The sequence below is a fragment of the Notolepis coatsorum genome (genome assembly GCF_963971535.1).
Source record: "Notolepis coatsorum genome assembly, chromosome: 6".
NCBI classification, from domain to species: Eukaryota; Metazoa; Chordata; class Actinopteri; order Aulopiformes; family Paralepididae; genus Notolepis; species Notolepis coatsorum.
The window spans coordinates 155,814,402-155,867,236 of record NC_140170.1 but is presented as its reverse complement, the minus strand read 5'-3'; the positions used below and the strand labels follow the sequence as shown (position 1 = coordinate 155,867,236).

The 52,835-nt window shown below is 43.3% G+C and overlaps 2 protein-coding genes across 2 annotated transcripts; one reads left to right on the top strand and one right to left on the bottom strand.

Annotated features, from left to right (window-relative positions):
* Nucleotides 1-4,780: 4,780 nt before the first annotated feature.
* Nucleotides 4,781-9,316, bottom strand: LOC311230019 (small ribosomal subunit protein eS26). Its single transcript, XM_084316155.1, has 4 exons — nt 9,277-9,316; nt 7,844-8,021; nt 5,551-5,681; nt 4,781-4,873 (listed from the first exon to the last, which is right to left on the bottom strand). The coding sequence occupies exons 1-4, from the start codon at nt 9,277-9,279 to the stop codon at nt 4,838-4,840; spliced, it is 348 nt and encodes a 115-aa protein (XP_084172281.1). The 5' UTR covers nt 9,280-9,316; the 3' UTR covers nt 4,781-4,837.
* A 549-nt stretch (nt 9,317-9,865) lies between these two features.
* Nucleotides 9,866-50,570, top strand: drc2 (dynein regulatory complex subunit 2). The gene is made up of 9 exons (XM_084316847.1): nt 9,866-9,938; nt 22,124-22,267; nt 35,270-35,437; nt 36,986-37,155; nt 40,427-40,565; nt 43,718-43,903; nt 49,153-49,371; nt 49,751-49,903; nt 50,009-50,570. Exons 2-9 carry the CDS (start codon nt 22,172-22,174, stop codon nt 50,291-50,293), a joined length of 1,416 nt encoding a protein of 471 aa, XP_084172973.1. The 5' UTR covers nt 9,866-9,938; nt 22,124-22,171; the 3' UTR covers nt 50,294-50,570.
* Nucleotides 50,571-52,835: the final 2,265 nt, after the last annotated feature.

Genomic DNA, 52,835 nt, shown 5'->3' with positions numbered 1-52,835 from the left:
GTGCTGCAGACCAAACTCAGAAAACCAGGTCTTAAAATAGAGGTATTTGAGGGGTTGACCTCGAATTAGGAATGCACTTTTTTGTTTTGTTTGTGTGTGAGCGTGTATGAGAGAGGAGCCCCGACGTGTGTGTGTGTGTGTGTGTGTGTGTGTGTGTGTGTGAGTGTGAAAGAGTCCCGATGTTCTCTTGGAGGTTGAGGTAAGGTGAAAAAATGAAGGCTTTTATCTGTGTGAACGTGGGGTGGGATGGGGTATTATTACATATTTGTTTTTCTTTTCTATGATGCTTTTGTTGCACTGATACCTGCCAGAATACAATGATTATATTAAACTATTTTATAGAAGAAAACATTTATGACCCGCATATTTCTCTAAAGAAAAGTCAGAGGAAACAACGAGGATGTGTTTCTCTCACTCCTTAACCCTTTCACTACCACACTACCAAAGGGTTAACCCTTTCACCACCACACTACAGAAGGTTAAACCTTTCACTACCACACTACAGACTGTTAACCGTCTGTAGTGTGGTAGTGAAAGGTTAACCTTCTGTAGTGTGCTAGTGAAAGGGTTAAGGAGCTTCACTGCCACTATTTTGAAGAGGTTTGGGTGTTTTGTTGCAGTTTATCAGTCTCCACACTATTTCCCTTACATTTACTAATAACTATGGAATGACAACCAAATCTATAGTATTTATGTTCTATATTTAAATGTTTCATTGTATCGTGCCTTTCATGACCCTGACCTCGTTGACTGGTTTGAAGTGCACGAAGTTCCGACAGTCACGTCTCTCGATGTAACCGTGTCGGAAGATCACGAGAGCAAACCATCCTATACGGTTTATACAAAGTACTCGAGTTGTATTCCAAAATAACCCTTTGAAGTCCCTGGGCTAGGGGTTTTGCACAGTTGCTATTTTCTTAAGGCGTATTGACCATATTCCCCAAGGTGGGAGAACACGGTGGAAAGGAACCCAACCTGAGCATGACGGAAGAGCAAAATGGCCGCCGTGTGAATATTGTCAATTCGAGTAGACCCGAGGGTTGATTTTAACATTGCAAAAGGAAAAGGAAATATGTTGGAAAACAATAATAACTTTTTACATTTCTCAAAGACTAATAGGTGGGATTGACACCTGCTGCTATGGCGTGTATGAGAGCAGTGACATGTGGTGGGTAACCACAGTCCTGACAGGCCAAGTTGGAATTAATAATATGATTATTATTATTTCTTTTAATTGTATTCTAGGTCTTTGGAGATTTATAGTCATTATATGAAGTTCAGTCAGAAGGTGAACATTTTGGGGGAGTTAAGTGAAGTTGGCTCTTTTAGCTGTATGAGATTTATATTCCAGATGAAAAGATTACTTTAAACGTTTACCGTTGGCTCTTGATACCTACTGTCTTTGTAGTAGTAATGTTGAATATCGCTGCTGGCGGGACAAAACCTTGTAACTCCAAAAACCCAACTTTTCAGCAGATGAAAAAAACGAACACAGATTTGAGGGCGAATAGAGTTACGAGGTTTAGACAGATGATTGGTTTAATGCTTTACCATTGTGTAGACTTTGTAAAACCACACACACATGGAGGATGATCTACTGAGTTGATAAAAAATAAAAATGAAGTTACGAGGTTTTGTCCCGCTAGCAGCGATATGCTGGTGAATATTGTCTGACTGGTAAGTCTGTCAAGTCTATTGATTGCTTTGGTAGGTGGCCAGTTATCAGTCTTTTCTTAAAAGATAAATAAATAACTGCTTTTGGATACCAATATGAAATTCCCTGGTGAAATTCTGAATACATGTACCGGTAAGCAGAGCGTGAAAACACTAGTTTGTTTCCACTGGTATTTGAAATTTTCAGGTAAAACGCTTAACACCAGGAAAAGGTATTGACCAGCATTCCTAAAACACGTTGACTTCAGCCTCTAATCTGTAAACGATGCCCTCTGATCTGGTACATGCATGTTCAATTAAAGATTTATATAATACAAATGCAAACATCAGCAAGATCATGATGTAACCAGAGTGTCTTGGCATACACACAAGTATCTAATAGAGAACTCAAGTATTGGCAGCTTTTAATTAAACATGATTATTATAACCTGGATAATTGTGGGGCGGCGTGGCTCAGGGGTAGAGCGGGTCGTCCAATGATCGAAGGGTTGGTGGTTCGAATCCCGCTCAAGCCCATGTCCATCCCACTGCCGTTGTGTCCTTGGGCAAGACACTTAACCTACTTGCCTCGTATGAATGTGTATGCATGTGAATGAATGTTGGTGGTGGTCGGAGGGGCCGTAGGCGTTGATTATTCGCCACGCTTCCGTGAGTCTGCCTCAGGGCAGCTCTGGCTGCAATTGTAGCTTACCACCACCGGTATGACTGTGTATGAACGAATAATGGACTCTGTGAAGCGCTCTGGGTGCCATGAAGAGCGCTATATAAATCCAAGTCATTATTATTATTATTATTATAAGCTCTTATTCCAATTATGAGAAACCTGAAATAGTGAATTGTGATAATTAACGTTCTCTTACTGTAGCCTACAAGTAAATTAAGCTGACATTTGCCTCCTAAATTTATGTTTTGATCAGAAATACAAATCGACTACACAGCAAGAGCTAATTTCACATGACTTCACAATGCATTTGCCACTGACTTAAGTTGCAAATATTACATAAAATTTGAAACTTTATTTAACGGTAATCTATAGATGCATTAGTATTTGACAAGGGGGGAAAACACTTTGAACCCGCTGTGGTCCCATAAATATTTGGACAGATGCATTGCATGTTTTGGCTTCATTAGTATGAATGGAAATTACACAAGACCTATGAGGCTAGGATTGCTGTCGCAAATTCTTTATGCACAGTCAGGCCATACATAATAAAATGGCTCTTCAAGTGGTTCACAAGTGCTTCTATCAAATACTGAATGGTTCTATATAGATTACCTCATTGTTCCAAATAATATACTGTTTCCACTGTTATGGAAGACAAGACTATAGCAAGTAGTCGTCACCATACTGTCTTGTAGTCGAATGTTTTTCTTAATAAAGGAGAACTAAATATTTGGTTCCGAGATGGCACTACAGTGCTATGTGAGGATGGTCCTATATGCCTGACAAGCCAAATAAATACAATTTTGTACTGGTATGTTCCTTTCTTTGAGCGAAAAAATTATCCGATCAGTGTTAACTTTTAGAGTAAATTAATATGTATTGCCACTCTAATAGAATTCTGTCGGTTGTAAATGAAGTATGGTTTCTGAAAGGAGATATCTCGAAACATGACGTGTAGTAAAGACATTACAGGCTTGCCGTTTTCTTAAGTAAATGTGATAAAATGTTTCCCTCAAATTATTACCTCTTCGGGTCAGGAATGATGTTACATTTTCATGAGTTTTTTTCTGGCCGTTGACTGAAAAGTTGTTTTCAGCATATATTTATCAACATCTAAATGTTTGTTCATATAGTTACAGAAATGCACAATATAGATATCTCAATATTACCACAGACCCTGTCAATCTTAAACTACAACTTAATTTACTTCGTCACAAGGATTGCTGCATTTCCATCAGCTGTTCTAAAACATGCCTTATCAACATCAACTGTTATATTAGGTGAAGTTGTGAATGAACACAAGCTTAAAGGATCTTGAAATGAAGCACTGCAACATCTGGCACCTCTTCCAGTGTTTTTCTTGACCTGGACTCCTGGAGCCTCATTTATAAACATTTACAAAGTGGCTTTAATTAATGTACATTTTGTCAGACACCAAAGTTGTGATTGATATCACTGAACTTGTCATAAAAATGCTTGCATGGGGCGAGTCATTTTTTTCACATTACTTGACCGTATAGATTCTGAGGAGCACCCAGGTGCGATGTTCCCGTCTGCATGGTTTAATTTCTGCTTTTGTGCCTGAGGTGTTATCTTCATTACATTTTAGCGGACTCTATCCATCCAAAGTTGACTGGCTATTGCTTAACCTCAACTATTTACACAAAGACCATAGCCAGAACCGCTTGGCGTTCATTTGAATTAGTACTTGTAGTTCCAACTGAAAGACAAAATACCCAAACCAAAGAAACATTTAGCATTAAGACTGATGAAATCTTGTTTGTGGAATTCCCTAGATGACAGGAAAACCTCCGCCTTATCATTGACTCATTATAGGTAGATGGTTGAGTTTACCCCCCCCCCACCCCAATTACCAAAACTGTTGACCAATCCCCACAATCTGACGATTTCCTTCAGTCCTCTGCCTTTCACAGGTTTAGATGTATTTTGTTGCACTACACTGGACAGTGGGGTTATAGGCTTTTGAACCTGGTGCATGAGGTATGGTACCAATGTCATTTGCTACTCCTAACTCACCCACTCTTCAACCAAGTGAAAGCTTTTGTACTTGAGAATTCCTAACCTTGCTTCAGAAAAAAACAAACTAATATTTTATTACTGATGTGCTCTAGTTTTGTGGTGGCATTTTGTGTTTCAGATGTTCTTTTTAAAGTTGTTTCTATTGCACTGTTTGTTCCTTATAACTTGACTTTCTGCTTTGTTAACCTCCCCATCCCCTGTAAATGTTCTTATATCGCTTTAAATTACTGCAGAGCCTTTTTAAATGTACCATATTGTAATTATGCATTTGTGTAATCCAATCTTAAAAACTACTGTAAGTTTTGTACTGTACTGAAGGAAAGTATTCCAAATAAAATACTTGACAAGACTGGTCATCGCTAAAGTTGCGTAATATGAAAGTCAAAGTTGCGAGTGATGCAGTTTATTTTTTATGATGTTTTATTCTCAAAATGTACATCATCTTGAAAACAATCTTCTTTACATGGGCTTCGGAGGAGCTCTGGGGGGACCACCCTGTGAAGAGACAAAATACTCAGATTTACTACATGGCACATATCAGGTTTTATGAAGTTTTGCCCTCTATAGGGCACCAATTCTTGCAAGTGGCCTAGAATGCTAAATAGTTATTATTTAGACCTCTTCTCCGGCCAAACTTCTAAAATGGAGGCTACTACAGTGTATTCAAGCAAGTCAGGTTTGGCCAGGGGAGAAGAGCTAGGGGCGGGGCCAAATCAACAGCCTTCCAGGATGAGTCTATTCGAAAGGCAACCGGTTCATGCGTCCGCGTTTTGCGCTCCGATTGGCCACTGGTGTTTCTGGTCGCACCAATCATGTGACGGCAAGTTCTTTCGCCAGTTAAGCTTAGGCACTCTTTCGAAGTTGGTTACGGTTAGTTTGTCTTAGAGCATGGCGATAGAACGCCAGCCCTGATTCCAAACTCTAACGTTAACCAACTTCGAAAGAGTCGCCAGTGAAACTAGGCGTTAGGTAGTTTGCTGCTGGTCGAGGCGGAAATGGGCACGTCACACGATTGGGCGCACATGTCACGTGACCAGAAACGTCAGAGGCCAATCAGATTCGCAAAACACATGAACCGGTTGCCTTTCGAATAGACGCTTCCAGGATGCTTATGTAAAGTAAGCACCCTATGCAGATTTAGTGGTGAGAGTAGTGCTGGGAGTGGTACTCACGCTGGGCCTGAATCGGGGTGGTGGCGTGCGGTCCTTCCTGGCCTCGCAGGATCGATTCCTAACCACCTTACTGTGGATGGCACAGCTCACACAGTAGTGCAGCTTCACATAGAGCTTCGGCAAAACATAAGCTGCAGAGTAGACACAGTAAGTAAACATTTATTTATAAAAGCACCTTTCATACATGTCATGCAGCTCAAAGTGCTGTACACAAACATGAGCATATAAAGCATCACATTACTAATAAGACAACAGTAATAAAATTACGGCAATAGGCAAAGCACAGTAAAATAACATTTCAGTAAAAGATCAATACATAAAATTAAAAACGCATAATAATAAAAACATTTCAATAAGATACTCGCTTTCCCTAAGGCATGGTACACTGTTTGTAAGCTAGACTGTATAGGTACGTTTTTAATTTTCCTTTAGAAAATGTGTATGTAGCTGGCGTTCCTGATGTGTGTTGGTAGTGTGTTCCATAGTTTTGGGGCATAGTTGGCAAATGCCGTACTTCCAATCCTCTTTTGGTTTCTGGGTGTGTCTAATAAACCTGTAGTGGATGACCGTAGCGTTCTTGAGGGCAGATAACTAACTAGGGAATTTGCTATGTATTTTGGGCCTTGCTCATTAAGAGCTTTATATGTAAGGAAAAGGACCTTCAAATCAATTCTATGAGTTATTGGCAGCCAGTGCAGAGTGGCTAGGACTGGAGTGATATGTTCTCTTCTCTTTGTACGAGTTAGTAATCGAGCTGCAGAGTTTTGGATAAGCTGAAGCTTCCCAATGGTTGCTTTGGGAAGACCAGTGAACACAGCATTACAATAGTCAAGCCGGCTTGAGAAAAGCATGAATCCGTGTCTTACTTTCGCCATGTTTCTTAGGTGAAAGAATGACAGTGGAAGACAAACATATACCATAAGACTTCATAACATGCAACTTCATAGGTATTAACACTTTGTATGCCACTCGCGGCTTTTCTCTGGTTTACCCCCCCGACCGTTGAATGTCACGTCACAAGTATTCTTTTTTATTAGCAATCTGAAATCATATTTAATCACGCGAGCCTACCGTTGGAGATCCAGGGACCGTCGGCGCTCAGATGTGAAAAAGCGCCCCCTATCGTCTCCCAGATGGTAAATCACCCTTTTGGAATGGACTCAATGAAAGTGAATGGGAGAATGGATTTCCGACTCCACATTTTACTTCTCACTGATGCAGCCGGGGTCTACCAGAGTTCATTCTGGAGCCTCTGAGCCATGGTGAATATGGGTTATACTGTACACACGATGGATCAATACAATTATAGATTTTTTGAATGGCGATCGGTAATTGGAATAAACCATTTGGATACCATCTGACCCAGGTAAGGAATCTATGTTATCAGTGTTAGCATAATCACTCGTTTTCACGGATATATAAGCGTTTATGTGATATGGCTGTTTTGACTGTAAAAGCCATGAGGAAATAAGAGCAGCGATTATCAGCACGCGGCACGAGCACACATACTATCGATCATCTAGCGTTTATTTGAAAACGATTCATAAATAGGCCGACAAACGACAACGTTCTGGAATATTCCAGTAAAACGGGAACGGGTGATTTTCAAAATGCTATCAAACGGAAATGAAGCGATAAAAAAACAATCTGCCTTGACAATGTTGACTGGAAAATGATTTTGATAAGCGACGGGCAGATTAGACACACCATCCACAAAATTGGAGTGGATGGTGGCATGCAAGGGGGTAAAAAAGAAAACACGGCGTGGCAGTGAAAGTGTTAAGTATGAAGACAGAACATTGCAGCAATTTCATAGGTGTGTATATACACTGTAATTATAGTAATCATAATCTTGTACTATAGTCTACCCATATATTCTGTATGATAGCATGTACAAATGCTGTATATACTATATATTCACCACATATCTATCCACCCATCTGTATTTACCTGCACAGTCATTTTACATATCTGTAGATAGATACTACTATATATCTGTACATATCCTACTTGACTGTCTTCACACCCTTTCACTGTACATGTAATACAACTCTGTACATACATCCGATTAGCACTACACTCTGGGTTACATTTGCACTCTGGTTGGACGCCAAACATATTTTCGTTGGACTGTACCTGTGCTGTATAATGGCAATACATGTTAATCGAATCTAAAGTATGAATACAGAAAACTGCCATTACAACAGAGATAAGCATTCAACGATATATCCTCACAAAGACGCTGGCCTCTGAAATGTCCCAGATTTTCGCTGCCTCAACTACGTTTACTCACAATCAAAGACGCTGGCCTCCGAAATGTCCCTGACTGCCGCTGCCTCAACGATGTTCCTGATGACAAACTTCTTGATGGCCTTGTCTTTGGGGACACAGCGGGCACAGTTGGTGCAACGGATGGGCTGGACACGCCCCCTGCCCTTCTTGGCACGACCGTTATTCCTGCGTTTCTTTGTCTAGAAGTAGAGGCCACAATAATTAACACAGGAGTATCAAAACAAAAGCCTGACACTACGAATTTCTATTGGTTAAGGGGAATGTCACTGTCTATGTGTTAAAGGTAGAATTTGTAATGTCAAAAAGCTACCTCTAAATGGACTGCATTGATATAGCACTTTTATCCTTTTATTTTTATGTCTCACAGTCACATGACGACGAGAAACTATGCAAGGTGCCAACCTGCTCACCAGGAGCAGTTTGCGGTTTAAGAGTCTTGCTCAACGACACTTCCGACATGCTACCGGGAGGAGCTGGAATCAAACCAGGAACGATTACCAGACGACCGGCTCTACCTCCTGAGCCACTGTTGCCCTCAGGTATTGTTTACATTGGTTTGGTCCGAAGTGGGTATAGCAGAGGGGTTGCTATTGTTGGCCACACCTCACTCTACCAGTACCAAGGGAGGTCTGGTGAAAATCGCAGTGCAAGTCACTCAAGCTACCAAGCCTTGCCTAGAGATTTTTACAGCATGAATTTTCTATTCACTTCTCAACTCATGATGTTGGGCATTATTTTAGCAGTGTGTGCCTCTGCCAAGTTGAAGCGTAGTGCAGTCAGGCAGGGCACAGGTCGGGTTCCATTTTCAGTTGAGTCGCACAGAAAAGGTCCAACGTTTAGCTACACTAAGCGTTTCATTGGCTGTACGTGAATTCATAGTCAAATCATTAGCTGTGTCAATCTCTCATAATTAAGCTTGAAATAAGACTTCATGTGGAGAAGTTACCTTCTAAATTAATTAGCACGCTAGCAGAAAAGCATAAATGGGGCCCAGTGTCTACAAATCTAGGAATGTATTTGCGCCTGTGAACCATTGTATTTGCGCCTGTGAACCATTGTGATATTTTAACACATTCAAATGAAGACAAACGTGTTTCGTCTCATAACGTTAATTCCATTCGTGACTGTTCAAGTGACTGATTTGACGCCATGAAGCCACGTACAAATACGTAGTGTGGTTGTGAAGAGGACCCGCTCACAAGCAACACATTGCGCAGGACCGCTAACGACATTAGCTAACGCTAGTTAGCTTGCTAGAGTCAAGTCCGGACCAGTGTTATTTTATTCCTAAAATACATTAATACACGATTTGCTCAACTTCACTTCAACTGCAGAATCAAAGTACAAATGAAGATGCTACAACGTTCCTCCCGTTTGAGTTAGGCGGCCGTTTATTCTGTTTTTGAGGCACGACGACTTGTGTATCGTACTCACCATGATGCCGCGTTAGAGAAAGAGGACCGGAAAAGGAAACGCCGGAAGAAATAGACCACTGCATTTTCGCACTATGCGCATGCGCCGGAATAATATACACTGGAATATAAACTAACTTAAAATATAGGCATAATATAATATAAAAAATATATATATGTCTTTATTTTACAAATAATTTTTGAACGCCACATAACACAATCATTTAGAGAGAATTTTATTTTAACGAAGAAAGTTGTTTGATCGCGGAAGGATACTAAAGATGCATGTTTTTAACACTATGAGAGACAACGTCCAATTGGGCAGATACATGATATAACAAAACGTGCCCGCCTCTCAGGTTATGAGTTGGTCAATTTATATTATATTATATTATATTAAAATATACTGTCATTAATATACAGCACAAGTACACTACAACGAAAAATCACGAGGAAAACCCATCTCACGACCCAAGCTGAACCAAACACCAGGACACCCAGAAAAAACAGCAGAACTTCAGAGGCAACCTACTAGCAACAGCTGCAGCTCAGCCCTTTTCGGTTTTCCATTGTTGCTAGGAGACGGTACACAAACTACATAGAACCCCCCATTTGTGGCTTCATCAAGGAGGTTAACAAACAAAATATCGTCCGTTGCTATCAATCGCTACTTACAACTGATAGGTAATACAACTTTAAGTTACTTTAATGTTGTAACTGTCTTGATTGTGAATTAATAGTTACACTGGCATAACGTTGTATTTAGCTACACCGACCATTCACCATATTAGCTAGCGTTAATGTAACGCAATGCTAGCGATGTCTGCCTGTAGTTGGTACATGTAAGTTAAGTTCTACCAGCCATGTTGTGAAATAATAACCTTTAATTTCAGGAACATATATAAACTAATGTTATTTTGGTTGGTGATGCAACGTATAGTGATAGGCTAGTCAAACACTGTCAGTGTGGATGGAAACACTTTACTGGCCTGAAAACCGATTCATTCCAGTTAAAATGAAGACATTATTTCTGATTGAATATTATTTTAGTGAGAGGAGGGGGCAGCCTGCTCTCCACAGGCAATGTGCACACATTAGTGGTGTTTTTTTGGGCTTGGGTTTAGGCTATGGCAGGCTACATTTGGTGAAATGTGAGACCATCCATCCATTGTGTTCATTATTGGCTCTACTATGCTGCCTATCATTGATTGATTGATTGAAAAGTTTATTAACAGATTGCAGAATGGGTACAGTACAGTACATCTCAATACATACAATTGTTAAGGGGATGCAGACCAGAGAAAGACTTTCGTCTTGTTTCCACCAGGGTCCCCCATTTTCAATTCATCATAACATATATGACATACATGACATACAGATAGACAGTACTGCTACATCTATACATTTATGACATATCAGATTTGCAAATACAGTACTGTTTGTGATACAAAAGTGTCCAGAAAAGGAGTGTACAGATACATTACCATTGTATCTCTACTACAACGTCACTACGTTTTAAGATTGAATCTCTAACTGCCTCCTATCAGAATCAGAATGAGAAAGGTGTTTATTGCCAAGTAGTTTACACATACAACAAATCATGTTAAACCCAGATTCGGCTCAAACAAGGGACTAAACACGTTTCGCAATTATGCCACATCAATGTGGAACGCCCTACCCAAAGCTGTAAAGGAATGTGAATCCCTACCCACATTCAAAACCGCTAAGAGCACCTATGGGAGGCTGCAATTCGAAACTGGCCACCGTCCAAACCCCCCCACCCCCACCCCCTCCTAATAGACAGTCTCCTCCCCAGGGGTGTAAAAAGTACCCAGAAATTATACTTAAGTGAAAGTATGGGTACCGTCTCAAAATCGGACTCAAGTCAAAGTCAAATATATCTGGCTAAAAACACACTTGAGTAAAAGTAAAAAATACCTACTTTTAAATGTACTTAAGTACTAAAAAGTAAAAGTAAATTTTTTTTAAAGGGATAGACCAGGGTTCTCAAACTCATTCCATCGTGGGCCAAGTTTTCATTTTAACTATACATTGCACCAGGTGAGTTAGTTGAAGAGGTGAGCCAATTAGTGAAATCATCAGCTGGTGTTTAGGCAAGGCTGGAATGAAACCAAGCATACACTTCTGCGATAGACAATGCTGAAATGAAAGAACAGAGGACACCTCTTTTGCATTAAAATGATTTAATGCACTTCTCCATTGAAGGTAAACTAACATGGACGGCATTCACATCACAGCATGAATAATATCACAATATTAAAAACAGAATGGTGTATCCTGAATAATATCACAATATTAACCACAGCATACTGGATTATCCTGAATAATATCACAATATTAAAGGCAGAATACTGGAGTACCCTGAATAATATCACAATATTAAATACAGAATACTGGAGTACCCTGAATAATATCACAATATTAAAGACAGAATACTGGAGTACCCTGAATAATATCACAATATTAACCACATAATGCGGATCTGACTGTCTATTCTTCTGATAGCAGGTGTTTAATCAAATATCCCTGCTTTCTAGTGTTGCACAAGGACCAATCAGCATGGGTATGGGCGGGTTCATTTTCCATTAATGGGGATTTGATTGGCTGTTTACCTGCGGTCGCAGGATTAATAACGTTAATGTTAGTTCGGCCAGATAAACAATTAAAATATACTAATTAAAATGGTTGGACCTGTGAGATTTGTACTTTGTACTTTGTAGGTCTGCATTTTAAATGTAAGGAGTAAAAAGTATGTTTTTTTTCTCTGAAATGTAATGGAGTAAAAGTACAAAGTATACAAACCTAATAATGTCATGCCATAAATGTCATGTATGTCATAAATGTCACTATGAATTGAAAATGGGGGACCATGATGTAAACAAGACAAACGTCTTTCTCTGGTCTGCATCCCCTTAACAATTGTGTGTATTGAGCCGTACTGTATTCATTCTGCAATCTGTTGAATAAAGTTTTCATTCATTCATTCATTCATTCATTCATTCATTCATTCATTCATTCATTCATTCATTCAAGGAATTTGATTTGGTCATTTGGAGCAACATTAACGGACAGACAATTACGGTAGAAAAATTTAAAAGGTTGAATAAAATACAATGGAATATAAACTAAATTAAAATATAGGCACAATAGAATAGAATAGAATTATAAAATAGGCAAGGGCTGTACAATTGTGCACACCATGGTCAAGTATATACACAAATTAGAATAAAAATAACAATACAGTGGGGTGGAATATTTAACAGGGCTGTGCAATTGAGCAGTAATGTGCAAAAAGAATGAACAGTGAAGAATGAACAAGTATGAAGACTAGTATACAAATATATAGTCCAGTAAGGGTGTGTTAATGTAAGATAAGATAAGATAACATAAGATAAGATATTCCTTTATTGATCCCCTTGGGGTTTGATTGATTGATTGATTTAAAATTGTATTAACAGATTTCAGAATGGGTACAATACAGTACGGCTCAATACACACAATTGTTAAGGGGATGCAGACCAGAGAAAGACTTTCGTCTTGTTTACATCAGGGTCCCCCATTTTCAATAAATCATAAATTTAAATTCAGGCATCATAGCAGCATGGGGGATGGGGGAGGGGTACAGGTAGTAGAAGACATACAGGTATAGGTCACAGAATTCACCACCCACACTATTGTAATCTATACTATTTATTATTTATTCCGCCGATTTTTGTCCAGTAACTCCTGCCAGAGCTTTCACACCGCACACAAGTGTAAGGTATCAAAACGACCGGCTTGGTCCAACTCGAGTTGCTATTACTTTTTGGAAAGTTTCACCGCACGGGTTGGCTACAAATGAAAACTTTATTTAACAGATTGCAGAATGGGTACAATACAGTACGGCTCAATACACAATTGTTAAGGGGATGCAGACCAGAGAAAGACGTTTGTCTTGTTTACATCAGGGTCCCCCATTTTCAATTCATAGTGACATTTATGACATACACAACTGAACTGTACGTGACATCATGACATTTATGACATAGGGACATACATGACATACAGGTATATATAGTACTGTTACATTTGTGACATATACGATATGCAAATATACAGTACTGTTACCCAGAGATCCTAACAGAAAATATATACATATGATGGGGAGGAGACTGTACAGTAGGAGGGGGTGGGCGGGTGGGAGAAAATATATACATACGGTGGGGAGGAGACTGTCCATTAGGAGAGGGTGGGTGGGTGTCTTAGTGTCTTTATACCTGTATCACTGTACACATTAATTAATACTACTCTAATACAGCTCTTATACATCTGATTAGCACTATTACTCAATAGTAGTACTAATGAATATATGTATTCCGGTATATATGTACTAAGATATACCTGCAGGGGAAATTGTGAAAGTGTGGGTGATGCCTGTGCACCGCCGGCCAACGGGAGAGGGTCTGTATTGTCTATGACAAACGGTTCAAAAGATACAAAAGAGGTGGTTGCTAGGGTGTTATAGCTGGTTGCTAGGGTGTTTCTAGGTGGTTGCTAGGGGGTTTCTAGGTGGTTGCTAGGGTGTTATAGGTGGTTGCTAGGGGGTTTCTAGCTGGTTGCTAGGGTGTTTCTAGGTGATTGCTAGGGTGTTATAGGTGGTTGCTAGGGTGTTATAGCTGGCTGCTAGGGTGTTTCTAAGTGGTTGCTAGGGTGTTTTAGGTGGTTGCTAGGTTGTTATAGGTTGTTGCTAGGGTGTTTCTAGGTGGTGGCTAGGGTGTTACTAGGTGGTTGCTAGGGTGTTATAGGTGGTTGCTAGGGTGTTTCTAGGTGGTTGCTAGGGTGTTATAGCTGGTTGCTAAGGTGTTTCTAGGTGGTTGCTAGGGTGTTATAGGTGGTTTCTAGGGTGTTACTAGGTGGTTGCTAGGGTGTTACTAGGTGGTTGCTAGGGTGTTATAGATGGTTGCTAGGGTGTTTCTGGCTGGTTGCTAGGGTGTTTCTAGGTGGTTGCTAGGGTGTTATAGGTGGTTGCTAGGGTGTTTCTAGGTGGTTGCTAGGGTATTTCTAGGTGATTGCTAGGGTGTTCTATGTGGTTGCTAGGGTGTTTCTAGGTGGTTGCTAGGGTGTTATAGGTGGTTGCTAGGTTGTTATAGGTGGTTGCTAGGGTGTTATAGCTGGTTGCTAGGGTGTTTCTAGGTGGTTGCTAGGGTGTTATATGTAGTTGCTAGGGTGTTATATGTGGTTGCTAGGGTGTTTCTAGGCGGTTGCTAGGGTGTTATAGGTGGTTGCTAGGGTGTTATAGCTGGTTACTAGGGTGTTTCTAGGTGGTTGCTAGGGTATTTCTAGGTGGTTGCTAGGGTGTTCTAAGTGGTTGCTAGGGTATTTCTAGGTGGTTGCTAGGGTGTTATAGGTGGTTGTTAGGGTGTTTCTAGGTGGTTGCTAGGGTGTTATAGGTGGTTGCTAGGGTGTTATAGCTGGTTGCTAGTGTGTTTCTAGGTGGTTGCTAGGGTGTTATAGGTGGTTGCTAGGGTGTTTCTAGGCGGTTGCTAGGGTGTTATAGGTGGTTGCTAGGGTGTTATAGCTGGTTGCTAGGGTGTTTCTAGGTGGTTGCTAGGGTGTTATAGCTGGTTGCTAGGGTGTTTCTAGGTAGTTGCTAGGGTGTTATAGGTGGTTGCTAGGGTGTCTAATGTAAGTGGTATAGTTAAAGGGTTAACCCACTGTATAGAGGTCATGGCTAACATCCACCAATGAATGTAGAAGTCAGTACTGAGTTGATTGACACCTCCCTTAAGTGTCATGCACATGCACATGCAGGTGTCAATCAACTCAGTACACCTGCAAGCCTTAATTGATTCAAATCCTGTGGTCAACATAGACCAATGAAAGAGGATATCCCTACTGAGTACCAGAGTTGTTCCGATACCGATACTAGTATCGGAAATGCCGCCGATACTGCCTAAAATGCTAGTATCGGTATCGGCGAGTACACGTAAATTCTAGCCTCCGATCCCATGATGTAATTTATCTCCTGCCGAGTCCTGCGGAGAGTGAGGATTATAAAATGAACATGTTTTAAAGTGTGATGCTGTGTCATTTTAACAGCAGATACACTTTCTTAAATTCCATTGTCCCCGACAGTGCGGTGTGACGGGGAGCTCGGACGGGAATCGGGATGTGTTTGGCTGGTGTTATGATAGCATTAGCTGGAAAGATAGCTAGTTGGAACAACATCCGCTTTTAACGTTACATCAAATCAGATGATCGCCTGTCCTTTCTCCAGGACCTAACACTGTCCGTGACCGTCTATCAACAATAATGCACCCACGGTGAATTGTATTTAAGTTAAGTAGCTACGGACTAGCGTTAGCTGACTATTACTAACGTTATCTTAATGTCGATGCGGGAAGGCGAGCTAGGTCAGTTAGCTTAGCTTGATAACGTTACCGTGTCTAAAGTTGGTGCTATTCACATAATCCAGCAATAATGGCTGCAGACCTGCAAGCAAAGTACAGCAAGTGCCAAAGGATAAGAGTCTGAGGCGGAGTTTCAAAAGAGAATGTTGAATATTTATTTTGCATCAAAAATCACAACATGAATGTCTGCCACTAGCTTACAGACTGAATAGGGTATATCTGCAGAGCCACTGAGTAGCGAGTGCAACACCGTTTAATGTCCGTGTGGATCATTGGAGTAGGGTATATCTGCAGTGCTGCAGCCCATACTCATTGATTAATGATACTAATACAAATCTATACAATCACCTGTTGTTGAATAAATACCATACGTTCTAGTTATTACTAAAAAACAGTATAACAGTATCTAAAAAAAAAAAAAAAAAAAAGTATAATTTATATAATTTTTTTTTTAATTTTTTTTTTATGCACTGGTATCGGATAAATATCGGTATCGGCCGATACCCAAAGCTTAGGTATCGGAATCGGATCGGAAAGGGAAAAATGGTATCGGAACATCTCTACTGAGTACAATGGCACAACCCGCAAGTCTCTACGACAAACGGTTCAAAAGATACACAAAAGGGGAGGAACCGAACCATGGGGGCGTGGTCAACATAGATCAATGAAAGAGGATATCTCTACTGAGTACAATGGCACAATCCGCAAGTCTCTACGACAAACGGTTCAAAAATACTAAAAGGGGGCGTGGTCTAATTATCAAGGGCTAATCCTCTGAAGGGGGAGGAGCCGAACCATGGGGGCGTGGTCAACATAGACCAATGAAAGAGGATATCCCTACTGAGTACAATGGCACAACCTGCAAGTCTCTACGACAAACGGTTCAAAAGATACAAAAAGGGGGCGCGGCCTAAGGATTAAGGGTTAATCCACCGAAGGGGGAACACCGAACCATAGGGGCGTGGTCAACATAGACCAATGAAAGAGGATATCCCTACTGAGTACAATGGCACAACCCGCAAGTCTCTACGACAAGCGGTTCAAAAGATACAAAAAGGGGGCGCGGCCTAAGGAGAGATCCCCTGAAGGGGAGGGGCCGAACCATGGGGGCATGGTCAACATAGACCAATGAAAGAGGATATCCCTTCTGATTATGATGTCATAATAGAACATTCTAGAACATTTGTGTATCTATTCAACAATTCTCTCAGAAGATCTCATTGTGCATCGTGAAACAGGACTGATCAGTGATTAGTTCAGACAGATAGACTAAACAACACATCCACAAAAGGAAAAGGAAAGGAAAGGTGAGTGTCCACAAGCTAGCTAGCTGTTCTACTTGAATACTGAATGTTAATATTGAATCAGACACTATTGAATACTGAATGTTAATATTGAATCAGAATATTGAATACTGAATGAAAAAAGACTAATTTAATCAGATGAATCACTTTATTTGAGGATATAAAAATATATATATATATTATAAATATATATTTTTTTATTTTACTTTTTAAATTAAAAACGAAGGTTCGAACGTCCGTTTAATCAGATTAATCACTTTATTCAAATTGAGGATTTAGTTTGAGGATATTAAAAATAAAATAATGTATAATTATTATTATTATTTTTTTAATATAAATTATTTTTTATTAAAAACGAAGGTTCGAACGTCCGTTCGAAAAACCCTGACGAAGTTTGAATCCCAAAAACAGGCTTCGGGGACAGCCTTACCATACATATTTATATTATTCAAATGGAACTCAAACATGTTCCGTTGTGATGTCACAGTATGATGTCATAATAGAACATTCTAGAACATTTGTGATGTCACAATCCAATCCAATCCACTTTATTTATAAAGCACATTTAAAAACAACAAAGTTGACCAAAGTGCTGTACAAGTCCACAACATAAGATAAACCATAGAACATAATTTTTTTAAATAAAAGCACACAATACAAACAGTACAATGTGTCACATAAAAAGGCAGGTCTCTCAAAACTGTTTAAAAACCGAAAGCCAGAGCAAATAGGTGTGTCTTGAGGCGTGATTTGAACACCTGCAGAGTGGGGGCCTGCCTAACATGCAGTGGCAGCTCATTCCAGAGCTTTGGGGCTGCCACAGCGAAAGCACGGTCCCCCCTAAGCTTCAGCCTGTAGTTTGGAATGGCCAAGAGGAGCTGGTCAGAGGACCTGAGGGACCTTGGGGGAACATAGGGTTCCAGCAGGTCCGAGAGGTACCCCGGTGCCAAGCCGTTCAAACATTTAAAAGCAAACAGTAAAACCTTAAAATCGATTCTAAAACGCACAGGAAGCCAGTGGAGGGCACCACAGTATGATGTCATAATAGAACATTCTAGAACATTTGTGTATCTATTCAACAATTCTCTCAGAAGATCTCATTGTGCATCTTGAAACAAGACAGATAGACTAAACAACACATAGACTGAAGCCTGCATTTCTCAAACAAGATGCCTTGGTTTATCTGTGGAAAGGTGAGTGTCCACAACGGCTAGCTAGCTGTTCTACTTGAATACTGAATGTTAATATTGAGTCAGACAATAAAAGTGGTCAACATAGACCAATGAAAGAGCATATCCCTACTGAGTACAATGACACAACCTGCAAGTCTCTACGACAAACGGTTCAAAAGATACACAAAGGGGGTGTGGCCTAAGGATAGGGGGAGTGGTCAACATAGACCAATGAAAGAGGATATCCTTACTGAGTACAATGGCACAACCCGCAAGTCTCTACGACAAACGGTTCAAAAGATACACAAAGGGGGCGTTGCCTAAGGGGGTGTGGCCTAATGATCGGGGGAGTGGTCAACATAGACCAATAAAAGAGGATATCCCTACTGAGTACAATGACACAACCCGCAAGTCTCTACGACAAACGATTCAAAAGATACAAAAAGGGGGCATCAAGGGTTAATCGCCTGAGAGGTCATTGCTAGGTCATTGAGTTTTTTCTTTTTGTTTTTAACATTTTTTTATAATTTTTTTGACAATACAAACATCAACAGTAAATATCTCAATAAATCACAGGAATATACGTTCCTGTTTTGAATCAATAAATGTAGGTTACAAGATATATACATAATCCCCATTATCCCCATTATACAATACAGTACATTATGCTCTTGCTCGTTCTTCTCCCCCCCCTCAGGACCCCCCTTGGATAATCCATCCATTATTCGTTTCCAACCAGAGATTACAATTCATATGCTAACCTTTATTCTCTCCACCACTTCTAACCAGATTGCAATGCTGGCTTCATTGACACCTAAAATTCTTGCTGTAGATATCTCTAAATAAATCACATCGAGATAGGTAAGAACCCATACCTTCCGGCACATTTTGTCCGGTTGAATCCATCGTGATGCTATCAACTTTTTAGCAGCCGTAAGACCGGACAAAACTAGTCTCTTTAGCTGTATAGTGGCTGCTAACTGTGAAACATCATTCAACAACAATACAGAAGGCATTACAGGTATGTTCAGAAAAAGAAATTCTGATAATTGCGTAGTAGGGCTGTCCCCGACTAAGGATTTGGATGGTCGACTAGGATTGGCCAAAATTTGCCGTTAGTCGACTATTGGTCGACTTAAATAAAAAAAAAAAAAAGCATAATATTTTTAATTTTATTTTTTTTATTATTATTATTTTTATTTTTTTATCATTCCATTTGGCCTGTGGGGGTGCTTAATGTATGAAGGAGTCGACTGAAGGCTTCTTGTCCTCTGCAAAAGCATGCAATTGGTCCACTGATGGATACATCTTGATATTTGTCTAGTCTAGTGTGTTCATTAGATTGGTGAAATCCTCTTTCAGTGCCTCTGTGCCTGTTTTCTTAGGCAGTTAGCCTCTGGTATGCATGCCATTAGCGTTAGCCACGCTTCTAGGCCTCTTTTCTTTTGAAAAAAATGATGATAAAAAAAATAAATATTAATATTTTATTTTATTTTATTATATTCGACTAAGAGGTTGGCCAGTCGACTACGGCCCCTTTCGACCGACCGACTAATCGATTAATAGGGGTCAGCCCTATTGCGTAGTGACTTCTTCCCAGAATATCTTAACAGGGGGGCATTCCCAATACATATGCATAAATGTACCTATATCACCTCTTAGACACAAGGAGCATAAAGAGTCTTGTTTAAGCCCCATTCGGTTCAATCTTATAGGTGTCAGGTAAATCCTATGAATATAATTAAGATTAATCTGTTGATGGTCCGGGTTGCGTGACGCTAGTCGAACGTTTGCCCAGACTTCTTGCCAATCAAAATCTACTTTCAAGTCTGGTATATCCCTCCTCCAGACTGAGTCTAGGGGAAGGATTCCATACGAAGACGTTAGTAAGTGATGATAAAAGTCAGATACGAAGCCTCTCGATGTCTCCCTTTCATAGAAGAATTTGTGATATCTGTGGTGCTCAAGTGGTATCTTTAATGGGACTCCATGAGCCTTCAAAGTTGCTAATAACTGTATATAGAAATAATAAGTGGAGCTAGCGAGGTTAAATTTGTTCTGAATTTCATGATAGCTACAGAAACCCCTTTCGTTGAATATATCTCCCAATGTATGTATGCCTTGCTTTTTCCATTTGGGATATCTGATAGGTCGTTGTGCAATAAGGAGTGCTTTGTTATTAAATATGGGAGAATGGCTATGCCATTTGTGTTGGTTAGTGCATTTTGTGTGTCACGCCATATCCGAATCACATGTGTTATAAGAGGGCCAAATTTCAAGTCGCATTGCTTAATTGATAAATTGATGTATACTATATCCTGCAATTTATGTGGTGCCATGTGGTGTCATTGAGTTTATTGAGTTCCCTCTGAGTCATGCACACCTGCTACCCTTAATTGATTCGAATTCTAACTGACGGACACTATGGACCCAATGTATTTCATTGAGGGCTGAGGCGTCCTTCACTCTCACGATGATTAAAGCAAAACGATAAGAGATGAAGCTTAGTGACCTTAATATGAGCACTTGAAGGGTTATGGGAAGGGTTTTGTGCGATATTGTGTAATTCCGTCGACAATTGTGGCCTGGGTGGCGATCGGAAAACAAGGGAAGGAACGGTAAAAAATCTGATTTTAGCTAGAGTGGAGAGCCCATTCGTGTCTATGTGGAGCATGACTTTCAAAGAAATGGTCATAAGTTGAGATAGAAATGTCAAATTCCATTTATTTTTTCTTTTGTGAGCGTGTGAAGGCTGTGTGTGTGTGGGTCATGAGCAGATAACAGGGACTCTTAAAGTTATCTGTGAAACGGACAACCACTAGACTGCTTACGCAGATATTTTAGGAGGGGAAAAATTAAACACCAGAAAACAACCTTTACAGGTAGAAATCTTAAAGTGAGTAATTAAGAAAATAAATCAAGTCCCAAAAAACAGGACTACTCTCAATAAAGAGGTATAGTATAAAAGTAAATAAGCCACAAGGACACCTCCTAATAAAGGAGTTTATATTGGAAAAAGTAAAACGATAAACCTCCACTAAGGGAGTTTATGTGTAGAATCACGTGAGTAGCCTAAAATAAGAATGACTACCATAAAGCTCAATTCTGAATCAGAGATCAGACTACACTTCAATATAATGAGCGTGACCAAAAGGACAGCCAACACTAGGAAATGAAAAAGCAGTTGACACTGCGATCTCCAAACTTAAATAGACTCCACATGGCCATAGGCACAGCTGCACTGCATCAGGTGCAATCAAGCCCACACACCTGCCGACCCATGAGGCAATTAACCACAGGGAACAGGGATTGACAGCTATCCCTCACAGAGAGGTGAAATAAAGCAAAAATAGACAGCTGTCCCTCACAGAAAGGTGAAATAAGGCAAAAACCATGACAGAGCGAGGGCACAGTCGTGTCTTCGTTTTGATGTGTTGTTTTTATATCTATGTCCAAAATTGAGATCACTGTCGCAATTTACAAAAGGTGATGGTAAAACAAAAAAATGCAGCTTCTACACTCTAGTTCTGCCATTAATTCCTTATGGACCGAAATGTCCTGTTTAAAGTTGATTTGTAGCCAAACGGTGCAGTGAAACGTTCCAAAAAGTAATAGCAACTCGAGTTGGACCAAGCCGGTCGTTTCTATACCTTACACGTGTATGTGGTGCGAAATCTCTGGGAAGAGTTAGCGGACAAAAATCGGCGGAATAAATAAAGAATAATAAAGAGTATAGATTATAATAATGTGGGGTCAATAGAAATAGAATAAAAAGGCAGTGTAAACAATATACAATATAATTAACTCTGGACATGCGCATATGGGCAACAAGGTGCGAGATGAGGGTATGTATGTCCTCTCAGTTATTACACAGTGGGGGGTGTCAGTGAGGGTCCCGACCCTTGTTGTCGAGGCTCACTGCGGTATAGAAGCTGTTCTTGTGGTGTGAGGTTTTGGCCCTGATGGACAGAGGTGTGTTGTAGTTGTAAACAGAGTACTGTCCCTAAAGAAAAAGGCAGAGTGGTGGAACGATGCCGAAGAAGGGAGCTCAGAAGGCTGTAATGACGGAGGAGGAGAGACTCTGTCTGGCCAAGAAGAACGAGGAGATGCTTACTCTGTTCCTCAGGGTAAGTCCCTTTTAACCCTTTCACTACCACACTACCAACGGGTTAACCCTTTCACGGCGACAATACAGAATGTTAAAACCCTTTCACTGCCATACGACAAAGGGTTAACACTTTCACTACCACAATACAGATTGATTGATTGATTGATTGATTGATTGATTGAACACTTTATTAACAGATTGCAGAATGGGTACAATACAATACGGCTCAATACACACAATTGTTAAGGGGATGCAGACCAGAGAAAGACTTTCGTCTTGTTTACATCAGGGTCCCCCATTTTCAATTCATTGTAACATTTATGACATACACGACATACAGATAAACAGTGTTACATCCAGATTCCACATTGGAGGTGGTTGGGTGGGTGGGGGGGGGGGGGGGGGGGTGTTGGGTAGGAGGGGTGGGTGGGGGACACTGTACAACTGTACAAGCAAAACTGTACATTGGAATATTGACAAAACCATAGTTGGTCATTTACTGTACATTGGAGGGGGTTTGGTTAGGACATTTACAGGGGCCAGTTTCGAATTGCAGTCTCCCGTAGGTGTTCTTTGAGAGTAGTTTTGAAAGTGGGTAGTGATTCACATTCCTTTACAGCTTTGGGTAGGGCATTCCACATTGATGTGGCATAATTGCGAAACGTGTTTAGTCCCTTGTTTGAACCGAATCTGGGTTTAACATGATTTGTGGAGCTCCCTCTGGTGTTGTGGTCGTGGTATTCACTGACCTTTGGGAAGTATTATGACATGTACATGGGTACCTTGGTCGTGTAGTGTATTTTTTTTTTTTATCCACTTTTTCTCCCATTTTTCTATATTTTCTCCCATCCCAATTTCGTATCATCCAATTCAACCCTCCCCTGTCACGAACGCTGTTTCTTGCCTCCCACAAGCCGGCTGCAATGTGGACTAAGTCATACATAGCACAAGTCCCCTCCGGTACTTGAGGTAACAGCAGTCACATCTTTTCACCTGCGCAGCTCGATCTCTCAGTGGCGAGGAGTAACGCGTGGGAGGCTCACGCTGCCCCCGACAATTCCTGATTCTACTGCGCAGGCGCACCAACCGACCTGTAGGAGTCGCTGTCCACAACGCCCGATCCCCACCCATCAGTTTCCCACCCCCTAATACGGCCAATGTGTATTAGTATGAACGACCAGCTAAACTGAAAGCAATGTGGAGCGCTGGGCTCGAACAGGCGAGCCCAGCGTCCCGCATTCGTGGCGAGCGCCTTGCCCACTACGCCACGTAGCCGCCCTATCGTGTAGTGTATCTTGTAGACCAGGCCCATTGCAAGTTGCTGTACTCTGTCGTCTACTCTAAGCCATCCTAGTTTGTCAAAGTGGGCAGGGGTGAGGTGGGTTCTAGGAGTAAGGTCAAGCAGTAGTCTGACCAGTTTGTTTTGAGATGTTTGTAATTTTGTTTTTAGCGCCTTTGAGGTGCTTTGGTACCATGAGGTGCAAGCATAGTCGTAGTACCCTTGAATGAGTGCTCCTGCCAGAGTCTTCAGGGTATTCTTGTTTACCAGAGAGGAGATCCGGTACAAGAATCGAGTTCGTTGGTTGACTTTTTTTTATTACATTGGATGCCATTTTGTCACAGGAAAGATTTGCCTCTAGGATGGAACCCAGGGCCCTCATTTATCAATTTTGCGTACACACAGATATGTGCGTAACCCCTGCGTACGATCATTTCTAAGCAAAGTGTGGGACTTATCAATTTGAACTTGTGCTTGACTTTGTGCGTATATCTACGCACAGCTCGGAGCATGCGTACCGGTAGAATATGAAGACTACAACGCGGAAATAAGCTTCCGTGCATTAGTTTCAACACTGGCATGTTCTGTATGAACCGTAATTCATTATAGTTCATTGTAAAATAGCAACAGTAGTGTAATTATGGTCAAAACCCTATAAATAGCATTTGGAATAATAGATCTTTCTCTCCGAATGAATGCAGCGTGGTTTATAGCATTATCGGAATATACGGGGTGTACTGACTGACTGCGCTCCGCGTAACTCAACTCGTTATTATTTTGCACACAGACCGCAGAAACACGGGAACGTTTTATAATAATAATAATGGATTGGATTTATATAGCGCTCTTCATGACACCCCAGTGACCCCAGAGCGCTTACAGAGTCCATTACACAGTCATACCGGTGGTGGTAAGCTACAATTGCAGCCAGAGCTGCCCTGAGGCAGACTCACGGAAGCGTGGTGAATAATCATCGCCTACGGCCCCTCCGACCACCACCAACATTCATTCACATGCATACACATTCATACGAGGCAAGTAGGTTAAGTGTCTTGCCCAAGGACACAACGGCAGTGGGATGGACATGGGCTTGAGCGGGATTCGAACCACCAACCCTTCGATCATTGGACGACCTGCTCTACCCCTGAGCCACGCCGCCCCACAATGTTTTGATTATATTTAAAAGGCTTTGCCATAACGTTAAACGAAACAAGTGGAATTTCGAAGCTGTAAGCAGAATACAAGTCATATGAACACCCATGATATAGTGTTCTTCCCCCTTCCTACTGTATAAGAAAGAATAAAAAACGCATTGCAACGAGAACAGAGGTTATTTGTTGAGTTTATGTGTATTACAAAACCCTTGCAATAAATGTGCCTTAAATGAATGAAAAGCATACATGCTCTGGATACAGAGCATATATCGTGTGGGTGATATGACTTGTATTCTGCTTACAGAATTCCACATATTTAGTTTTACAATGTCAAAGCCTTTTAATATAAATCAAAACTTTCCCGTATTTCTGCAATCTATGCACAAAATAATAACGAGTTGAGTTCTAACAAAGAACGTATTGCATGCTGGGTAGGCTGATGGAGTAAACTATGATATGAATAGGAATAGGAATATGATATGATATAAGGTATACTGGTCCGTCCGCGAGGATAGCGAGGAGTAGGATAGCCATTAAATGCCATTTGAGAATATAGGCTATTAATGCAAAGCGACGGCCTATAGCCTATACATATATATATTTTTTTTTTATCTACTTTTTCTCCCATTTTCTATTTTTCTCCCATCCCAATTTCGTATCGTCCAATTCTACCCTCCCCTGTCTCGAACGCTGTTAGGCCATGCCTCCCACAAGCCGGCTGTAATGTGGACGAAGCCATACATTGCACGTGTCCCCTCCGGTACTCGAGGTAGCAGCCGTCACATCTTTTCACCTGCACAGCGCGATCTTTCAGCGTCGGGGGTCTGCGTTTGGAGGGCACACCGCCCCCGTCGCTTCCTGATTCTACTGCGCAGGCGCACCAACCGACCTGTAGGAGTCGCTGTCCACAACGTCCGATCCCCACCCATCAGCTTCCCACCCCCTAATACTGCCAAATGTATTAGTATGAACGACCAGCCAAGCTGATAGCAATGTGGAGAGCTGGGCTCAAACCCAGCGTCTCCTGCATTGGTGGTGAGCGCCTTGCCCACTGCACCACCTAGCCGCCCGCCTATACATATTATTTAATGTTTTCATAAGCGTAAAGATACAACAGCTAGATTAATGATCAAGTTAGTTTACTGTCGCAGGGCTGTGCCATGTGCTATTATATATGCGCAAGTTACTGTTGCATAATGTAGGCTATGGCTGCTATTATATGTAATTCATATAGGCTACCTAATACCGACAACAAAATAGATGCCTCTACAAATCATATTATTATAGCCAATCGAACACAACTAATAAAGGCATTCATATTCCAGCATGGTTATAATGACACACCAACGCCAAACAGTGGTCAACGAACGGTCTTTATTAGTATTTTGAGCTGTCCAGGCAGAATTGCAGCAATGGTCTTAGGGAGCCGTTGATATCTGACATCACTGTGTACAAGTCAGCCTTTTATTTATCCCATAACACGGGTTGTGTCTTCTTGGTTCAGCAGCGCCTCCGCTCCGTGAACAATCTCGTGAAGTTTCTCATAGTTCGCTCGGGTCAGTCCATTATTGCACATCCCATGGGGGGTGTTTCATTACCATATATGGATAATCATGCACGAGCATTGATGGTAGAATTTATCAACACGGAGGAGCGTAGGACCCGTGTACGCACGGTTGATAAATCCCAATATTTCTGTGCGTACACACATTCTAAATTCTGTGCTTACGTATGAAAATAGAACACTTTCTAAGAATTGTTGATAAATGAGGGCCCAGGTATGTAATTTCATCTTTCCTTGTGACCATATTGTTACCCACTGTAACAGAGAAGCCGTTTGTCTTGCTGAGTTTATTGTTTGATCCGAAGAGAATGGACTCTACCCAGGTGTAATGATAGTTTGTCATCAGCGAGCCAGGTGCAGATTCTGCCGAGTTCAGAGCTGAGGGCTTTTTCAACCTGCAACTTGTTCCTGTCAGAGATCAGCAGGGCGGCTACCTGGAGGGGAGAACAGATGGTGGAGGTAAACGGTACACTATCCCCCCCCCTCCCAGTGAGCTGTGGTGTTCTACAAGGAAGCATACTAGGACCGTTACTGTTCCTAATTTATGCAAATGACATGTCATCAGCTTGTGACTGCAACTTGTGACTGCAATCCTGTTCGCGGACGACTCAGCCCTGCTGGCGTGAATATTAAAGGCAACCAACTTGTGTTCGGCTTTTCTCTGATTGGCCCCGCCCCCACGCGCAGGCAAGCGCAGTCGTCCCACGTCCCAAATGAAATCCAAGCAGCGCAAGCGAGCGGCAGCGCAGGCAACCAACTTGTGTACCATGGGCTGCTGTTCCAACGCACTTGTGTTGGGCTGCTGTTTCACTCGTGTATAAACAAAGCCCATACAGTTATGAAATGCGCTGAACTAGAAAGCGTAACGTTATTATGTTTCGCGTTCCATTGATTAACGCCATTACCTGCTGTGCTGTAGGAAGCAGAGGTACAGTAAGTTACAGTAGGTGTAGGTTACATGTTTAATCAAAGCCCATACAATTTTATATCTCCAGTGATAAAACCCAGTGCTCTATGTCTCTATGATACACAGCGTGGATGGGCTTTCAGAGGGAGAGGCATGACTTCGCGACAGCCATATTAGACACTCACTGTACATCAGTGTGGAACTGTAATATGTTATTTCGCCCGTGGAGGCTGCTGAAGCCGTGAAGCGCCAGCCAGCGGGGCGACGCGGTGGTTTATCCCCGGCTTCCGTGCGCCGCCGCCGGCTTGAGATACAGCTTCAGCAGCAGCAGCGGCGGTGCTCTGTTGTAGGAAGCCCTTCAATGACAGCGGCGCGCTCTCATATTTTGCGAATGCATAAACTATATCTTAAATTATGGCTATGTGTCTAATATGGCTGTCGCTTATCAATGACTTCGCGACAGCCATATTAGACACATCGCCATAATTTAAGATATAGTTTATGCATTCGCAAATATGAGAGCTCTGTCATTGAAGTGGGTGGTGGCAGCATTACTAACAGTAGCGATTTTTATTGTTTTGTCATGACCAAACATAATCCCAACATAGATAGGAGGTGTACTGTATGTCAAATGTCGGTCATGTGGTGGAAGAGTTTAGTACAGTCACACAACAGAACACCGCTATAGTACAGTCACACAACAGAACACCGCTGGTTCGACCAGCGCTCCTGCCGCGTCTCTCTTGCCGCAAGGTCGTGTGCTAGTGGATTGATTGATTGGCCGTGTGGCCAATCAGAGAAACGCTGAACGAAAAGCTGAACACAAGTTGGTTGCCTTTAATATTCACGCCTCCAGGTAGGATTGCATCCAGCTCACTGATAAACTATCAAAACCTATTGCCTTTAGCTTGTCAATCAGAATGGAGTCTAGCATGACCATGCCGCAGTATTTGCCCACGTCCACCTCTTGTTTGATGTGGTTTAAATAGAGAAGGCATGTGTCAGTGGAGTGGGATGTTCTGAAGCCAGATTGGAATTCGTAGATTAGATTTCCCCCCCAAAATGCCCTGAGTGGGAGTGTGATGAGAGTGTTTTCTGTCTTTATGTTTATGTTTGTAAATCTGGTTTTTAGTTTTTTGCTGCAGCCTAGTTGGTTGTTGAGTAATTTCCAAAGTTCACAGGGTTTGTTTTTGTTTTCCTCAGTTTTGTCATTGATGAAATCTTTTGCTGCGGATTTGATCATGGTGTTTACATCGTTTCTTAGTCTGTTTCTTTGTATTTTTTGTTCAGCCACGTGGGCTTGGAGATCACTGTTTGAGCTTTTGGCAAGCTTTGACTGACTTTTATGAAGTTCAGAGCATTTTTTGTCTCTGGTTTTCATAGCGGTCAGTATTTCAGCATGCATCCATGGCTCAGCGCGATTTTTAACCCTGGTGGTTCTTAGGGGGGCCATGTTGTTATATAGCATACTTGGCTATCGCGTCTCGCTCTGCCATAATGAGATAACTCTTATCTCCTAGCACATAATGTGCTCACGAAATAAACAAATGCACTCACATGCACGTGACCAAGCCACGCCCCTGCGTCTCCCTATATGACGCCGGAAATGGTCACGCTCCACCTTCCTCTTTTCGTTTCCAACACGGAAGTAGCAGTGCACTCCGTGAACTAGTTGTTATGAAACGCAGGGAGAAATGACACAATATTGGGTATTTGCCAGAAGTTCACCAGCCCCTGGAATGTTCTCGGCACATCCTAACAGCGCAACGGGCCTGTCCTGGGTTTTCTTCGTCTCGTGACAGCGGACCGAGGGACGTCGCACGACGGTTAGCAGTCGAGCTAAGTCGTGCACAGGTAGGGCCTGCGCTATCAGGCATTGATACTAGCATGAGTAATACTGCTTGTTGTCCCGTGAGACAACCGAGTGATGTATTGGCGCGAGGGTCAGGATTATTTGGGAAAACATGGTCATCATGACTCTCTTTTTGGGTGTTTTTCCAAGTATCCTAGAGCGCGCGGCTAATGCTAATGCTACAATGCTGGGACGCCGTTCCCTTGTTCCCCGCCGAGGGCTGTCTTTACTAAAAGGTCTTCCCTCCTCTTAACCATTCATGCTGACGGTCAATCGGTGTCTAATGTTGGGGGTTTAACGGGGGCTTGTTTACCATTTACATGGGTGGATGGGCTGAGGCTCAGGGCAGGTGTGCTTTTTGTGAATCTATGAATTGAAAATGGGGGTCCCTGGTGTGGACTGGACTGGCGTTTTTCTCTGGTCTGCATCCCCTTAACAATTGTGTGTATGGGCTAGCCCATTCTGCAATATGTTAATAGAGTTTTCGTTCATTCATTCATTTATCCATTCATGGGTGCACACCACAGTGGAGGTTGTTACATGCCTACTAGTGAGGCAGTGCTTCACTAGTAGTAGACTTTGGTCTGCAGCCACCACTGGTGTTCCGTGCTTAGTGAAGCAGGTGGCATCAGTCCTTTGCCTCTGACATGGTGGAACGGTGTCCCGCCCTGGCCGACGCCATGAGGCGAGTCGGCCCGGCAGGTGGCTGGTGGGCTGATGAAGCCTATACCGCTGCGGTATGGAATTAGCAGCGACTGGCAACATTGTTCAATTAGCTGTTTTTTCTGTCAAATGGTGTCGGGTGATGGGGCCTTAGGGCCAGCCGACGTCAAAACATCGCGCAAGGTTATGAGGTTATTTAGCTTTTGACCTAGCCGCAAGCTATAACCGCAGGGAGGGCTAGGATGCTGTCAACGCTTGTTCACAGACATCTTTGGTTGGAACAGTCTCCCCTTGAGGAGGAGAGAAGGCTTCCCCTCCTCAGGGCTCCCCTCTCCGCAGAGGGACTTTTGCTCTGTCCGCAGGAGCGCGGGCGATATTTGACCTAGGCCCCACACCGCCCCACACCGCGCAGCCAGAGGTGAGGGCACGGCCTCGCCAGCGGCTGCGGCGAGGCCCCTGACCAGTGGCCATGTTTCCCCCGCCTGAGGTACCCTGGGCTAGATTAGATGAGCACGCCCTCAAAGACCGTCGCCGTCTAGCTGTGTCTAGCATGCTCTCCGGTCACTTCCCCCCCCAACGCCAGCGGGATACGGGCTCTGATTTGTTCCCTTTGGCTGCGGGCCGCGTGTTTTCAGTGAAGCGCAAGCGGCCCCACGTTTCGCTTCTCATGGGGACAGGGGCTGACACCCAGTTGCTAGCTAGGCCTGGGTCTGCCTGTGAGAATGCTGTGCTGTCAAGCGGCTCCCACGCCACACGTTCTACGTCTGTTTGGTGAGCCTGGTGTTGTGTCTGTCGACGGAAAAGGTTGTCAGCGGGGGAACTCGAGGCCCAGGAGGTCGCAGCGTGAGTTCCCCCAGCCCCGCCCTCGCCAGGCCGGGTATCACGTTAGTGCCTCCCCCGACCGGAAGACCGGCGGTGGTCAGTCAGGCACGCATGGTTTTGGGTGGTAGTAATATCACTACAGGGCTACGGTGTGTAGGAACCCACCCTATCGGGCAGTGTGGGGACCACACGCCTTGCATGTCCAGCTGCAGAGCAGGCTATCCTCAGCAGTCCATGCCGGGAAGATGTTCAGTGGGGGAGCTTATGTCACCAAGTGTGATGGCCGCTCACCCCGTATCAGACCGGCCCTTTCTGTCGGGGTCCCCCCTTGGGTGCGATTGCCTCGTTGGTAGTGTCAGGGTGCGATATTCCGGCTCCGCGAGACGCCCTGCTCGCGTGGTTGGCGAGTCCAGGGTTGTCAACGCACAGTGGGTGGGACCGGGCCTCCTATCTACAGTTCCTGGCGGACCAGCGCCAGTTGGCGGCGGGTGCACTTTGGGAGTATCATCACGTATGGCTACAGCAGTGCCATATATCGAGGTGGATGGAGAGAACGCTGAGGCGGGGGCTTGTGTTGCAGTTTGCACAACCCCACCCTCCGTTTTTGGGTTTGGTACAGATGAGAGGACGCTGTGAGCGGCGTTTCCTCCCGGTATTCTCTGGTGCCCGAGAAATCGGGGGGGGGGTGTCAGACCCATACTGGACCTGTCCCATGGAAGGTTCAGAATGTTGACCGTCTCCCACCTGCGCTGTCAGGTGGGGGACTGGTTCACCTCCATAGACCTGTAGGATGCGTATTCGCATCCCGATCTTCCATCCTAGGACATACCTACGCTTCCTTTGCAGGGCTTAGCGTACGGGTACCAGAGGCTGCCGTTCGGCTACTCTCTGGCTCCCCGCATCTTCACCAAGTGCGTGGAGACCGCGCAGGGGCCTCTGCGTCGTCGGGGATACGAATTTGATTCTACCCTGGACGACGTTCTGGTCCTCGGCCGGTCAGGGAAGATCGCCAGGTCTCATACCAGGCAGGTGGTGGAATTCCTCACCAGCCTGGGTTTTGCTGTAGACTGGAAGTAGAGTACTCCTCTTCCCAGTCAACGGGTGGAGTACTTGGGCTTATTTCTAAGTTCAAGGTCTATATGGGCATCCCTCTCAGAGCGGCGGCGAGTGGGTGGTTCTCGGCACGCTTGGGAGGTTCCGTCCTAGGATGGTTACGGCGCTGTCCATGATGCGCCTGCTCGGTATGATGGCATCTGCTCACTCTGTGGTCCCTCTTGGTCTCCTTTTCATGAGGAGGATACAGAGGTGGTTTTTTCCAGTATGGAAATGGACCCGGTGAGAGACAAGTGGAAGCGGCTGAAGGTTCCCATGTCAGTACTGGGGGACCTTGTCCTCTGGGGAGGGCCTGGTGCCCTCACCAGCGGGGTCCCCGTGGGCAGCAGGCTGTCACACGTCACGGTCTTCACCGACGCCTCCCTCGCGGGATGGGGGGAGGACGTGTCGGGCCAACGCAGTAGGGGGCAGCTGGCAAGACCATGCTGCCCGGTCTGCGCTACATTCAATTTGTTGGAATTTAAGGCAGTCCTTCTGGTCCTCAAACGGCTCGGCCACCTTGTGGTGGGCAAGCATGTTTTGATCAGGACGGACAACACGACGTCAGCATCGTATATTGACAGACAAGGAGGAGTGCGCTCCCCCCGTCTGCACCGGGCGGCGGTCGGGCTCTGGCTATGGGCGTTTCTCCATCTGCGCAGCCTGAGGGCTCTCCACATCCCCGGCAGGGAGAATGTGGGTGCAGATGTGATGTTGCGGGGCGGTCCTCACCCTGACGAGTGGGGACTACGTCCAGACATAGTCGGACAGGTCTGGGACCGATTCCGTGGCCGCCCGGGAATCTGTACGCATTCCCCCCCATACACCTGATAGCTCAGCTGTTGGGGCGGGTACGTCGGGAGCGCGGGACTTGATCCTGGTCGCGCCGGGCCGGGGCTCAGCTGTGTGGTCCCCGGCCCTGATTCAGCTCTTGGTGGCCCCGCCGTGGCCTGTTCCGTGGGGATGCGTCTTGACTCTTCTGTGGTTAACGCTATCTGGAACGCGCGCGCTCCGTCCACTACCGCGGCTTACGCTGGGAAGTGGCGTATGGTCGAGTGTGGGGGCAGAACATTGTTCAGCCACCCTCTCGTGAAACGTTTCCTGCTTGGCGCTCGGCGTCTCAAGCCTGTGGAACGTTCTCTGTCTCCGAGTGGGACCTCCAACTGGTCCTGGGCTGGTTGTCGGAGGCCCCGTTTGAGCCTCTTGAGCAAGCGCCATTGGATCAGCTGTCTTTAAGACCGCATTCTTTTTGGCCATCACCTCCGCTAAGTGCGTGGGTGAGCTGTGTGCTCTCTCGGTGCGGCCTGAGTGCCTGTCTATTCGGCCGATAGCGGTGCGACTCTGAGGCCTAATCCAGTCTTCGTGCCAAAGAACATCCGGAGCTCTTTTCGCTCCAGGGATATTGTGGTTCAGGCGTCTCGGGATCTCAGGGCTTCCGATCAACTGTTGTTTGTTACGGTGGCCCTCGCACGGGTGAGGCGCTGTCCAAGCAGCGCCTGTCACATTGGTTGTGCGAGGGCATTGCCCTTTGCTACACGTTGGCTGGACAGGTCCCCCCCGGGGGCGTCAGGGCGCACTCCACTCATGGAGTGGCGGCCTCTGCTGCCCTGTTAGGGGGGGCCTCGGTCGAGGACATCTGTGCTGCGGCCTCCTGGTCCTCCCCGGGTCCCTTCGTTAAGTTTTACCTCGTGGACATGACTGCGAGTTCTGTCTCCCATGCGGTTCTGAGGTCTGGGACCTCTCCTGCGTCCCACCATTGGTGGGCTAGCAGGGGTGTGTGGGCCACGTGGTCCCGCCTGTGCTGTGCGTTTTCAGGGGTGCCTGGTTCCCCCTTTTTCGCACTTTGGTGGAGTTGACTGCCTCCCCCCCTTCGTTAGGATGGGCGGGTGGACGGGACTCCCCTCCTCCCTGGCTGGGGCTTACGGACCCTCAGGGGGTACACTTGTCGGGCCACGCGTCCGCTCTGCCCCATATCTCATTATGGCAGAGCGAGACGCGATAGCAAAATATGCTATAACGAAAGGTTATCCTATAACCTAGTTATATGAATACTGGCTGAGCGTCTCGCTCTTAGCGCCCTGAGGTCCCTTGGATGGTTTTTCCGTGTATGGAAATCGTTCTGAGGAAGGTGGAGCGTGACCATTTCCGGCGTCATATAGGGAGACGCAGGGGCGTGGCTTGGTCACGTGCATGTGAGTGCATTTGTTTGTTTCGTGAGCACATTATGTGCTAGGAGATAAGAGTTATCTCATTATGGCAGAGCGAGACGCTCAGCCAGTATTCATATAACTAGGTTAGGATAACCTTACGTTAAGTATTGTGAATTTGGTTTTGAATCCAAGCCATGTTTCTTCAACTAGTGTACCACTGAGCTCGTCTGACCAGTCCAGGCTCTCCAGTTCTTGGTTAAAGGCCTCACTAGAGTAGGTTTCGAGGTCCCTAGATGTGACTGTTTTGTGACAGCTGGCCTTTTGTTTTAGCTTTTTGCGGGTACAGAATATCATATAATGATCGCTTAACCCGCATGCTATCACCCCTTTGTTGGAGATCCTGGACTTGTCAGAGGTCAGAATGAGATCAATGGTAGTTTGTGTTGAATCACACACTCTTGTGGGTTGGGTGATTAGCTGGCTGAAACTGGGCAGATCACAAAACCTACTAAAGGCCTTGAAGACGGGTGCTTCTTTACGTAGCATATCCGTGTTCCAGTCCCCAATAAGAAATTTTTCTACGTTTTCAACCCCAGGTAAATACCCATCAAGTGTATCATAAAAGCCACTCTGTTCTGGCGGTCTATAGATTGTGCCGACTAGTACAGATTTAGCCCTTTCGAACAAAATATCAACCGTCTGTAGTGTGTAGTGAAAGGGTTAACCGTCTGTAGTGTGGTAGTGAAAGGGTTAACCTTCTGTAGTGTGGTTGTGAAAGCGTGCGTGCGTCTGTGTGTCCACTAACCTATTGGTTCTCCAATATTTTAATCTCAAGATCCCCCAAATATATATGAAATAGGCCAGGGACCCCCATTTGATATGGCTTCATCTCAGGGACCCCTATCTGAGAAGACATTTGTTGTTAGAGACGATTTAGTCCATAGATCCATAACTGTCTATAATGTAGCCTAGATGGGTAGACAGGAGAGGAGATAGTGAAACCTATGATCAGAATAGTCACCCTTGTACATTCTGTCATTGTGCTAAGCTCTAGTCATTTAAATAATACTTAAGGTCTCTCAAGTTTGCTTGGAACAGGGTAAATCTGCATTTTGCTATGATATTTTGCTATGATACCCCCCTAGCTCATGGAATGAACTCCAACAGTCCTTAAAGCTTGAGATTCTCCCCTCTGTTGCAGAATTTAAAACCTTGATCTCCAACCATTGTCAATCAAGTTGGTCTGTTTTAATTGATTTGTTATCCTTACTTTTGTCTTGCTTTGTTCTTATTGTTATGATTTTCCTTTTTTTGTGTGCTTATTTCTGTATGTACACTCGACGTGACTGTAAATGAAGGAAACCTTTCGAGTTTAAATAAAGGTTTGAAATGAAACCAAATGAAATACTGAAATGAAACCGTTCCTCATTTAGCTGGGGACCCCCTGGAACCCCCTCAAGGACCCCCATAGATCCCTGAACCCCACGTTGAGAACCACCGCCACTAACCCGCTCCACTTCTTCCTCCCTTGAGATCAGGATAAGTTGCAGAAGGAAGAGAGGAACAGCGCGGTCAACATGCACAAGCTGAACCAGCATTGGAGGGCCATTCTCAGACAGACGCGTGACGCTGAGCTGCAGAGCGACATCTCTGTCCTCAGACAGACGTTCGAGAGGGTGATCGACCGGAAGGACAGTGTCATCCAGGTGACTTTGTGCTCTTTAACCCTCAAGGGTTTACTCTACATGAAGTGTTTTTAACAATGTTAGTTTTGATATGTGTGTGTGTGCTTTGTTTTCCTACCCTTGTGAAAACAACATTGTTTGTATATCCTTGTAAGGACATTGGCCTGGCCCCCACAGGTTAAAGGAGCCATTTTAGGGTTTGTTTAAAGAGGAACCACGGCCAATTTCAGAATCCATACGTTTTATTCCTGACCCCACTTTGAGGACCAGTAGGTTAAGGAATGAATGTAAAGTGCACTGGAATGTCTTGTCTCTACTAGCCAGGGTTTAGCTGTGCTGTGGCCTGTCTGGCACACAGTGAGCATCGCCATTATCTTTAGAACCTGGCCAAACCTGACTGGTACTGTTGTATCATCACGGTTTAGCTTGTGGGTTGTGTGAATTCTGAAACAGGGGGGGGGGGGGATTACCCTAACCCTACATTGGATTATCGACTAAACCTTACTTGGTCCCAAGAAGAGGGTTTCGTGTATTATTGGGTTAGGACATTTACTGTACATTGGAGGGGGTTGGGTTAGGACATTTACAGGGGCCAGTTTCGAATTGCAGTCTCCCGTAGGTGCTCTTTGAGAGTGGTTTTGAAAGTGGGTAGTGATTCACATTCCTTTACAGCTGTGGGTAGGGCGTTTCACATTGATGTGGCATAATTGCGAAACGTGTTTAGTCCTTGTTTGAGACAAATCTAGGTTTAACATGATTTGTGGAGCTCCCTCTGGTGTTGTGGTTGTGGTATTCACTGACCTTTGGGAAGTATTTTGACATGTACATGGGTACCTTAGTCGTGTAGTGTATCTTGTAGACCAGGCCCATTGCAAGTTGCTGTACTCTGTCGTCTACTCTAAGCCATCCTATAGGTTGTCAAAATTGGCAGGGGTGAGGTGGGTTCTAAGAGTAAAGTCAAGGAGTAGTCTGACCAGTTTGTTTTGTGATGTTTGTAATTTAGTTTTTAGCGCCTTTGAGGTGCTTTGGTACCATGAGGTGCAAGCATAGTCGTAGTACCCTTGAATGAGTGCTCCTGCCAGAGTCTTCAGGGTATTCTTGTTTACCAGAGAGGAGATCCGGTACAAGAATCTAGTTCGTTGGTTGACTTTTTTTTATTACATTGGATGCCATTTTGTCACAGGAAAGATTTGCCTCTAGGATGGAACCTAGGTATGTAATTTCATCTTTCCTTGTGACAATATTGTCACCCACTGTAACTGGAAAGTAACCCACAAAGCATGGAAACATAAGATAAGATATTCCTTTATTGATTATTGATCCCCTTTGGGAAATGTGGAAACATGGCTGTGTGTGTGTGTGTGTGTGTGTGTGTGTGTGTGTGTGTGTGTGTGTGTGTGTGTGTGTGTGTGTGTGTGTGTGTGTGTGTGTGTGTGTGTGTGTGTGTGTGTGTGTGTGTGTGTGTGTGTGTGTGTGTGTGTGTGTGTGTGTGTGTGTGTGTGTGTGTGTGTGTGTGTGTGTGTGTGCTGTACATAATTATCAGCTTCATCTGTCACTCCCTCGGTATAGTGTTTGGTTCGTGACTTGAGGGAGGCGGAGCAGCAGTCTGCCACGGTGTGCTGCTCTCACCAGGACCGCCTGGACCGTCTGCTGGTTCTGCAGATGGACAGGCTGGCCTATCTGGAGCAGCGATGGAACAGCAGCCTGGAGGAGATGGGCAGCGAGTTTGACTCCGAGAGGTGAGTGTATTTTACGTCTACCGCTACCCGACACACTCTTGTGAGTGACTAACGCTCGGATTGCTTTGCGAGACATGAATTAATTTACATTGACATTTTGTCATTTAGCTGACGCTTTTGTCCAAAGCGACTTCTGGGCCGTAGCCAGGGTTTAGAAATTAGGTTTTTGCAGTTGAGCTACAGGTGTATATTATACAGCCATTTCGTGCATCTTTATCAAGGGAACCCTTATCCTAATGATTTCTTTAACCTGTTAAGCCTTAACCCTGCTTTTCTTTATCATAAATCGATCAATAGAGACTATATTAGATCCCCAATTATCATATCATGGGGTATTATTGGAAAGCCACACTCATTGGCTACAACCCTGTGCAAATATTTCCGAGATCGCCAAATGATTGACGGAGCTAGAGCCCCGGGAGTCGGGGGTGGTAATGTGTACTTTTGCGTACTTTGGGGCACGCCTCACATATCTGCATGTAACTCGAGAACCGCTGAACGGATTTTGTCACCTGAAAGGGCAATCGACAGGCAACAAATAGGGCTTTAATTCTATCTATATATCGTATTAAAAGAAATGCACACCCGAGCCACTAGAGGTCAGCAAAGAATCGTCCACATGTGGGCCCTTGGATGTTAAGAGGTCAATGTTTTTAAATATTTTTTTTTGTAGCCAAGAGTAAAGACCATAACCCTATCAAAAACAGTAGTCAAAGTGTATATTTTCACCAATGTTTTATACGATTTATCGGAAATACAAATTTATCGGAAAATGCTAATTATCGTAAAAAACGCAAGAAATTACTAAATCCAGATTCAACCCTGCCATTGGAAAGAGTAGCATTTTCCTTATCCATATATGTATGATTTGGCCATAATAAGGTCAAGGTCAAGTTCAAGGTCAAATATTAATTTATAATTAAAGTCGATTATCATTAATTACTGTATCTACAAATCCTTCTGTTTAATAATCATTTGCTTAGATTTTTTGTAAAGTCAAGATAGACTGCGCTCACAAATTATAACACTGGGTGCTGAAATCCCGTCGAGTATAATAGAAAGAAAGCAATACGCTTGGACCAGCACAGTTGATTGGCTAGCCATCAACACTGAAGAAGGAACATTACAGTTCCGAAACATGTTTGTTTCAGGCTGCGATTAAATCTACCAAAATCTGAGAGTGCTGGTCCAAGCGTATTGCTTTCTTTCTCTTAGATTTTTTGTACACATGATCTCAATAAGGTGGTGAATGAGCTCAGTGAGCATTTTCTCCTACCCATATCAATTTTTGATCATCATCATCAAAATCATAAATCATAATTAATCATAATTTATTTATTCATTACAGACACAATATTACTAGTAACAGACACAATATTTCTGACACTGGAAATACCCCCAGGTCCCTAGATGTTCCTAGATACCAAGAACATGCTAATTGACCTTGCAGAAGTGGAGCAATCTTCCATTTACTTAGGCATGTACCTTTAGGCGAAAACGGTCTACAGATTAACAGGTTAATAATATTATGATGATACAATATGGACCTAGGTCACTCACAGCAATGTGGGCTTAGCTTAGCCAACGCGATGCTGACAAAATAACGTTAGCTAGTTAACTGCATTAGCTACAAAAACAATGGCAATAGCTTATGCTGCACTATTTGACATTGACTGACTGAGAGACCACTAGCCTGGCAATGGGCCACCTGAGGCTGTTGCTGCACTACTGTGGGTGATGACGTTGAAGCTGCAGCAAACATGTCTGTTATTTTATTACATTTGGCAGGATCCGCCTCTAGATTAAAAAAATATATATCGCAGCGAATTTCTCCGCACCCCCTTTACGCTTCTTCTGTTTATCCATCTTTTTTTTCGTTCTAAGCAGCATCTGTTCTCACACGAGAAACAGGTGAGAGAGGAGGGTGGGGGGCTTAGTAAGAGATGTGATTGGGCCAGCTTAATGGGCCGCTGTTCCAGCCTAGTGGGGGGGGGGGGGGGGCTTAGTAAGAGATGTGATTGGGCCAGCCCAGTGTCAGTCGGTACCAATGGGCCGCTGTCCCAGCCTAGTAGTGGGCCGGTCGTTGACCAAACTTAAAACATTTTTATAAATCAATTATAACGGCCCAATGGCGCGTCGGCCCACCGGGAAAATGTCCAGTATGCCAGATTACCAGTCCAGCCCACAGCACAGGCTTGTCACTGCTGTTCTGTCACAAGAGCGTGCATGCTTTGAACAAGTAACTTTAGTTCAAAGCAAAGCCACCTGTATGTCCCCTGGGCAGAAGCGACCAAGTAGTGCTGTAGCTATGCAGGGGGGAGTACCTTTGCCAAACATCAGACATTACCGGACATTTCAACTCCTGACTGTACATTTATATTGTGACCTTTCTAAAAAATATATATAAAAAAAAAATGTACAGAGGTCCGGACCTCGGTGACCTCATAGCTGGCTACGGCCAGTTACAGGTTCTGTACGACAAGTCAGCAGGAAGGGTACAACTCTTTCAACTGAGTAACAATGTTCATCAAACAGTGTGTTAACTCGGGTGCTACAGTCTTGAGCGCATAGTAGTAGAGACATAATAATAATAATAATAATAATAATAATAATAATAATAATAATAATAATAATAATAATAATAATAATAATAATAATAATAATAATAATAATTGTATATTAGTATAGTAGGTATAGGTAATATAGGCAAGGAAGATTATTTAGTGGAAGAGTGCATGATAGTAGAAGACAGTAAGAAGGTTAGTGTTTTTTTTCCCATTCATTTACATTTACATTTTATTACATTCATTTCAGATATTGATTGAGGTGTTTTTTTAGTTGATCACCATTGTGGAGCAAGTACTGAGTCTGAGAATAGCCGGCTTCTATTTTGATGACCCTCATTCAAGACTCTGACTCATTCATGTCTGCACCCCTTGTGCTTTTACATGCATATATTATTATATAAATTAAATAAACTATAAAATAAACATAATATAATACACAACGTATATTCTATAGTTTGTATAGATATAACATACATTGTGTATTATGTTTAGTTTATAGTTTATTTATAGCTTATTTTGTTTATAGTTATAGTTTATATGTATAGTGTAATAGTTTATAGTTATAGTTTGTATAGATAGAATATACGTTGTGTACTATGTTTACAAACCTTCTACGGTTGTGGAGCTTGGAAAAACAAGCATCTCACGCATCTCAAGAAAGCGGTGACAAAAAATAATCTGAATCTGAATCTGAATATTTTCAGAGAGAGGGTCTTGACTCAGCACCAGCAAGCCGATGCCTACTTGGGAGCTGTGACTTTTAACATGGAGCAGTGCTACACTGAGCTGGAGGGCTTGGCCCAGCAGGAATACCAGAGCACCAGGGACGAGATCATAAACAGGGTAGATGACAGCATACAAACTAAATGACACACGTTTGTAACAAACACTTCTAATATTGAGCTTAACCCTTTCACTACCACACTACAGAAGGTTAACCCTTTCACTACCACCCTACAAAGGGTTAGCGCTTTCATTACCACACTACAGAATGTTAACCCTTTCACTACCACACTACAAAGGGTTACCCCTTTCACCATCACACTGCAGAAGGTTAATCCTTCCACTGCCACACTACAGACGGTTAACCTTTCACTACCATCGTCTGTGGTTTGGTAGTGAAAGGGTTAACCTTCTGTAGTGTGGTAGTGAAAGGGTTAAATGGAAAATCAACCCTAAAGTAGAAAAAAGGTTGTTTTTGCTATATGGATTTCTCTGTATTGCGATGGCAAGACTGTTTTCTTTTGGTCTTTGAAATATCCATATTACTGGTAAAGGTACTCTGCAAAGAGAAAAAGAAAAAAGGAAAATCAAACATTAATTCCTAGATTAATTAATGGAATGGAGTATTGTGACCAACCCTGTTGCTGTTGCTGTTGCTCCATGCTGTTGCCACCTTGGTGTACAGCTCAATGTGAAGTCTCTCCTCGAGGTGAACAAGAGAGACAAGACTAGGGATGATGTCATCAAGAGATAAATCCTGGAGTTGCTCCATAGACAGTGAATAGTGGAACAACTCCTAGGACACTATGACAGTACCCATGGTGATTTAACTCCTAGGACACTATGACAGTACCCATGGTGATTTAACTCCTAGGTCACTATGACAGTAACCGTGGTGATTTAACTCCTAAGACACTATGACAGAACCCATGGTGATTTAACTCCTAGGACACTATGACAGTAACCATGGTGATTTAACTCCTAGGACACTATGACAGAACCCATGGTGATTTAACTCCTAGGACACTATGACAGTAACCATGGTGATTTAACTCCTAGGACACTATGACAGTAGCCATGGTGATTTAACTCCTAGGACACTATGACAGTAACCATGGTGATTTAACTCCTACTGTAGGACACTATGACAGTAACCATGGTGATTTAACTCATAGGACACTATGACAGTACCGTGGTGATTTAACTCCTAGGACACTATGACAGTAACCATGGTGATTTAACTCCTAGGACACTATGACAGTAACCATGGTGATTTAACTCCTAGGACACTATGACAGTAACCATGGTGATTTAACTCCTAGGACACTATGACAGTAACCATGGTGATTTAACTCCTACTGTAGGACACTATGACAGTAACCATGGTGATTTAACTCATAGGACACTATGACAGTACCCATGGTGATTTAACTCATAGGACACTATGACAGTACCCCTGGTGATTTAACTCATAGGACACTATGACAATACCCATGGTGATTTAACTCATAGGACACTATGACAGTACCGTGGTGATTTAACTCCTAGGACACTATGACAGTAACCATGGTGATTTAACTCATAGGACACTATGACAGTACCCATGGTGATTTAACTCATAGGACACTATGACAGTACCCCTGGTGATTTAACTCATAGGACACTATGACAGTACCCATGGTGATTTAACTCCTAGGACACTATGACAGTACCCATGGTGATTTAACTCATAGGACACTATGACAGTACCCATGGTGATTTGACTCCTAGGACACTATGACAGTACCCATGGTGATTTAACTCCTAGGACACTATGACAGTACCCATGGTGATTTGACTCCTAGGACACTATGACAGTACCCATGGTGATTTAACTCCTACTGAAGGACACTATGACAGTACCCATGGTGATTTAACTCCTACTGAAGGACACTATGACAGTAACCATGGTGATTTAACTCCTTGGACACTATGACAGTACCCATGGTGATTTAACTCCTAGGACACTATGACAGTAACCATGGTGATTTAACTCCTAGGACACTATGACAGTACCCATGGTGATTTAACTCCTAGGACACTATGACAGTACCCATGGTGATTTAACTCCTAGGACACTATGACAGTAACCATGGTGATTTAACTCCTAGGACACTATGACAGAACCCATGGTGATTTAACTCCTTGGACACTATGACAGTAACCATGGTGATTTAGCTCATAGGAAACTATGACAGTACCGTGGTGATTTAACTCCTAGGACACTATGACAGTACCCATGGTGATTTAACTCCTAGGACACTATGACAGTAACCATGGTGATTTAACTCCTAGGACACTATGACAGTACCCATGGTGATTTAACTCCTAGGACACTATGACAGTAACCATGGTGATTTAACTCCTAGGACACTATGACAGTACCCATGGTGATTTAACTCCTAGGACACTATGACAGTACCCATGGTGATTTAACTCCTAGGACACTATGACAGTAACCATGGTGATTTAACTCCTAGGACACTATGACAGTAGCCATGGTGATTTAACTCCTAGGACACTATGACAGTAACCATGGTGATTTAACTCCTAGGACACTATGACAGTAGCCATGGTGATTTAACTCCTAGGACACTATGACAGTAACCATGGTGATTTAACTCCTAGGACACTATGACAGTAACCATGGTGATTTAACTCCTAGGACACTATGACAGTAGCCATGGTGATTTAACTCCTAGGACACTATGACAGTAACCATGGTGATTTAACTCCTAGGACACTATGACAGTACCATGGTGATTTAACTCCTAGGACACTATGACAGTACCCATGGTGATTTAACTCCTACTGTAGGACACTATGACAGTACCCATGGTGATTTAACTCCTAGGAAACTATGACAGTACCCATGGTGATTTAACTCCTAGGACACTATGACAGTAGCCATGGTGATTTAACTCCTAGGACACTATGACAGTAACCATGGTGATTTAACTCCTAGGACACTATGACAGTAACCATGGTGATTTAACTCCTAGGACACTATGACAGTAACCATGGTGATTTAACTCCTAGGACACTATGACAGTACCCATGGTGATTTAACTCCTAGGACACTATGACAGTAACCATGGTGATTTAACTCCTAGGACACTATGACAGTAACCATGGTGATTTAACTCCTAGGACACTATGACAGTAGCCATGGTGATTTAACTCCTAGGTAGTGTGGCAGTGAAAGGTTGTAATCTGTCACCTCCTGCCAACAGAACAGTGAGGAGAAGAAGGCACTGGAGTGCCAGCAGAAAGCGGTACGTGTTGGTTTGAAGACTCAGCTCAAGGAGGCAAAGGAGAAGCACCATGAGACCACTGGAGAATTCGAGTCACAGCGTGCATACATCCAGCGCCACGACCAGGAGATCGCCACGCAGAAGAAGAAGCTGCATAAGATGCATGTCAGTGAAAGAGTGCGCCCTGTATTGCGTGCAGGGGTGTAAAAAGTACCCAGAAATTATACTTAAGTGAAAATATGGGTACGTCTCAAAATCGTACTCAAGTAAAAGTCAGAGTATCTGGCTAAAAACACACTTGAGTAAAAGTAAAAAAGTTTCTACTTTTAAATGTGCTTAAGTACAAGTATACAAACCTAATAATACTTGAGTAAAGTACAAAACCCCCAAAACAGTACTTAAGTTTTTGATTGATTGATTGAAAACTTTATTAACAGATTGCAGAATGGGTACAGTACAGTAAATACACACAATTGTTAAGGGGATGCAGACCAGAGAAAGACTTTCGTCTTGTTTACATCAGGGTCCCCCATTTTCAATTAATCATAACATATATGACATACACGACATACAGATAGACAGTACTGCTACATCTATACATTTATGACATATCATAATGACATATTGAGATGTTTGTAATTTTGTTTTTAGCGCCTTTGAGGTGCTTTGGTACCATGAGGTGCAAGCATAGTTGTAGACGTAGTACCCTTGAATGAGTGCTCCTGCCAGTCTTCAGGGTATTCTGTGTGTGTGATGTAACGAATTACAATTACTCAAGTACTTTACACCCCTGATTGCATGCGACGTATCACGTAGATGTAGATGCAGTATCACTTGTCTTTATCGTGTCTAGACTTGCATGTAATAATAATAATAATTGTTCTGAAGGTCCAGATTAATACTTAAAGTCCAAGTTTATTATTTTCTATATATATATTGTTTTATTTATATAAGATATATATTTACTGTAGACCTGATAGTGTTTTATTGTTCGCCTGTATGCTCCTTGTATCACGCGCTGCGCGCACCCATTGGAACAGAGAAAGTTACCGTTAGTTAGAATAGAATAGAATAGAATAGAAATACTTTTATTATCCCGTGGGAAATTTGACACTGCAAATCGCTCAACATTTAAACATTTAGACAGAACCGGTCACGAATTAGAATAATAAAACAAATCAAATCAAGTTGCCTAGGATAAGAGTAGAGTAAAATAGAATAAAAATGGAATAAAATATACAGTAAATAAATACAGTAAAAATATACTGAGAGGCATCATAGCAGCATGGGGGAAGGGGGGGGGGGGGGTACAGGTAGTAAAAACAACACAAGCAGTGTAAACAAATAGGTCAATATAATTTACTATCTAACTAACTGAAATATATATTCACAGTATCCACAGTGTCACATAAGGTGCAGTATGCATCAGGTAGTGTTATAATTTACTATCTAACTAACTGAAATATACATTATTCACAGTATCACAGTATCCACATAAGGTGCAGTATGCCTAAGGTAGTGTTATTGTCCTCCTTGGGTTCCTATTAGTCCTAGGTCAATGTCTAGCAGCAGTCGCTGCCCCCTGTTGTGGAGCCTGGAGGCCACTATGGAGCTGCCACTCTGTGCTCAGTGAGGCACAGTGATGCATTGTATAGTCTGATGGCTGTTGGAATGAAGGACTTCCTGTGCCGTTCAGTGCTGCATTTGGGTAGTGTGAGCCTGGCACTGAACATGCTCCTCCTGTCAGCCAAGTCTGTGTATAGTGGGTGGGAGGGGTTTTCCCTGATGGCCTGGAGCTTAGCAAGGCTCCTCCTCTCCGCCACCCTCGCTAGGGAGTCCAGCTCCACCCCAACCACGCTACTGGCCTTCCTGACCATCTTATCCAACCTGGTTGTGTCCCCTGCTCTCAGTCCGCTGCCCCAGCAGGTCACAGCGTACAAGAAGGCGCCCGCCACCACCGACTCATAGAACATCCTCAACATCCTTGTACAGACATTGAAGGATCTCAGCCTTCTGAGGAAGTAGAGTCGGCTCTGGCCCTTCTTGTACAGTGCCTCTGCGTGTTTTGACCCGTTCAGTTTGTTGTCGATGTGCACACCGAGATATTTGTACACCTCAACCATGTCCACATCAACTCCCCTGATGGAAACGGGGGTCACAGGTGCACTCCTCCTCCTCCCCAGCTCCACAACCAGTTCCTTGGTCTTTGCCACATTTAGCTGCAGGTGATTTTTATCGCACCATGTGACGAAGTCCACTACCAGTTCCCCGTATTCCCTCTCGTCACCGTTCTTTATACATCCCACTATCGCAGAGTCATCAGAAAACTTCTGAAGGTGGCAGGACTCTGACCGATAGTGGAAGTCGTTGGTGTAGACAGTGAAGAGGAAGGGAGAGAGGACTGTCCCCTGTGGGGCCCCGGTGTTGCTGACCAGTCTGTCTGACACACAGCTCCGTAGGCGCACGTACTGTGGTCTGCCCGTCAGATAGTCCACAACCCAGGACACCAGGGGGGCCTCTACCTGCATCGCCTCCAACTTCTCACCCAGCAGCCCAGGCCTTATGGTATCAAAAGCACTGGAGAAGTCAAAGAACATGACTCTCACAGTGCTCCCCGGCTTGTCTAGGTGAGTGTAGGCTCGGTTCAGCAGGTAGATGACAGCATCCTCTACCCCCAGTCGGGGCTGGTAGGCGAACTGGAGTGGGTCTAGGTGGGGTTTGGTCACCGGGCGGAGTTGCTCCAGGACTAACCTCTCCATGGTCTTCATTATGTGAGGTAGTTATGTTTGTATATACAGCGTGAGCCACTCACCACATATTGAACGGAGAAAAAAGATACCGTTAGTGGGAGAATAAAAGTGAGGAGAGAGAGGTGTTTTGCTACCGCGCTGTGGGGGTAACGTTAGTTCAAGTTCAAGTTTCAAGTTTCTTTAATAGTTGTCATACAGAAGTACAGAATACTTTTATACAAAATGCTTCTTACTGTTTCGCTCCAGAGACTGTGTTAGACAAGATAGTATGAAATAAAAATAAAAATAGTATAGCATGTAAAATATAAGTGAAAATAGAGGTCACAGTGTTCAGTATAGACATATGTACAATGTTCGATGCAGAATAGAAGTAACTGAGTTACCATACAATATACAATATACTATGCAATGTACTAATATACAATACTATATAGTGCAGAGCAAAAATGGGATGAGGTACAATTTAGGTACAATTTACAGTAAGGTGTGCGAGTTGTAGTGCAAATCCTTTACCAATAAATATAAAGTGTAAAGTGTGTTTAGGTGTTCTAAAGTGTGTAAAGTGGGTGCTGCAGTGAGTTGCCCGTTTAAAGTGAGTGTGTGCGTGTGGATGTGTGTGCTGTGTGCATTTGATGGTTGCTGCATAGTGTTTATTGTTCGTTGAGCAGCCTGATGGCCTGGGGGTAGAAGCTCCTTCTGAGTCTTTCTGTGCTTGCCTTAAGACTCCGGTATCGCTTGCCTGACCGCAGCAGTTCAAAGAGGCAGTTGTTCGGGTGGCTGGAGTCCTTGATGATTCTCTTAGCCTTCCCCCTGCACCGCTTGTTGTAAATGTTCTGGAGGGTGGGAAGCCCCCCTCCAATTGTGCGTTCGGCTGAACGTGTCACTCTTTGTAGTCTGCTACGGTCTTGTGCAGTGCTATTCCCAAACCAGGAGGTGATGTTGCCAGTCAGGATGCTCTCGATTGTACATGAGTAGAAGTTCCTAAGGATCTTCTGACTGACTTGGAACTTCCTTAGGCGCCTGAGGAAGTAGAGGCGTTGTCGTGCCTTCTTCACAACACTGTCAATGTGTGTGGTCCATGTCAAGTCCTCGGATATGTGGGCTCCGAGGTACTTGAAACTGTTCACTCTCTCAACCGGTGCCCCGTCGATGCTGAGGGGGCTGTAGTCCTTGACCCCCGACCTCCTGAAGTCCACAATCATCTCTTTTGTTTTGCTGACGTTCAGGGAGAGGCAGTTCTCCTGACACCACTGTGACAGATTCTCTACCTCTTCCAGGAAGGCCCTCTCGTCGTTGGCAGAGATCAGGCCCACCACTACTGTGTCATCAGCAAATTTGATGATTGTGTTGTTGTTCCGCTGTGCCACGCAGTCATGTGTGTACAGGGAGTAGAGGAGGGGGCTCAGAAGAACACAGCCCTGGGGGGCCCCTATGTTGAGCGTGATGGATGAGGAGGTGCAGTTGCCTGCTCTTACCACCTGGGGTCTGCCCGTCAGGAAGTCCAAGACCCACTGGCAGAGGTCATAGTTTAAGCCCAGGTCCCTGAGCTTGGCTATGAGTTTGGAGGGGACTATGGTATTGAATGCTGAGCTGTAGTCAATGAACAGCATTCTCACATAACGTTAGTGCCGTTATTAGTTAGTGTGGTGTCGCCAAGGGAGAGGAGGAATACCATACTCCCGCATCGATCTGCCGACGGCGACGTGCAGAGGGTAACTGAGACAGAAGAGACGTTTAGACTGAGTTTGGTTGCGGTTGAACTCATATAGCAACCAACGGACTGTTTGCTAGTTAGCCCCAGTATAAAGGGCTAACGCACCAACCGTTACTCGAAGCTCGGGCGTTTTGGACTGTGGGAACCCGGTCCGTACGAGACCCCCTCTATATCCAGCGACTACCCGACGGTCTTCCACGGTTACTGTCTACATCAGCCTCTGGAGTAGGAACTCCAGACCTACTCCAGAGATCGTCGTCTCCGCCCTCATTTTTCTCCTCCGGACGTCATCATCCACTCCACCCCCCACCTCCATTCAGAGCTCCAACGGCCTGGTACCATTAATTTAGGAATCATAATTCATTCGGACATTGTTATATATATATATATATAAAATTTTTATAATAATTAGGGTACTGTTTATAAGAAAATTGTATTAACCCCATTATATTTGTTGTTTATATTTATTTACATTTGTGTTTATGTTACACATTAAATGTGATTATTCAACCTGGTACCCCTGTCCCCTCCCATTTAATAGTGTCCGCCATTTTGTGTACATTTAATATTGGTTAATTAATAATTTAGTATTTGTCAATCTCATTATTTAAATACAGTCGGGGTTGTGTAGCCCCTCAGCTACAATAATAATACATTTATTTTATATAGCGCCTTACATAAGGTATCTCAAAGCACTTTACAGACATTGCATTATGGAGCATGACAAACACAGTCCATGGACAGACACAGTACATGGACTTTCACAATGACAACATGGTGGGGATACTACAGAGAAAGGGAGACAGCTTAGAGACAAGTCGGAGAAAAAATGATAATTTAATAATACAAAATAAAAATACTAATATATAGGTGTGTACAGATGTGAAGTGATGCAGGGGTTGGAGTGTCTTTGTTTTTAGAAGGTGTAAAAACACGTTTGTTCCTCTCAGGTTGTCATCTCCATGCTGAGGGCCGAGCTGACCTCCAGCAAGACGGAGTGTGACGTGGAGGTGGAAGAGCTGAGGGTCGCCAAGGAGGAGGTGACCCTGCAGACCGGCCACCTCAAAGCCCAGCTGATTCACACTCGTAAGGCAGAGAGGCGCCGGCTGATTAACCTCACAGTCTACAGCGACGCCGCTGCCAAGGAATTGCAGCACATTATTACTAAGGTGTTTGTTCAACGCGGGTAGTTTTTGCCCCGATGTCGAAGGTTTTATCAGATACAGTATGCCTAACTTTATATTCAGATATGTACACCCGCCAACCCTTTTCAAGGATACAATCTCACAAACGAGATCAGAATGATGAGAACTGAACATTCTAGCGATGACACCTCAATGGCGGCCGGTGAAAGCCACGGAATTAAGAGTCTGAGCTATAGAGTGGTATAGATCTAAGATATAATTGTAGAGTGAGAAAACAATACAGTTTAATATTTTATCATATTTCACAGTTGCTTAGTTTCCCATGAAATCAACCCCTAGGTTGTTTAACATCGACCCTTTTCCTCTATACTATGCCTGCGTCTTCTTCGGTGGTGTCATCCAGGGGGAAAGGATCTTACATCAGGGTGAGATGTGCCGTGTGCTGGAAACAGAGCGAGAAAAAGTCCTGCCGTTCTACGTGTCCTCTCTCACCCCCGAGGAGCAGAGCCAGGTGAAACGTAACACAATGGAGCCCCCGTCGGAGGAGCTGGCAAAGGTACAGAAGTCATCACCTTACAGTAACAGTGTGTGTAAAGTAACAGCATTGTGTTCAAACTTAAAAGTGTTCATCACTTTACTTTACGACTCTCCCCCCTTGCAGGACTATCCGGACCTGGATGGGTTCTGGCAGCGCTACAACAAGGTTCTGCTGGAGCGCCTCTGCCTGGAGAAAGAGCGCAAGGTCCTGGCCGGGAAGAACCGCGAGCTGCAGGGCCTCCTGGGTCAGTACCTGGACGGCATCTCCGTCAGCGACGACGTCCTGCGACAACGCAACTCCCTGCTCATGGTGTCCCGACCAGCCCTGGCGGCAGCGTCATCCGCCACCACGGAGAGACAGCGCCACAACGTCGTGGAGGCCGCGCACATCGTGCAACACACACTGTAGTACAACACACACTGTAGTGCAACACACACTGTAGTGCAACACTAGGGCTGTACCGAATGTAATTTTTTAACATTCGAAGCTTCGATTGAAGTATTCGAACGAAGCTTCGAATGTCTATAAAAAAATCGACTTAAAAAATAAAAATAATTCTCAAACTAAATCCTCAATTTGAATAAAGTGATTATCTGATTAAATGAGTCTTTTTCTTTTATTAAATCAACTTTCTTTAATGAATATAACTCATCAGTTTCGTCAACATAAATAATCCAATAAGGGCACGGTTGGTATGAAAGTGATGGTGACGTCTTCAGGACTCCCTGGAAGAAGAGATCTTGTATCTCAATGGGACATTCCTGGATAAATAAAGGATAAATAAAAAAAAAAAAAAAAAAAATAGTATAATATTAGTGTAGCCTAATCTTTAACTGCAACTGTGAAGAAAACCCCCATTGGTTTAAACAGATAAAAAAATAATAATAATAAAATAAAATTATAAAAAATTCGAATGTCAACATTATGATCGAAGCTTCGAAGCATTCGGTACAGCCCTATGCAACACACACTAGTACAACACACTGTAGTGCAACACACACTGTAGTACAACACACACTAGTAAGACAGACTGTAGTGCAACACACTAGTACAACACACACAGTAGTACAACACACACTGTAGTGCAACACACACTGTAGTACAACACACTGTAGTGCAACACACACTAGTGCAACACACTAGTACAACACACACAGTAGTACAACACACACTGTAGTGCAACACACACTGTAGTACAACACACTAGTGCAACACACACTAGTGCAACACACAGTACAACACACACTGTAGTGCAACACACTGTAGTACAACACACACTAGTGCAGTGGTCACCAACCGGTCGATCTTTGAGACTTTCCCTGTAGATCTTTCCCTGAAAATATATATATATATTTTCTTTTAATCTTTCCCTGAGAGTCCACATTACAGTTCTACTTTTGTTTTGATGTGAAAAGTGATGCTGCATAAGATGACTGCGCTTAGCACTGACTGAGAAAGTACATATTACAGTTCTACTTTGACAAACATATTTACAATTAGCATTTTATAATGTTAATAATATGAGTCCACATTACAGTTCTACTTTTGTTTTGATGTGAAAAGTGATGCTGCATAAGATGACTGCACTTAGGACTGACTGAGAAAGTAAACATTACAGTTCTACTTTATAAAATGCTAATTGTAAATATGTTTGTCAATGTTAATAATATGAGAAAGTCCACATTACAGTTCTACTTTTGTTTTGATGTGAAAAGTGATGCTGCATAAGATGACTGCACTTAGCACTGACTGAGAAAGTACATATTACAGTTCTACTTTGACGTTTTAATGTTGGACCAAAGCATTGCATGCAATTAGAATACAGGCAAATAAAAGTAATTTAGTTTAAAGTACAATCTTGGCTGTCTTTTTCTCTCAACGCTTCAATAGGTAGATCTTGCCTTCACAAAAAAAAAGTGATCTTGGGCTTAAAAAGGTTGGTGACCACTGCTGTAGTGCAACACACAAACAACAACACTTTAGAACACCTAAACACACTTTATATTTATAGGCAAAGAATTTGCACTACACAACCCATACCTCATTACACCTTACTGTAAATTGTACCTAAATTGTACCTCATCCCATTTCTGCATTGTACTGTATAGTATATATTGTATTGTAACTCAGTTACTTTCTACTCTGCATTGTATATATGTATATATTGAACACCTTTGTCTACGTACTTGACTTCTATTTTATACTTACTATACTTTATACTTATCTATTTTTATCTAGCACAATCTCTGGAGCAAAACAGAAAGAAGCATTTTATATAAAAGTATTCTGTACTTCTGTATGGCAACTAATAAAGAAACTTGAACTTGAACACTAGTGCAACACAGTACAACACACACTGTAGTAAGACACACACTGTTACGTTCAACCCTACAATATGGCGTAAAGTGGTGGACACAGGACAAGACAGGAGTTATCAAAAATAACAATATGTATTTGCACAGCTAATTTAAATGGACAAACAGATGGGGAGCTGGGTGCGCCAGACTCCAAAGTTCCAGATATCAAAATAATGCACATAGGCAAAAGAGAACAAGCCAAAAATACAAGTGAAGCAGTGAGAGCAAAATGAGGTCTTCAGGTTAGGCCTCTGGAGAACCAGTGACGAGCGACAGCTGCGAGAGAGAGAACAAGAACGTACGGTTATGTATATAACCATAGTTATATGAGCATAGTGACGCTCATATCCAGTATTGAAATGAAATAAATTCTCACATGTACCTTTACATACCATCATCTGTCTGGCCACACCCCCATCCGCTACCTACATAAGCAGGGGTGTGGCCATACCATCAGCTCCTTCCCAATCTTTCACCACAAGGCAAGATCAAGGGGTCCTCAGTGAGTCCGACGCTGAGCGTCACTATGCTCATATAACTATGGTTATATACATAACCCTACGTTATATATTGCATAGCTCTGCTCAGCGTCT

What these genes read in the sequence shown, in the direction of transcription:
- drc2 (XM_084316847.1), top strand. Translation starts at nt 22,172, where the DNA reads ATGCCGAAGAAGGGAGCTCAGAAGGCTGTAATGACGGAGGAGGAGAGA. An exon ending in TGCTTACTCTGTTCCTCAGG is followed by an intron (nt 22,268 to 35,269) that starts GTAAGTCCCTTT and finishes CCTTGAGATCAG; the next exon opens with GATAAGTTGCAGAAGGAAGA. An exon ending in GGAAGGACAGTGTCATCCAG is followed by an intron (nt 35,438 to 36,985) that starts GTGACTTTGTGC and finishes CCCTCGGTATAG; the next exon opens with TGTTTGGTTCGTGACTTGAG.
- LOC311230019 (XM_084316155.1), bottom strand. An exon ending in GGAGGCCAGCGTCTTTGATT is followed by an intron (nt 5,682 to 7,843) that starts GTGAGTAAACGT and finishes TCTACTCTGCAG; the next exon opens with CTTATGTTTTGCCGAAGCTC. An exon ending in CACCCCGATTCAGGCCCAGC is followed by an intron (nt 4,874 to 5,550) that starts GTGAGTACCACT and finishes GTCTCTTCACAG; the next exon opens with GGTGGTCCCCCCAGAGCTCC.